At 34.5% G+C, this 72,089-nt stretch overlaps 1 protein-coding gene across 4 annotated transcripts; it reads left to right on the top strand.

Annotated features, from left to right (window-relative positions):
• Positions 1–41,969: 41,969 nt before the first annotated feature.
• On the top strand, positions 41,970–58,044 carry LOC131144477 (uncharacterized). Of its 4 annotated transcripts, none has more exons than XM_058093159.1 (4): positions 41,970–42,310; positions 42,467–42,654; positions 42,720–42,882; positions 57,851–58,044. In XM_058093159.1, the coding sequence occupies exons 1-4, from the start codon at positions 42,233–42,235 to the stop codon at positions 57,878–57,880; spliced, it is 459 nt and encodes a 152-aa protein (XP_057949142.1). In that variant the 5' UTR covers positions 41,970–42,232; the 3' UTR covers positions 57,881–58,044. The 4 variants fall into 4 exon arrangements, with proteins under 4 accessions (XP_057949142.1, XP_057949143.1, XP_057949140.1 ...); XM_058093160.1 differs by lacking the exon at positions 57,851–58,044 and adding an exon at positions 54,310–54,661; XM_058093157.1 differs by lacking the exon at positions 57,851–58,044 and adding an exon at positions 49,330–49,870.
• Positions 58,045–72,089: the final 14,045 nt, after the last annotated feature.

The raw sequence follows: 72,089 nt of genomic DNA on the forward strand, positions 1-72,089 counted from the left end.
GGAAATGTGCCCTCAGTTGGGCCTAGAAAAACATACCTGAAGTCCTCAGGTAGTGGTTTCAGCTCTAATGTAGGGACTTCTTCTCCCGATGACTTCATGACTTCTAGTAAGTCAAGAGGTTCAAAGGTTGGCTTACGCCAACTACTCGTGTAACTCACGTCTAATAATTGAGTGGAACCTTCTATCTTCGTGAACTACCCCTCTGATTCTATCAACTCTCTAGACGAAGGAATTGTCTCATACAAAACATCAAGCTACACGGAAGAGTCATTCTTAAATGCACTCTTAGAATCAAGTACCGATAACAAGTGTGAAATATCAAAATCATCTATCAAATCAACTTCATCTACCTCTGAGTCATCATAACTACTCGGTATCTTGTAGGCATTGAACACGTTCATCTTCAATGTCATATTCCCGAATGTGAGCTTCAGTACTCCACTCTGACAATTGATCAATGCATTGGAGGTAGCAAGGAACGGACATCCAAGAATGATAGGTTCCTGGTAAATGGTGGAGACTAGCTGTTGCATATTCAAAACTACAAAGTCCACTAGATAATAAAATTTGTCCACTTGAACCAACACATCTTCAATAATACCCTGTGGTACCTTGACTGATTTGTCAGCCAACTATAGCATGATGGAAGTTTTTTTCAGCTCACCTAACCCCAACTGCTCATATATTGAGAATGGTAGCAAGTTCACACTACTCCCCAAATCAAGTAGAGCTCTCCCAATACGAGATTCACTGATCATAATAGAAATAGTAGGAGAATTAGGATCCTTGAACTTTTGATGGGTTTCACTCAATATTAATGCGCTGACTTGCTCTGTCAAGAAAGCCTTCTTCTTTACATTCAGCTTCCTCTTCACTGTGCACAAATCCTTTAAAAATTTTGCACACAAAGGAATTTGTTGTATGGCATCTAAAAGTGCAATATTAATCTTTACTTGCTTGAAGATTTCTTGAATTTCAGTGTGATATTTGTTCTTCTATATAGCTGTTAATCTCTAAGGATAGGGAACCACAGGTCGGTACTCCTTACTAGTCTTGGCCTCTACAATGACTAATTTCTTCAATTCTGGGCCCGCTTCCTTTGATTTTTCTTTGGATTCTTCTGTCTCAGTTGTAACTTTAGGGGTCAGGACAACTATTTTTCTATTGATGGATATCTTAGGTCGGGAAACTTCTTTTCCACTTCTTAAAGTAGTAACAGCCTTCACTGTCTCAAAAGAATCCCTTGAGACATTATGTGCTTGTTGTTGTTGTTGCTAATATACTTGAGGGTTAGGCTGAGGTTGTGCCAAAAATTTCCCCTTCTTTAGGGTACTCAATGTCATGTTTATCTTATTAATGGTGTCCCGCAATTCATTTATGGCCTTAGTGTTATGACTATTAGTTGTGGCATGAATCTACAAAAATTTCTAAAGTGTATTAGCCATCTGTGTCATGCTATCATAAAAAAACTTCTTTGGTGGAGCAGGTGCTAGAGCTTGAATATTTTGAGCAGCTACATTAGATTGGAATCATGAGGGTGGCTGATACTTATGCTAAAGAGCAGCCTGATGATATGTCGGCTGAGAAGGTGGTGCATAGGATTAGGGAGGTTGCTGAAAATATGAAGATGATTTACCAAGTTGATCATTCCTCCATGAAAAATTTGGATGACTCCTCCACCCCTGATTATAAGTGTTAAAGAGAGACTAATTTGGTGCTCTGTTAACCTAATTCGCTGATTACATCTTATTAGACCCGCTCTCTTATAATACTGGTATAATCAGACATTCCTGAGTCTTATGGCTAGAATCAGCGCATAGAGAACACACCTCCACTGCTTTCGCAGCTTTCACCTTTTCTAATTCCATAACCTCCAACCTCGTAGTCAAAGCAGCAATACAAGCTTGGAGATAAGTTTCTGCTCTGATTTCATATTTACCTCCACCACTAGTTGCTCTGAGAGGTTATATTACTAATGGTGCCTGCTTAGATTGTGTATTCTTTTGTTGGGCACTTTCAGCTAGGTAATCAAAAAATGAGAGTGCTTGATCTAGTTCCTTGCTAAAGAATTCCCCGTTGCACATGGTTTGAACAAATTGTATTCAAGAGTGCAAATTGTGTAAAAATAATTGACTAGCCTCCAAGACTCAAACCCATGATATGGAAAAATGTTTATTAGCTCCTTAAAACTTTCCCAACAAGTTTGGAAAGTCTCATTACCTTTCTGCATAAATTGACTTATTTGCTCTTACAGAAATTGGGTTCTCTAAAAAGGAAAAAAAAAATATGAAAGAATTCACGTTGCATATCAGTCCAACTAGAGATAGAATTAGGCCTCAAAGAATTAAACCAAATCTTCACTTTATCCTTTAAAGAGAAAGGAAATAAACAAAGTTTAATAAACTCATTAGTTCTAGCTCTAGTAATAAAAATAGTGCAAGCAAACTCAAAGCCTGTTAGGTGCTACTAAGGACTCTCATAATCCATTTCGTGGAACTAATGTGTCATTGATATCATCCCATGCTTAATCGTAAAATTAGGTGCATCATTAGGTCAAACAATGCATGATGGTGTAGTAGTTCGTGTGGGCTCCAAAAAATCTTTAAGAGTGTGTAGTGCAGATGCAACCATAGTTTCTTCAAAACTCTCTTCCACGAAATGATTGTATAAATTAATTTTAGTATCCTCACTTGTAAAAGATATAAAAGAACTATCTGACTCTATGCTGTGAATATCACTACTAGTACTAGGTGAAATTTTGTATAATCAATTTGAAATGTCTCTGACACAAGGCATCAAGCATCAATCCAAATAGCATACACTCACCAATACAATAGAAAACAAATAAAAATGCAACAAAGATAAAGCTACTCAAATGAGCATGAAATTTTTTTTTTTTTTTTTGAGTATGAGAAAATTTAAAATAAAGGGAAACCACTAGTTTGAAACTAAATTTGACAATTCCCTGCAGCGGCACCAAAAACTTGACTCTCTCTAAAATGAGCAGCACAAAAGTTATCTTAAGTATAGGAGTTCTATTGCATAATAATTAGCCCAAAAGGCTAGATCGTCTCCTCAGGGAAAACATATTAATTTCAAACTCACGTTAAAACAACAAGGAGAAAATAAAAAAAAAATATTTACTGAACACAGTTCATATTCATATTCTTGGGTTGGATACTAAAATTAAAGGAACAAACTAAACTACCAACAAACTATTGCAACAATAAAATAAAATAAAAGACAACAAATTAAAAGAACAAATTTAACTAACAATTACTCATTCAAGAAACTAAAATAATTAAAAAATTAAAAATAAAGAAGCTGTTGATTTAGGTGTAATCCCAAGAGGGAGGTGAATTGGTATTTTAAAATTCTTTAAATCTATTTACCATTTAATCCCTATTTGTATATTTAGCAAATCAATTTCAGGAATTTATGACAAAGACAAATTTATTTTACCAATGAGTTCTTCTTACCCAATTAATTGTGTGTAATGTTATTCAACCTACACATGCAATACGAGTAAATCAAACGTAGTGCAAAAAGTAAAGAGTAAAGGGAAAAGAGAAGACAAATGCAGTTTTTACGAGGTTCAGCCAACTCGGCCTACATCCTCGCCTTGAGCAAACACTCAAGGATTTCACTATAATCCCTGCTGTTGACGTTATTGGTCACGCCCGATTTTGATTATAACAAATACTCTTTGTATCTAATGAGTGTTTAAGGTTTTGTGCAAGAACTAAGAGTGTTAAGATCAAGATGTGCACAAAGCAAGCAAAGCCTGAAGACCAATTTCCATTCAATGTTGTAATATATTGCATTTAATTGGTCTGTAATAGTAACTAGGACTTTGGTTTGTAATAAGCTCACACACATCACATGTATGATTTATTACGTAACTTTAAACAAACTGTAAATGAGAAATGACCTTAAAAAGACCTTAGGCTTCGATCGAACGACACCGGACTTTTTCGGTGTCTTCAAATTAGACCCCAAGTGACCCTAGGACACACACATTTACACATACTTGTTAAGCACTTGAATAGGGCTTGTATGCTTTGAAACGGGACCGAAATGCACACTTGGTGCACTTTCGGTCGACCAGCACAGTCAGTTCATTTTGGCCTGGTCGACCGAAACCTCCCTGGGTCAAAAGTTTGACCATCTGGTCGACTGAACCAAGTAGTTCAAAAAGCCCTAGTCGATCGAAACCTCCCCGGGTCAAAAGTTTGACCATCTGGTCAACCGAATTAGGTAGTTCAAAAAGCCCTGGTCGACCGAAACCTCCCTAGGTCAAAAATTTGACCATCTAGTCGACCGACCCTTTTTGTACTCTAACTACCTGGTCAACCAGAGAGTCCTCAGGAGAAATTCTAGCAGTCTGGTCGACCGAACCTCAGAAAATTGAGAAATCGCCCTCTCCTGGTCGACTGAGTCCTTAGTTCAAAATTTCCCTGGTCGACCGAACCACATGGGACCTGGTCGACTAAAACTATTTTGGTCGACCGGACCTCTCGGGTTGCCCTGATTTTTACCGCAGTTAAATATTTTTTAAACAGGGTTAAAATATTTGAAACATCATTAAACTTTCTAAACAATACCCATTAGGTCCCCAACGGTTATATTTCCTCTCATGCCTATATATATGAGATCATTTCTGAAAATGAAGCATGGATTAGCTACCTTGATTAGAGGAGAATTCTCTGAAAACCCAAAAGCCTATACTACTCATTTTTTAGCCTCATTCACTCATGCTTACCTTCTATTTGTGTCTATATCATTAGTAAGTGGATTGAGTGTTTGTTTGGAAAGGTTTGCTCTCCTTGTTCTATTTGATTGACACGATTTTTTTTTAGAGCAAAACCTAAAGATTCTTAGGGGACTTTGGTTGATAAGTCTATCCTAAGAAGACTTTGACAGATCTTCTAAGGTTGCAATCATTGTAATATCTTGAGAAGATCGTATAGTATTTTGGTTGTAAAAACATTTTCAAATATCTATTGCGCTTTTATCTTGAAAAATATTTGAAGAGATATTTGTTTATGTGATAAAATATTTGTTGCAATATTCATTAACTCATATATCCTTTGTTGAATACAAAGATTGAATATCTTTTTGCAAACCAAACATATACATTATTAAAGCATCATACGATTGAGAAAACCCGCTCATTGAAATATACATATATACTGTTTGGCTAGCATCTTTGTGTGAACATTTTTCTTGAATATCTTATGATACAAAGATTGCTTGATTGACACTCTCACGTATGCATTACACTAATAGAAAATACTTTTGAGAGTTGAACCATCTAGACCACATTGAGCTTACATATTGAATCATATAGTGGTGTATGTTATTGCACGTATTTGGGTACATATCTGCTTTACACGAAAGTACAATCACTGTACCATTTGATTGTAATACACATCTGTTGTATTTCTAGGCATGGGTCTGAAGAGAGAGACTAGCCTTGGAATAGTCCCGGATTAGCTTAGACTCGGTTAGGAAAGCTAGGTGCATCGTCCTATTAAGGCGTGTAGGTAGAGGTCAGCCCTACTAATTGACCTGGTTAAAGTTGAGGTCAGCCCTGTGCTAGTTTGACCTGGTTGTAAATGGTGCTGCTCCACCATTAAGTGAGCTATTAGTGGAATCCTCAGGCTTGCGAGCTAGAGGCGGGGACGTAGGCACAGTTGGCCAAACCCCGATAACATATCGTGTGCCTTGTTTATATTTCTGTACTTTATATTTACCGCACATGTATGTTATGGTGTGAATGATGCATTCGATTTAATTTCCATATCATTTTTATATACGCATTTGGAATTGCATAGAAAGACCCTAGGTTTGTGTAATACTGATTATTGGATTAGTTAAACCTAGGAAGAAAGTTTAAAATTTCCAATTCACTCCCCCTCTTGTTAATACACCAATTCTAACACCTGCTCCTTAAATTGGGACGGAACTTCCCTTACAATCCGCTACTTACAAGAGGTATAACTCCCTCTTACTCTGCTCCTTACAAGAGATACAACTCTCTCCTCACACCCCGGTTCACAAGCCAAACCGTGAATACAATGAATCTGTAAAACACTCAAAATTGCTTCCAAAAAAAGCTAGTGAGTACAATTCAAATTCCTAATACATTAACATATGATTAAATTTGAAGCTCTGAATGTATGAAATGATACAATCATTTATGAATGATATGCTTCAACACACAAATTTCCTTTATGTCAAAACTCCCAAGTAGTGATAGATTTAAGCACTTTGGAGAATATTAGGGTAAATCTTTGAATATAAAAACAACTTTGATGATTGCAAAGATCTTAAAAACACTTTGTCAAACAAACAATATTTCTCTCAATATTTCAATCTTAAGATGATCTTGGTAATATTTGACTTAATGTGTATATATATATATATATATATATATATATATATATATATGTAACTATATGATTAGAATACCAAAGATCAACACACTTACTAAATGATTTTCAGAAAATATCCTTCAATACATATATAGTTATAAACATAAAGGATCTTCAAATAAGTAGATTTGTTATATTGAAAAACTACCAAATCTTTGAATGAAAACTCACTTGAACCAAAAATATTTTAATCAATAACTAAAGCTTCTCAAGTGGTAATCTTCTCAAAAATGATTTGCTCTATACACACACACGATCAATCTCTTATCAAATATTCAAAAATAGATTTTGCAATGATAAGCTCTATAAAAATATATATATATATATATATATATATACTCTTGAATCAACAACTTTTCAATCAGTAGCTAAAAACTTTCTCAAGCAATGATCTTGTCACAAACAATTTTTATATGTATATGCACGCTCAATGTCAAAGTTCTCTAACGATGTTCAAGAACAGATGTTGATATGAGAATCTCTTGAAAAAAACTAAATAGATTAATCAAGCTTCAATACCAAATCAAATGAAAGATGAATGAGTGAGATCCCTTTAGGTTTTTTGAGTAGATTTTCCCAAAGAAGATGAATATAAGTTGGAGCGCAGGCAAACGTATCGCAATCAGCTCAAGTTTTTCAATTCGCTTTCAAAAAGTGTTCTCTTTTATTCTTGTTGATCTTTGCTCTACTTACAAGGGTTTAGATATTCAGTATATATAGTGTCTTACCCTTAGAATAGATCTCAACAGTTGGATCAAAAGATAGCTCACGTGTTTGCTCAATAAAAATTAAATTTTTAATCTTTCCTGCAAGTTCAGAAGACTGAGGTCAAGGGCCCAGACGACTGAAGTCATTTTTATCCTTTGAAAAAATAACCTGGACATAGGGTTAGACGACCCAGGTCAAGGGTCAAGGTCAAATGACCGAGGTCAAGGGTCAGACGACCGAAGAGTCGAGTTTAGACGACCGAAGTCAAAGTTCAGTCATCTGAGGTGCTTCTGCCAGTTTCTTTTTTTCACCAATAAATATTCAAACAACTGAGCTTATTCTTCGGATGTCTAAGGTAATTCTTCAATCAACCAAACTTAAAGTTCAGTCATCTGAAGTTCCCAATTTCTGCATATTTTCTTTCCAATTCAAAAATCTGTTTTGCTTTCTTTCTTGTCTCTTTTATAAAAACATTTTCCAGGGTTTTGACATTATTTCTAAGTCCATGAATGTCCCCTAATGATGTTCATGATATGCATGAATCCTAAATTCATTCTAAGGTATATGTTGAGCCTCAAAATAAATTATACGAAAATGTAAATACATGAGTTCTAAGTACCCATTCCCATGATGTTCTTGAAGTTTGCCGCTTGCATCTTGATTCTTATGCTCTTTGAGTTCTATGGATCTTGCCAAGATATGTGAGCTTTACTTTATGGCTTCCATGACTCGTTATCCTTCCGTGCATACTTAATATAATTCATGTTCACAAACTCAATACACATATCAAATACCTAGTGATTTTTCATTATCAAAACCGGATTGGACTCGTAGAGTGAATAGAAGCAAACTAATCTAATGATAAGACAATAAAATAAAAGACAATGACACTAATTAACTCCATAATAAATTATTCAAAACAATAACTAAATGTATGCTAAAACTAAAAGAACTAATTAACCCAACCTTGAATCATTCAAAACATTAAACTACAAGACAAGAAACTAATTAAGCTAATGGTAAACTATTCAACTAATAAAGTAAAATACAACTTAATCCAACAATAAAATATCAAAACAATGTATTAAAATGAACTTTGAAATAAAGAAACAAAGGAGAGATGAGAGAGGAAGAGAGTGAGTGAGTGAGTGAGTGTGTGTGTGTGTGTGTGTGTGTGTGTGTGAGAGAGAGAGAGAGAGAGAGAGAGAGAGAGAGAGAGAGAGAGAGAGAGAGAGAGAGATGGAGAGATGGTGAGAGATGGCTGAAAGTGTGAGAGAGCCTTGTGCACAACAACTTTGGCTACTATATTTTCTCCTCCTTTTCAGCTGCAACACAGTAGCTTGTTCCCTCCTGCATAGCCCGCTGCTACTCTCTATTCCCCTAGAAAACCTCCCCATTTTGGTTGCCCTAATCTCTTCTTTTTTGTTCATGGCCAAGCAACGCCTCCTTTTCTATATCTTCGGCCCAGTCCACTTCTTGAGAGGCCGAATGGCCTATCTTGCATGCATGCTTTTTTTTTTTTTTTGCTTTTATTTGGGCCCTTTGCTCCCTTTTTTTGTTTTGTGTGCTGGCTGAATACTCCTTCAATCTAATTGCCTTTGGTCGTATGGCCCATGTAGTCTTCCAATTTAATTATATCATTATGCTAAAATCTCCTTTTTGTTTCTCTTTTTAATTTGCAAAAATACCCTGCAATCATTAAACGCAAGTGCTTGTCAATTTATGGATAAAAATAGAATAAAAATTCAAATATTATAAATTGAGCTCAATATTGAAATATTGGACATAATTAGGCATTTAAGTGAAATTGCAATCCTTAATCAATACTTTTAAATACCTAATTATGCATCTTTGACGCCTAATCACATACTTTAGTCAAGCATTGAAAGGTAGAACCCTTCTCATGTCAACATATGAGAAAGAATTGGTAGCTTTAGTCACAGTAGTTAAGAAATGGTGACCATATATCTTAGGGCAGTCATTCATTGTCAAAATAGATCAACAGAGTTTAAAATTAATGTTGGAACAAAAAATGGGCACTCCAATGCAACAAAAGTGGATCACAAAACTACTGGGATACAATTTTATAGTATAGTACAAAAAGGGACAAGAGAATCGAGTAGTAGATGCTCTGTTTAGAAAAGATTTAGAAAGTGACACTCTCAATATAGTAAACAATCATGCAACAGACAAAGATGCAAGTATAATGGTTATTTCATTCCCCACTATTTGGTGGATTGATGATTTAAAAGCCTCATATGCAGATGACAGTGACATAATAAATCTTATTCAACAAATTCAATCGGGCACATAAGCAGAAGGGTTCACCCTGAGGGATGGGTTATTATTGTACAAGGCAAGCTGTTTGTAGGCAGAAATGCACAAATCAAGCAACAAGTATTGCAAATGGTTCATGACAATGAAGTAGCAGGGCATGAGGGGTATGAAAAAACCATACAGAGAACCAAAAGAAGTATTGAGGATTATGCTTGCTGAAAAAGAAACTTTAAAAATCATGCAAGCTTTATTTTTCTAGTAGACGTTTAAGAAAAAAAATATTTTAACTAGAAAAATACACTCAATAGATAAAAAAAAATATCATAAAAAATTAAAACAGGGATCATATGGCAAATTTGAAGAATACACCAATTGTAGTTCATGATTGAGTGTGGGTTCTTGAATTAGCATTTGGCGAACCCATTTGTTGATACTATCATCCAAAATTTCCACTAAATATGTTCATAAAAAAAAAAGCGGAAAGCTAGCAACTCTAGATTATGATTTAGCATTAAATCTCCAAGATGAGTTTAGGGTTAGGTAATATAAAGTACAAGATTAATCCCCTAAAACTCAAATTTTTGTAATGGACAAAATATGCTATATTAAAGACATTCGTATATAAGCATTCATATGGCATTAAGAATCATTTAACAAATGAAGATGCATTTGCCCATTTGGAAGTGGAATTCAATATAATCAAATATTAACCAATCAATATGATATATATGTTAATCGAATGGTTTGGACATTTTCACTGCAATTTTCAAGCACTAATCCACTTCCCAAGCCTTTACTTATCATAACCTCCTTTTTATATCAAATTCTAAAATTTAAGCAAGAATAATTTATGTAATTTCTTTTGGTACCCAATTTTCCTTGATTCCTAAGGGGTTTGCTTTCTTGACAACCCAATTTTCTTTTAGTCTTGGTGGGTTAAAACCCTCTGTTTCTTTGACTCTCCAGACTTGTTTGGGTTTCATGCCTTTTCTTTTAAACGGGCAATCAAACTTGATATGACCCTTCTTTTAGCTTAAAAAGCATGTGGTGTTAGCATATGGGTCGGAGGAGGTACTAGCATAGAATTTTGATGCTTTTACAAAGTACCCTATGTACAGGATATTTTTCTCTTATTTTCAATGCTATTAAATCCTATATCCTCCTTATCTAGGGTCATCTTTTGTGAGCCTAATAATTTATCGAAAATTTCCTTACCTTTTGTAAATGTATGGATGATCCTAGCGTGGTCCTTTAATTTTCTTTCTAAGCCTTGAATTTTTAAATCTTTTAAGCCCTTGTAAACAACATGTATTTTACGAACTCTTTGGTCATCTTGTTTGCTTTACACTAAAGTTCAGAAATACGAAGATCCTTTACATTATCACTGAAAATTTGGGATCTTAAGAATTTTAGCTCTTTCTCCAACATTTCATTCCTGTTTTCTAATCTCATGATTCTCAAATCATTTTCTTTATTAACAAGAATTTTAGATTCTAGTTCTTTCTGAAAAGTCAAGGTGTTATCCCAAGACAGATGGTGAATTGGGTTTATAAAAATTCTTTTAAGTGTTTTTCTGAATTTTCAACCTTCAAAAAAAAAACTTAAGCAAACACACAAGAATGACTTAATGTTAAATCAATCACAATCAAAACACAAGTCAAATACCAATCACAAACCAAACAATAAACAATTACCCAATCACACAATACTTAACCAAATTGTGAAATCTTACAACACTTTCTTATTTCAGTGTTTGCCAACTTTCAATTTGTAGCCCTATATGAATGATTTTTTCAGTGCTCCTTTTAATCAAGATTTTTGCAAGTGGTCAAATCAACGTACTCCTTTTAAGGTTTCCGCAAAATATTAACCAACGTACTTTCTTAGATTAAAAGGTCTTCTCAATCTCAGTTTTTCAACAATCCTGCACTTTGAAACACAATTTGTATATGCTGGAATTTAAATAAAAAAAGGTAGAGAGAGTGAGACCAAGATTTTTTACGAGGTTCAGCTTATCCCCACCCTACGTCCTTGCCTTAGGCAAGACCACCTAAGGATTCCACTAACTTGTTCCTTTTCGGGCAGAACAAACCAATTACAACCCTTCTTTAGGGTGGAGCTCCCTCTCCAAGTGATACCTCACACTGGGTTACAACAATCCAATCACCTGAATCTTCAAGAAACAAGAAACAAGAAACAAATTTCTTTTGTACAAAGAATGCTCTCACATAGAGCTAGTTAGTACAATTGAAATCACTATATACTTCAGTAACAAATATCAAAAGAAATAGAGTTGAAGCTCAAGAACAATTTCATCGGAATACTTCTTTAGATGGAAATCAACAATTCAGATTGTAGAGCTCAGAGAAGAATGATCAGCAACTCAAGTTTTCAGTAATTATTAGATTGCAAGAGTGAGCAAGAGAGAACTTTGAGAGAACAAGAGTGCTTCCAGCTTAAGAGCATATTTTCAATTGCTTGGTTTGTGTTTGATTTGTGAAAACATGTATTTATAGGCTCAAAAAGGTTAATTCGTATTGTCCAAATTTAGTTGGAGTATTTCTCAAGTTTTTTTAAAAAATTTGGGGCACAAGAAACTTAATTTTGAATTTTAAAAATTTTAAAAAATATAGTTATTAACAGTGTTCAGGCGCTTGAAGTCTCGGGGTTAGTCACCTGAGGTTCCTTAAAACTGTGATTTTTCAATTGAAAATAGGGTCAAGCGCCGGAGGTGACAAGGGTCAGTTGCTTGAGGTTATACCGCCTCTTCAGAAATTTATCAGGAAAATCATCAGGCACCTGAACTTATTCTTTAGTCGCCTGAGGAAAATCTTCAGTTTTTAAAAACACTTGGCTCTTTTACTTTGTTACTTATAAAAACATTTTCTAGGGTTTTAAAACGGGGTCTCTAAGTCCAAGACAAATCATAATGAGCTTCAAAGCATTTCACATGATATTCAATATGAAGTACTTACATAATTCAACCTATAACCTTAAATACTCTAAGCCTAAAGTCTTTCTATGTGTCTTTGCTTTGAGTTCTCTTGACTTGAGCTTGAGTTAACTTTAGGCTTCCATATGCTTTTGATCATTTTGGTTCACTTGAGCTTCCTTTGGATCACTTTGAAAATAAGTGTGGCTTTGTGGTCCTTGGTGATCTTGAACTTGCATTTCCTTTGATATTTTGAACTTTCTCAATTAAGCATTCCTGAAACATCATCACTTAACAACACATGTTAAATCAACCTTCATTTGTTATCATCAAAACGAAATTTGAAAGCCATGTTAGGTCAACACTTTCAATGATGCCTTATTCTTGTTTCTAATTCCTTAATTTCTACTTCCTTTTCAATATTTTCCTTCTCTAGGATAGTATGAGATTCTTTTAAATAAACTATTTGTTTTGCTAAAATTTTATTTTCATTTTTCAAAAGTGTTTTCTTTTTAGACAACTTTATTACAATCTTATGAGCCTTAATAAATCTCTTTTGTAATTCCTCATAAGATGGCATGCTATCACTATCAGATTCATCATAAGATTCACTAGCATTATCACAATATATATCACAAGATTTATCACAATCATCGTATGAATCATTATGAGAATCATTATGAGAATTAAAAGGAGAGGAGTGTACCTCTTCGTCGATTAATGCAATAAAACACTTATGTCCTTCATGAACATTTGAGCTCGGTTCATTAGGAGCAGTGGTCTCCTTTTTTTTGGACTCTCCATATTTCTTTTCTAACTCCTCCTATACTTCCTTTACACTATGACATGCTATGATTTCATGAAGGACATTAGAATCCAAAGCACAATATTGCATGTTTATATCATTAGAATTGATTTGCAATAAATTCCAATCATGCTCATTGAGCTCATATTCTAATTTTGGAATTCCAATATCATTAACTATTTTCATGGGCATAAAATTCCCTTTAGCAATTACTTTCCAAGACCTCAAATCTATAGATTTTATAAAAATGCTCATTCTTAGTTTCCAAATGAAAAAATTTTCGCCACAAAATATTGGAGGCCTAGTGTGGATTTGTCCTTCACAAAACGGGGATACACCAACAAGAGTCATAAGATCTTTAACAAAAACGGTTAAGCTTTTTGTAACGAGACTTTGATACCAAGTGTGAGGATTGGTGTATTCCCAAGAGAAAGGTGAATTGGGTATTTAAAAAAACTAGGTCCTTTAAGTCCTAATTCTAAAACATAGTTAGTATTTCACAAGCCTAGAGTTTTACAAGTAATTCTCAAATCCCTAAAATACTAATGTATGCAAATATTTAAAATAAATGCAACAATCATAACAACTTAAATACAAGCATAGAATTACTAAAAATAAAGAGAGAAGAGAAGAGAGAGCATGCAAGCACAATTTTTACAAGGTTCAGCAAACCCTGCCTACGTCCTCGTCCCAAGCAAACCCGCTTAATGATTCCACTATCCTGCTCACTTAATTGGGTAGAGCAGAAGGTCGTTTACAACTCCTTACAGGGTGGAGTCCCCCTAACTCACTTACTTGGTAGAGTCAAACCATTTCGCCTTACAGGGTGGAGTCTCCATAGCTCCCTTAACCGAGCAGAGCCAAACCGTTACAACTGCTCCTTACAGGATGGAGCACCTACTCCACAGGCGGTACCTCACACCTAGAACACAGTTCACTACTCGAACCACAGGGATACAAAGACATGAAAATAAAATTTTTTGTACAAACAAATGCCTCTCAAATAAGCTGGGATGTACAATATGAAGTTCTTTACGCACTCTCAAAAGAATTTATATTTGAAGATCGATGGAGTATATGTAACCCTCTCAAAAATGTTTTGCAATAAAAATAAATGAGAGTAGTGTAGACACCCTATTTTTGCCCTAGCCAAATGGAACAAGGGGTCCTTTCTCATTGTATTATTATTATTATTATTACCTTATTTTTATTATCACTATTATTATTATTATTATTATTATTATTATTATTATTATTATTATTATTATTATTATTATTATTATTATTATTATTATTACTAAGATTTCTATTGTTATTATTTACACTATTATTAATATTTTTATTTGTTATTTTTACCACTATATTTACCGTTATTATTATTATTATTTTTATTAACATTATTATTATTTGGCTATTATCATTAATTTTTATTACTCTTGCTATTATTATCATTTATTATTATTTTTATTTCTATATTCACTTTATTATTATTTTTACCTTATTATTATTATTATTATTATTATATCATTATTACCATAATAGTAATTATACTCATATATATTATTTCCATGAAGATATAAAAGAAAAATATATAATAAAAATACAATAAACCAAAAAGGAAAAGAGAGAGTTAGGGTTTCTAAAATTTTTTATAAAAGGACCCTTTTGCTTCTCTCCAAAAGACAGCTGGGGGGGGGGGGAGGTGAGCGCAAGAAGAAAAAAAAACAACCCGGCTCCTCCCTGCTAGCCAGCCCAATTTCCCTTCTCTTCTCACTGATTCTCTGCCCTCACCAGACCTCTCTTCTCTTCATCTCTCCCTTCCCCCAATCTCCCTCAAACTCACCTTGCCTCCCCTTGCCGCCTCTTCCTGCTGCAACTCCGGCGAGCCACCAACCGCACCACGAGCCAGCAAGCATCCGCACAGCCTCCACCCTCAGCATCTCGTTCTCTCTGGCCACCACGAACGAGAGCTCCAGCCACCGTCCTCTCCACTATCAGAACTGCCATACCAGTTGGAAGTTCCCGCAGCCGTGATTTCCTCCCGCTCCAGATCCTCCTTGCTGCACCGACCAACACCGGTGGCCTCCCCAGCAATCACCGCCGCTACTGCAAGTCGCCGCTGAACAACAGCAACCCGAAGCTCTCCTCCACACCGGCAGGCCACATAGCCACCCGAGGACCCGAGCACCACTGCAGGAGTTGCCACACGCCCAGCTGTCCACAGATCCGAGGCCACGCGCAGCAACCATCGTCACTCACTCCCGTCACCATCGCCGTCACTCACTCCCGCCACCGTCGGCGTCTCCCGGCTGCACCCCCCCTCTGTAAGTCCCTGCACTCAAACACGATACACACACACACACGGCACCATGAACAGGGAACGCACATACCTCACACACAGCTCATTACAGATACCCATGTGTATTGTTTTATTTTTCTGTGATATTAACTAGTCATTTTTACTGCAGAATTTTTTTGTTTGTTTTAAATTCTAGATTTCTGTGTAATTGTGTATTTATTTAATAATTGATAGTTAAAAAAATATATCCTTTGCTGTTGTATTATGTGTGTGTGTATATGTATATATATTGAATTGGTATTGTATTATTTAGGGTCAAGTATTGATAAGATAATATTTTGAGTCTTTTTAGTATGTTTTATTATTTATATGTTCAGTATGCTTGATTTATTGTTATTATTTAAGTTAAACTTTTTTTTTTATTGGTGTTGAATTAGTCACATTATTTCTTGTTTATATTTATCTGGGGTGTGAGATTATTAATTGTTGGAGTAGTTTCAAAGTTTTTTTTTATGATAATGTTTACATATACTCTAGGGTTGTTATTGTAAGGTTTTAGGATTGTAATGTTTGCTTTAATGTTTAATATATATGCTTTGTTTGTCTTGTTGTTATACATTATTTAATATTCATGGTGTAGGGTTTACAACGTTGTAAGATTTGTTTAAGTGTTGATATTCATGTTTTCATTTTTGTTGTGTTTATGGTTGAACGATTATTATTATTATTGTAGAATTTTTGTCGTTTTAACATCCAAAGTTTGAATTTTGTTATTAATGTTAATGTTCATATTGTAGGGTTAGATTTTTGTAGTATCTATTGTATATATGTTAAATGATTAATGTTAGTGTGGTAGAATTTTTATTGATATTATATTTTTATTATATTAATTAGCATTTTTATAATATTGTAAATTTATTATTGTGATAATGTGGTATTCCATATTTAATAGCTTGGTGTTTTATTGACATTATATGTAAATTAATAATTTTAGTTACATGTATATCACATACTAGCAACTTAGGGTTTTTACATATTTAGTAATAAAAGTAATACTTTGAGTAATGATACCTATTTAGTAAAGTAGGGTTTTAGGCAATTACATATTTAGTAATAATGCAATGTATTTAGTAACTTAGGGCTCTAGGTAATTATATTTAGTGATTTGAGTATTTTTGGGTAATAATTCAGTGATATAATATCTTAAGTAATAATATGTACTTATGATCTTAATGCACATGGTATGTGGGATTATATTACTTATTTTAGTACTTGTAATATCTTAGTAGATATGTGTTATTATTAATATTATTAGGGATAGTGTAGTATCTTCACTTATTATCTTATTAATATATATTAAAACCTCCCATACTAGTATTTTCCTATAGAAATTTAATATACAATTTCAAAATTTTGGGAGTGTATTTTCTTAATTATTATCCCTATGATTTTATTGCGGGGGGTATTAGCCTTCGGGCTTCACGTACTTTTAAGTTCTGAGGGAATATATATGTATATATTATATTTATTTAGTTATTTATTTATTTTTCATATGTATTTATTAATTCATAAAAAGGAGTAATTTAAAGACTTATTAGATTAACTTAGGGATAATTTCAAATTAATTAGGTACCATTCGTAAGAACGGGCGCGTAGGGGGTGCTCGTACCTTCCCCTCGCGTAACCGAACTCCCGACCCCAACTCTGGTAATGTAGACCGATTCTACCCCTAACAGGGTACTAATCATGTGTTCTAACCGCACTAAAGGTTAGTGACGACTCCGATATTCCTGTTTTTCCCAAAAAAAATTAAAATTGATTTTTATTTCGCCGCCCGGGGCACACGCGCTCCCGAGACGTCGCGACAAGTAGGAAAATGATTTTCTTTAAATTGACCTTTGATGAATCAAGAAGCTTTTCAAGCAATATAAATGAGTTTAAATATGTTCAAAGATTTCTTGTAAGACCCTAAAATATTTTCTCCAAAAGATTTTTTCAAAAGGAAGAGTAGGAGAAAAATATTTCTTCTAGATTGACCTTGTAAATACCACAAGAAAAAGAAGCCTTTGATTCAATATATACAATTTGAATATATGCTTAAGGCTTTCAAAATAAACTCAAGGAACAAGAAGGTTTTCAAGCAATATATATGGACGTTAATATATGCTCAAACCTTGCTTGTATAACCCAAGATGTTTTCTCCAAAAATATATTCAAAATAGAAGTATGAGAAAAAATGAACTTTGATTTTCAAAAGCAAGAAAGCTTTCAAGCAAAATATATAGATGTGAATATGTGCTCAAGCTTTCAAAAATTACCTCAAGAAGAAGAAGCCTTTGAAACAAAAATATATGAATGGATATATGTTTAAAGCTTCCTTGGATAACCCAAAAGATTTTCTCCCAAAAGAGTTTTCAAAATGAAAGAGAAGGAGAAAATATGAACTTTGATATTCAAAATGGGTTTGGAAATAAGAACAAGAAACAAAGAATGTGTAGATGTGCTCCCAAGTGTTTCTCTAACATTTTCAAGTTGTTTAGGCTAGTATTTATAGGCAAAAGCCCAAAATATCCGTTTTATGACCGTTGGGGCCTCAAAATAGTAGTTTATTTTGAAAACTAGCCATTTTTCAGCTATTGCAGCACTTTTTACGCAGACATCCTTCAGCTTTTTGGACATAACATTTTCTATACAACTCTAAATTAGGTGTTCTTGGTATCAATAGAATGTTAAGAGAAAATACCACAACTTTCATGTTGAATACGTTTTAATATAAGGAGTGATTGATTGATAAAATCACTCATAAATGAGACAGAAGAAACATGAAGGGAATTTTTCTACTGTGGACACCTTTCAATATTTTGGGCATTACTTTTTCTAGAAAAACTCCAAATGGGACGCTCTTGGTCTCAAGAGAAAGCTATGCGAAAATCTCAATATTTTCATGTTGAACATTTTTTAAGATAAGAATAGATTGATCGAGAAAAGTAATCATTAATTCGATGGAAGAAACATGAGAGGGATTTTGAAAAACTTGTGTTGGAGTTTTTCATTTCAAAAATGATTTTTGCCCTTGTTTTTATTTCAAAACCAATTTATATATTTTGGTATAAGTTTAACTTTTTGAATAAAAGGTTTTCATGAAAACCTTGGGATCCTAAGGTCAATCTAAGGTCAAGTAAGAGCTTCAATTTAAATCATTAGATGCATACACAAATTAAACCTATAATTATTACAACTAAAAAATAAATAAGTCTTCAAGCTTTGCCCTTTTTAATTCTCATGGAATACGTTGTAAGTATGAACATTGAAGTGCTTTCACAGCTTCCATTTTGCATTATTATCTATGCTTATTGAAACATAAACATGTTCAAATACTCAAGGCACACAAATAAGATACTGTGGTTTGTTATAATCAAAATGGAATAGGACTCAAAAAGTCAACAATCTCCCCATTTTTTATGATAACAAACACAAAAGCAAAAATTAAGTTCGCCCGACAAGGCTCCCCCTTACAATATGTATAATTTTAAAAAATATATTCAATAAAGTTCAAGCATATACAAACATGAAGACTTCAGAAATTTCAAGTTGAGTATTTGAGATCAGTTTAGTCTAATGTGCAGTTTATGTTGAAGCCGATTTAAAAAATATTCAATTAAGCACATTTATCATTTTCCATTTTGTAATTAACAAATGGGCAAGAGGATGCAATTTATATGATATTTTTGCTCCAAATACTTCTCCCCCTTTTCTCATCGAAAAAAGGGCTAACAAATTTATTCTATGATAAGAAGATCATTTAAAAATAAAGCCCTTAAATTTTAAAATTTCATGACACACAATTGATTTTAAGAACATTATAAAAGCATATGTCAGGAATGCATTTAAGCTTACAAATTTTGAAGCAAGAGAACAAAATATTATCTATCAAAGGTTCATTTCTTGCCATAAAGATTAAAATGTTTTCTATTTGGATATTATCAATAAGTAATGGGGATTATGCTTTCTAAAAAAAGAAACTTTAAAGATCATGCAAGCTTTATTTTTCTAGTAGACGTTTAAGAACAAAATATTTTAACCAGAAAAATACACCCATACATATCCAAAAAATATCAAAAAAATTTAAAACAGGGATCATATGACAAATTTGAAGACATTGTGGCTAGCAATATATGTTTAATTTAAGATTTTCAAGAAAATCATCATACTTTAATGCACATGCCAAAATATAGTTCAATACAGATCTAAGCCAAAAAAAATTTGGTGGGCACAAAACTATAACTTTATGTTCGAAAGCTCCCCCTTTCGATTTGAATCCTAACTTAGATGCTGTTAACTACTTATACTGACACTAATTGTGAAAATTCATTAAGAGTTTAAACAGTATAAGCAACGAATTTAAAAAATTTTATTGGATAAAGATTAAGCCATTTTATCAACCAATAAAATCCCTATAGAATACACATGCATTAGAAAATTTGAAATTAAGTCCTACAATGACGTTCATACATCCCAAGAACAATCCATATCAAATTATAGATCCATAAAAGCGGGATATGATGGTCATGGTTTTTATACAAGTTTAGGACTCAAAAAAAAAAACAATGATGCATATGAATCCAAAAGAATGCTAAAATAAAACTTTATTTTATTTTCTAATGTGGGGCTTGCTCCCCTGTATATTTGCATGCACACATGAATGCATTTTCAAACAAGGATGATGTTCAATTTTCATGCACTGATCATATATTCATCCTTCAAATAGGTTTCAGCATGCAACAAATATAAATCATTCAGTACAAATACAGTACATATTACATTTCAATTCAACATACAATAGCCAATCAAGGTTATACTTCAAATAATTATGCAATAGCTATGCAGTTGGGGTTTAGTATGAAGATGACACAACTCAAAAAAGAGTGTGTGAAATGAAAAACTACCCCAATTGTTATTGTTGACCTCACTGGTCACACCCGGTTTTGATTATGACAAATACTCATTGTATCTAATGAGTGTTTGAGGTTTTGTGCAGGAACTAAGAATGATAAGATCAAGAAGTGCACAAAGCAAGTAAAGTCCGAAGACCAAAGTTTATTCCATATTGTAATATATTTAATTGGTCTGTAATAGTAATTAGGACATTTGGTTTGTAATAAGCACACATATCACATGTATGATTTATTTTGTAAGCTCAAACCAGATACAAACCAAAAATGACCATAGAAAGACCTTAGGGTATTCCCTTCGGTCGACCATACTAGACTTTTTCGGTGTCTTCAAATTGGACCCCAAGTCACCCTAAGACACACACATGTTAACATGTATTTGTTAGGTACTTGAATAGGGTTTGTTTGTTTTGATACGGGACCGAAATGCACACATGATGCACTTTCGGTCGACTAGCCAAGCCAGTTCATTTTGGCCTGGTCGACCAAAACACCCTGGGTCAAAAGTTTAATCACCTTGTCGACTGAACCAGGTGGTTCAGAAGGCCCTGGTCAACTGAAACCCCCTGGGTCAAAAGTTTGACCACGTGGTCGACCGAACCAGGTAGTTCAAAAGGCCCTGGTCGACTGAAACCTCCTTGGGTCAAAATTTTGACCATCTGGTCAACCGACCACTTTTTGTACTACAACTACCTGGTCGACCGGAGGGTCCTCCGGAGAATTTTCAGCGGTCTCGTCGACCGAACCAGCCAGTTGAAAATGGCCTGGTCGACCGAAACTCAGAAAATTAGGAAATCGCCCTCTCCTAGTTGATCGAGCCCTTAGTTCAATATTTCCCTGGTCGACCAACCCATATGAGACTTGGTCGATCGAACTTGTTCTGGTCGACTGGACCTCTCGGGTTGCCCTGATTTTTTACCGTAATTAATATTTTTTAAACGGGGTTAAAATGCTTTAAACATCATTAAACTTTTCTAATAATACCCAATAGGTTCTCAACGGTCATATTTTCTCCCATGCCTATATATATGAGATCATTTGAGAAAATTAGTATGGATTAGCAATCTTTGATTAGGAGAAATTCTCTAAAAATCCTAAAGATTATAATACTCATTTACTGATCCTCCAACACTTATTCTTACCAGATCTTCCTCTCAAACATTTTTGTAAGTGTGATTTAGGTGTTGTTGCTCTCTAGGGTAGCTCTCCCAAGTGCGGTAATTGTTTTTGACGATTTTAATTTAGAGCTAACCCAAGTATTCTTAGGAGACTTTGTTAATAAGTCTCTCCTAAGAAGACCTATATTAAACCTCCAAGTATTGCACATTCATTGCAATACCTTGTGAAGTTTTGTATTTGGTGTGGATTGCAAAAACCATTTCAAAATACTTTCAAATATCTAGTGTGCTTTGCCTTGATAAATCCTTAAAGAGATATTTGTCTGTGTGAGAAAAATCTTTGTTGCAATATTCATTGATTTGTATCTATAGTTGAATACAAAGATTAAACTCTATTTGCAAACCAAACTTATACATTGCTAGAGCTTCATATACATATATGTATTAAGAAAACTTGTTGATTGAAATATATGAAGTTTGGATAATATCTTTGTTTCAGCACTTAGATTGAATTTCCTGTGATACGAAGATCATCTAGGTTTGCACTCTCACGCACTCATTACAACGATAGTAAATCTATTTGATAGTTGACATCTTAGACCACATTGAGCTTGCATATTGAATCATACTGTGGTGTTTGTGATTGAACATATCTGGATACACATCTGCTTTACTTGAAAGCTTATTCATTGTACCATTTGATTGTATTTTAAATACTGTTGTATTTCCAAGCACGGGCCTAAAGAGGGAGACTAGCCCTAGAATAGTCCCAGATTGGCTTAGACTGGGTTAGGAAAGTTAGGTGCGTCTTCTTGTTAAGGCGTGTAGGTTGAGGTCAGCCCCGCTAATTGACCTAGTTAAGGTTGAGGTCAGCCCTGTGTTAATTTGACCTGGTTATAAACGGTGACGCTCCACCCTTAAGTGAGCCTTTAGTGGAATCCTCTAGCTTGCGAGCTTGAGGCGGGGACGTAGGCACAGTTGGCTGAACCCCGATAAGATATCGTGTGTTTGTTTATATTCATGCAGTTTATATTTACCGCACATGTATGTTATGGGTAAATGATGTGTATGACTTAATTTCCACGTTATACTTATCTACGCATTTGGAAATTGTATAGACTGACCCTAGGTTGTGTATTTACCTTTGTTGGATAAATTAACCTTGGTGAAAAAGTTTTAAATTCCAATTCACCCCCCCTCCCTCCTGGGAATACACCAATTCTAACAATTGGTATCAGAGCCTCGTTGCACTTGACTTAAATATTTTTGTAAAAAATCGCAATGGCTCACATTGGTGTATCCCCATTCGTTGAGGGACAGTCACTTTCCAATCCTCCAATATTTTGTGGTGTCGACTACACCATGTGGAAAGTTAGAATGACCATATTTTTGAAATCCATGGACTAGAGGGTCTGGCTTGTGACTGCCAAAGGAAGATGTGCACAAATAAATGAAACTGATTTTAATATGATTAGTTCTAATGCCATAGACATGTTACATCTTGCGTTAGATTCTGATATCTTTGTTGAGTTTGTGGCATATCAGACTGCACAGGAAATCTGGGATGAACTAGAAAAGAAATATGGAAGATCCCAAGAAACGGAGATGGTAACTCCTCCGGATGATCCAAGCTTAAATGATCTAGAGGAGGTAATTCATGAGCTAAAAATCAACGATGAGGTATATGATTCTCACTCTAGCCCACTTAATGGCTTATGTGATGAATGCTGTGTTGGGTCACATACTGAATCATCTATTGAGAATGCTGTAAATGGTTCATACGATGTTTACTATAGAAAATCTTGTGATGAATCATTTGTTTGCTCTTGTGACGTATCAAATGCTGGACCATCTGTTGAATATCATAATAACTTCGATAATGATGTATGTGATGACTTATATATGGACTATTGCAGTATATTATGGAATGAATCATCCCCTGTACTTCATGATAGTCCTATTGAGCATGCATGCAATGATTTGTATGAAAATTGTTGTGTTAACTCCTTTGGTGAATCATGTGCTGATTTGAACATTAAAAGCATGTTGTCGCATGAAGAACTGGAAAAGACTTCTTTGAAAATGCAAAAGTTTCTAGTTAGAATCTCTAAGCATGAAATACTATTGAAGAATGAGAACAAAAGAATAGCAAGAGAACTAAAGGGGTTAGAAAATTATCGTGCTATTCTTGAAAAGAAAAAGATTGGGAAAATATTGAAAACTGCTTGCTTAGATGAAGAATCAGATGATTATTCAAAAGTTGATCTTAAGTTAAAAGTGAAAGGAATAATCATCACAAACCCTTTGGAGTTAAAAGAAGCAAATCATTTAAAAAGGGTTCCTTCTATAAATCCCATTGTCACCAAAGGTTTCATGCCTCATTGAGTAAAAACAAAATAAATAAGCATATCCCTTCATGAAAATTCAATACCTGCTTATTGTGTAAAACTATAGGGCATGTATGGTTTAAGTTTCTTTTTAGAAGTGCCAGAGGCTTGAGTAAAGAAATGATGTGGATTATCTGGTAGCAAACCTCGTAGGACTTTAGGAAAAACGAACTCAAATTGAACATACACTTTTGTTAGGCCTCCTTAGTTCCTAGGCTTAGGATTAAGAGGTTGTGATGACGATAGGATTAAAAAGTGATTGTTGCTTATAATGATAATCTTGGGGTACGCACTCACCTATCCTCTTCATAGGAAGTCCTCACCAAAACCACGATCATACTCCGTAAATTCTTCACTCATCTCTTGGTTCGTATCCCTGCTCCTTTATGTCTCCATCTCTATAGGATACTCTCTAATCACCTAAGAGCATTGTTTTAAGAAAAAACATCATACTCCTTAGTGCTCGGTGCCCAAAATAGGTCAATAAGTCAATTCTTGGTACGCACCTCATTTGATCAATATTTCTTAACCAAGAACCCCTAAGAATCATATCCATATCATAATATATCAAATCTGGACCTTAGGGAGAACTTTGGATCAAAATAAGGCAAATTCAGGGAAATTTCATTATGCTCGGTCGACCGAGCATTGCAGTTGTAAAATGCCCCGGTCGACCAAGACCTTGTTGACTTTGACCCTTATAGTCGACCGAACCCTTGTGAACAAACTCCCTCCGTTGACCAACACTTCCGGTTTCCCCATGGTTGACCAAAACTTAGCACATTGCACATTTTCAGTCGACCGACCCTACCAATTCATTTTTGCCTTGGTCGACCGAACAGTATCGGTACCTGGGGAATTTCAAGCATCGGTTGACCGTATCTACTTCTGGTCGACCAAGCTGCGATATATATATATATATATATGATTTCTTAATTTTTAGCTCATTTGCGCGAGAAATCTTGAGAGAATTCGATTTCCTTCACTGCACTTCCTACTATCCTAGCCTCACACCGTCATTGCCATGACTCACATTGAAGCCCATGACCTTGCTCATGCGGAAGATGAGTATTTTCTCTCAGATAGGTGCAAGATGTGGTATATACGGGAGTTCCGTCCTAAGGAAGCTATACTAGGTAAGATACTCGACTTAATTTTTATGGGCCAATATTTTCAAAATATTTTGGATATGTTTGAGTATCAGGGGTGGAGATCCTTTATCTCCTACCAGCCTGGGGGTCATTACCTGACATTTGTGAGGATGTTTTATGCAAACCTGAGTAATGATGAGAAAGGGTACTTCTCCTGTGTTTTGACGACAGATGTGCACTTTGACACACAATATATCTCTGACGTCCTCGACATTGGCCGTGGTGACTTTGAATGCCCCGATGTGGGTAACTCCTGGATCTTTGAGCAGGAATTTACTGTAGCCACATTCGCCAACCTGACCACGTCTGACCCTGGCACTGCTAGCCAGAACCATCCTCCCCAGTACAGACAGTTCAGTTTAGAGGCTAAGGTTATGCACCATCTAATCACATACAATGTCCTGCCCAAGGCGGGATCTAGAGTGCACGTCTCTTTCTTAGACTACTTCATTATGTGGTGCCTCTTCGCTCGGAAGAAGTTGGATTTTCCTAGTTTGATTATCCGTTGGATGATGGCCAAGACGATTGGCCACCGAGTGATCATGCCATATGGGGGAATCCTGAATAAGTTGTTCAGGAATATCGGAGTCACGAGGACGAATGTGACTTCACTAAAGAGGAGATGACCAGCAAACAGCTTCTCTGGTGTGACCCTACGACTGATGGGGTATGAGCTTGTTGGGAACATTTGGGCGCCCTCTAAAGCAGCAGCAGCACGGGTTGAGGCCCCACAGGAGCCACCACAGCCTCCACAGCCATCGAACGTGGATCTCATGGCTGCTATCTCTAGCTTGTCTGACATGTTCATACAGTTTCGAGGATCAGTCCAGTCAGACCTGCAGGACGTGGCATCGTCATCCGCTGCACTTAGGGAGGAGTTCCAGTAGCACTCCATTTTAACAGCCAGTCGCCTTACAGACATGGAGCGGTCCATGACAGCTGGCTTCAGTGAGCTGAGTGATTGTATTTAGATGCAGGATGAGAGAGATAGGATGACGTTGGACTTCGATTTCGATGCTACTGACGGCGGTGATGGAGGAGAGGATGGAGGAGATAATGGAGGGGAGATCTAGACTCCGGAGTTGTCCACATATCAGATAGCGTGGCCTTGATTCTTTTTGTTTTATCTTATATCATCTGGTATGTATTAAATAAAAACAGCTCTTTCATTTTATTTTGTACTCTCATGATATTATTGATGTACTACCCCAGTTATTTATATATATGCATCTGCAGTTTCTTGACTTGCATGTTCTAGTGGTTAATTGTGTATTGTATTGAAATGCATGAGTAGTATAGAATGCCTACTGCATGGCGGATGCAGTTGTTGAGAATTGCCTGCTGGTAGATGATAGGTTCTCGCATGCCTTACTTCTATGATTTTGTCTGTTTGAGAACGGTTTTTGTGCAGGTGAAATTTGGGAAATGTCCTGTTTACAGCCGGCATGCTTCCGAATTTTTTGTAGACATTTGCCCAAATAATTGAAACATTACTTGTGTGTGCCAAATATATATATTCATGTGAAGTAATTGTTTCATAATTTGCATACATTTAGGGGGAGCATCTAAAAATATATGCCTATTTTGTTTTGCTTACAAAATATGCTTGAATTAGATCTACTATTAAACCAAGTGTGGCTTGTGCTTAAATGGAATGTTTTAAACATAAAATTGAGTTATGCTCTTGTTGCCACGGTTACTTGATTTGCCATCTGATCTTGCATGTGAATCTCAAATCCTTTTTGGGGATCATTATGGTTTTGATTTTTCTGGATATAATTTAGTATGTGCATAATTGACAACCCAGAAAAATGTTGCTTGATTGTCTTAAAATTAAAGTTCTCCTTTTCTTCAAGCAACTCCCCCGGTACTTTTTGCATATATCAAAGGGGAATATATATATATTTATTATATACATGTGTATATCTATATCTATATACTTATGAAAGCAAGAACTGAACTCATATAGAATATACTGTATGTCTTGCTGGTGTGTTTACATGCCTTCATGACTTATGCTTTTTCTGTATCAAAATATTATGTCATGAAATCTCTTAAGGATGCTTCATTACATCACTGGTTCATTAATAATATGTGAAAATGCATATGAAACTAGTTAGACTATATTTATGCTCAAACCTTCTTTTTGGTATCATATGCCATGTGTCTTTAACTCAAATCTTTCACGAGTCTTATGATATGTTTTACCGTCAAATGGTTTGTGTATATTTCTGGTCTAATCATTTTTGCTATGTCATCTGAACCTCGTAATCACTAGTTATATTGATTGTGTGCACACTTTACACCTTTATTGCACAACTTGTCCAACTTATGTTCATAATTAATATTTTATTTGCTGTAATTGGACCATACTGAATTGTTTGAGTAGTTGTGGATAAATTTCTAGGAAATTTAAACTCAAACAGGTTATACTTATATAGGGTATCTTTTGGAAAGTCCGATTTACAAACGGCACTCTGCCAAAATTTTTCAAAAATCTTTCCAAAATTCATCATGCATAAGTATAGTAATCACCCATTGCCTAAGATTTTAAATTCAAATGACCCTTTTTCTTGTTGCCAAAAGGGGGAGATGGAGGGGCAAAAATAATGGGTTTGTTTTAATACATTAGATGCATATTGTGAGGAGGAGCCTTCTTAGGCTTAACCCTATATTTTTGCTTGTCGTATTTGTCATCATCAAAAAGGGGGAGATTGTTGACCTCACTGGTCACACCCGGTTTTGATTATGACAAATACTCATTGTATCTAATGAGTGTTTGAGGTTTTGTGGAAGAACTAAGAATGATAAGATCAAGGTGTGCACAAAGCAAGTAAAGTCCGAAGACTAAAGTTTATTTCATATTGTAATATATTTAATTGGTCTGTAATAGTAATTAGGACATTCGGTTTGTAATAAGCACACACATCACATGCATGATTTATTTTGTAAGCTCAAACCAGACACAAACCAAAAATGACCATAGAAAGACCTTAAGGTATTCCCTTCGGTCGACCGATACCGAACTTTTTCGGTGTCTTCAAATTGGACCCCAAGTGACCCTAAGTCACACACACTTTCACATATATTTGTTAGGCACGTGAATAGGGTTTGTTTGTTTTGATACGAGACCAAAATGCACACATGATGCACTTTCGGTTGACCAGCTAAGCCAATTCATTTTGGCCTGGTCGACCGAAACACCCTAGGTCAAAAGTTTGACCACCTTGTCGATCGAACCAGGTAGTTCAAAAGGCCCTGGTCGACCGAAACCTCCTTGGGTCAAAATTTTGACCATCTGGTCGACCGACCACTTTTTGTACTACAACTACCTGGTCGACCGGAGGGTCCTCGGGAGAATTTTCAGCGGTCTCGTCGACCGAACCAGCCAGTTCAAAATGGCCTGGTCGACCGAAACTCAGAAAATTAGGAAATCGCCCTCTCCTAGTTGATCGAGCCCTTAGTTCAATATTTCCCTGGTCGACCAACCCATATGAGACTTGGTCGATCGAACTTGTTCTGGTCGACCGGACCTCTCGGGTTGCCCTGATTTTTTACCGTAATTAATATTTTTTAAACAGGGTTAAAATGCTTTAAACATCATTAAACTTTTCTAATAATACCCAATAGGTTCTCAACGGTCATATTTTCTCCCATGCCTATATATATGAGATCATTTGAGAAAATTAGTATGGATTAGCAATCTTTGATTAGGAGAAATTCTCTAAAAATCCTAAAGTTTATAATACTCATTTACTGATCCTCCAACACTTATTCTTACCAGATCTTCCTCTCAAACATTTTTGTAAGTGTGATTTAGGTGTTGTTGCTCTCTAGGGTAGCTCTCCCAAGTGCGGTAATTGTTTTTGACGATTTTAATTTAGAGCTAACCCAAGTATTCTTAGGAGACTTTGTTAATAAGTCTCTCCTAAGAAGACTTATATTAAACCTCCAAGTATTGCACATTCATTGCAATACCTTGTGAAGTTTTGTATTTGGTGTGGATTGCAAAAACCATTTCAAAATACTTTCAAATATCTAGTGTGCTTTGCCTTGATAAATCCTTAAAGAGATATTTGTCTGTGTGAGAAAAATCTTTGTTGCAATATTCATTGATTTGTATCTATAGTTGAATACAAAGATTAAACTCTATTTGGAAACCAAACTTATACATTGCTAGAGCTTCATATACATATATGTATTAAGAAAACTTGTTGATTGAAATATATGAAGTTTGGATAATATCTTTGTTTAAGCACTTAGATTGAATTTCCTGTGATACAAAGATCATCTAGGTTTGCACTCTCACGCACTCATTACAACGATAGTAAATCTATTTGATAGTTGACATCTTAGACCACATTGAGCTTGCATATTGAATCATACTGTGGTGTTTGTGATTGAACATATCTGGATACACATCTGCTTTACTTGAAAGCTTATTCATTGTACCATTTGATTGTATTTTAAATACTGTTGTATTTCCAAGCACGGGCCTAAAGAGGGAGACTAGCCCTGGAATAGTCTCGGATTGACTTAGACCGGGTTAGGAAAGCTAGGTGCGTCGTCCTGTTAAGGCGTGTAGGTTGAGGTCAGCCCCGCCAATTGACCTGGTTAAGGTTGAGGTCAGCCCTGTGTTAATTTGACCTGGTTATAAATGGTGATGCTCCACCCTTAAGTGAGCCTTTAGTGGAATCCTCTAGCTTGCGAGCTTGAGGCGGGGACGTAGGCACAGTTGGCCGAACTCCGATAATATATCGTGTATTTGTTTATATTCATGCAGTTTATATTTACCGCATATGTATGTTATGGGTGAATGATGTGTATGACTTAATTTCCATGTTATACTTATCTACGCATTTGGAAATTGTATAGACTAACCCTAGGTTGTGTATTTACCGTTTTTGGATAAATTAACCTTGGTGAAAAAGTTTTAAATTCCAATTCACCCCCCCCTCTTGGGAATACACCAATTCTAACAGTTATGCATATTCCCTAATTTATGGACTTTAATCATAATATGTGATATTGAATTTAAAATAATATGATTAACCATTTGGGTCCTACATGAAGTTCAAAACCCAAGGACTTGGACCAAATAGTGTCCATGAACTAGAATTTCCTAGGATTAAAAACATGTATATGATTTAGTGCATTCTAGGAAAACTCAAAGAATTACCAAGATTGAACATGTTTTCAATTATCCATCATTTAAGAGTCAACATGCAACAACCTAAATCCACTACCAACATGCAATTCTCAAGTCTACATCAGCCATGCAGATGACATTCAGATCAAGCATGCAGTCCAGTAGGTCGATAATAGTTCATGCTATAAACAAAATAATAAACTATCCATCAGATAATATAATCACGAAGCAAGAATGGATAGTAGGAGATTAGTGTAGAGCTATTCTCATAAAAGCATATATCACATGATTAAAAACGTTTATGAGACAAGAATATTAAAAATTTTGCTCCCCCTCACTTTAGCAGCCTAGATATTTCTATATTATGCCCTTAATGTCCAATAATAATAATTTAGCTATAACCACATAGGCTTTAAGGACCAAAAATTCACACTCAATATTCCTTCAATGAATAATCCTATTTTTGTTTCTTTCTAGCATATGAGAGGCACTAGCTCAAATGACTTTCTATTTTAATTGTTTGTGCATAGGTCTTTTTGAAATTTTTACTTTTATCTAGATTGAGACCTAGTGCAATCATCTTAGCCATTCAAAAGCTCTATTTGATTTGATTTAAAAATGAGAGCTTATGAAGGGGAATATGAATGAATGCTCTTAATAATAATCCAACAATGAGTTCAGAAGAGTATTTAGATGATATTTTCTTGTTGACTCAATCATATTGCATAAATACTTTGTAGTTTGTGACTGAGTGTGGGTTCTTGAATTAGCATTTGGAGAACCCATCTCTTGATATTATCATCCAAACTTTCCACTAAATATGTTCATAAAAAAAACATGGAAAGCTAGCAACTCTAGTGTAACGACCCAAAATTCCGTACCATTTTTTTTTTAAAATATTGTAAAATTATATCACTTTTAAAATCTACTATAACATCTCGGTCCCAAAGTGGGCACCGAGGAATACCTGTTCATAAGATAACACACATATGCAACGGAAAACATAAAACCATATAACCATAATTACAATACTAGAATTTAGTATTTTCCCAAAACATATATATACACATATTTCCAATATTCTCCACTAGAACATCTAGAATTTACGCAAAAATACATCTCCCAGCATTTACTTACCCTATAGATAGGGCAGTACAATATGCTTAATATGCTCGTCTAACTGGATTATCTAAAATGTGTTAAGTTACTGGGATGAGACAACTCTCAGTAAGATGAAATATGCTATTACCAGTGTGTGGCAACAGAGTTTACATGAACAATATACTTTTATCAACTGAAACTAAGATAACAGGTAAAATTAAATACAATATAACTCACACCTCCGTGGATTAAAATACAACCGTTTCTGGTCTTTCTATTTAACCATACTTTTAGTATCTATAGGTATATCTACTGTTTTCTGTAAATCTATATATATACATAACTGTGAAAACTTCCCTAGATGCATAACTCTAAGTCATGATTTAATGCCTCATGACAGGGTTGTGCGGCCCGTAAGTGGGACTTAACACTAGTTGGCCTACTAGGATAAGTCAACTAAAACCTTTGTCATCAGATCGACCACCTCAACCCGGACAACCAAGGAGCCTGCAATCTCTCTCAAGGCATGATCGACTACTCATAAAATCCACACACTATCTGAGATAAGTGGTTGCACTCTGAACTGATATAGCTACGGTACCATGCTTTGAGATCTGATCTGGTCCATCAGGGTCTGATACTATATTGTACTATTATATATATATATATATCTTACTGTTTTACCATGATTCTATTTCAACTGAATTTAACCATAACACTATAATAACTAATCTGAATAAACTGTAATATTTGAGTAAACTGTAATATCTGAATAAACTATAATATCTGAGTGTTATGGTTTCGTAATTTGTATATCATGGTATGCTGTAAATGCTGTAAAACATCATTCTGTGCGTATACTATAAATTATGATTCTGTAAATTCTATAAAACATCTTTTTTGTAGATATACTATAAATCATGATACTTTGAAAGCTGTGTAAATTCTGTACTGAACTGATATTTACTCATGCCACACAATTAAATAAATAAAACACATGTATTGTAACCTGTATTTTCTGATAATAAAGATAATTTATAATCTGTATAATTTCCTTGAAAACACATAATTTCATACCTTAAAACATCCAGGATTCATATCCCAAAATACATATATTTTACTAGTAAAAAATCCTAAAATTACTAGCATAGCATATTTCCTTTACCTAACTGACTGGAAGACTTGACTCCAACTTTATCCTCACGCTTGCGGCATACCAAACTCAAAACCCTGAAATCACAACACCTTAGTTTAATTAACTCAAACTTCAGTATATTTTCAGAATCTAGGTTTAGAAAAGCCTGATAACCATGAAAATCCTAAAATAACCCACTTACCCTGATTTTGAGATGGTGCTTGAACTTCTTAAACCAAAATTTTGCTCCGATTAAGCTGTAGAGAATCACCTTAGGATCATTGTGGTAACTTCTGATCATCAAAATGGGGTGAATCGGAGCGAGAAATGACTCTAGAAGGAGGAAGATCCAAAATGTAGAGAGAGAAAATAGAGAGAGAGTGAGAGGGAGAGAGAGAGAGAGAGAGAGAGAGAGAGAGAGAGAGAGAGAGAGATTTTCTCGCCAAAATCTAACTTTTTGTGTATTTATAGATGGTTGGTCACATGGCTTCATCGACGAGACACGTGGACTAGTCAACAAACTTATGAAAGGAGTTCGTTGATGAACCCATGAACCTCGTCACCGAACTTGAATTTTTGAAACTCTGCTCTCGGTATCTCTTCATCGATGAGACATGCCTCCTTGTCGACAGGTCAAACAAGGCAGATCGTCAACGAACTTAGGGTACTCGTCGACGAAGCCCTAGAGATTTCCTTTTTCTTTCATTAATTTCTTAATTTAATTTTTCTAGGTCTCTACATCTAGACTATGATTTAGCATTACATCTCCAAGATGAGTTTAGGGTTAGGTAATATAAAGTATTAGATTAATCCCCTAAAACTCAAATCTATGTAATGGAAAAAATATGCTATATTTAAGACATTCATATCTAAGCATTCATATGGCATTAAGAATCATTCAACAAATAAAGATGCATTTGGCGATTTGGAAGTGGATTTCAAAATATTCAAATATTAACCAATCATTATGAGATATATGTTAATCGAATGGTTTGGAAATTTTCACTTCAATTTTCAAGCACTAATCCACTTCCCAAGCCTTTGCTTATCATAACCCCCTTTTATATCAAATTCTAAAATTTAAGGAAGAATAATTTATGTAATTTCTTTTGGTACCCAATTTTCCTTGATTCCTAAGGGGCTTGCTTTCTTGACAACCCAATTTTCTTTGAGTCTCGACAGGTTAAAACCTGGTATTTCTTTAACTCTCCAAACTTGTTTGGGTTTCACACCTTTTCTTTTAAACAGGCAATCAAACTTGATATGACCCTTATTTTTGCATAAAAAAGCACGTGGTGTTAGCATATGGGCTGGAGGAGGTACTGGCATAGAATTTTGATGCTTTTACAAAGTACCCCATGTATAAGTTATTTTTCTTCTTATTTTCAATGCTATTAAATCCTATACCCTCTTTATCTAGGATCATCTTTTGAAATCCTAATAATTTATCGAAATTTTCCTTACCTTTTGTAAATGTATGGATGATCCTAACTTGGTCCTCTAATTTTCTTTCTAGGCCTTGAATTTTAAATATTTTAAGCCCTTACAAACAACTTGTAATTTTACGAACTCTTTGGTCATCTTGTTTGCTTTACACTCAAGTTCAAAAATACGAAGATTCTTTACATTATCACTGGAAATTTGGGATCTTAAGACTTTTAGCTCTTTCTCCAACATTTCATTCTTGTTTTCTAATCTCATGATTCTCAAATCATTTTCCTTATTAACAAGAATTTTAGATTGTAGTTCTTTCAATGATGTCTTATTCTTGTTTTCTAATTCCTTAATTTCTACTTCCTTTTCAATCTTTTCCTTCTCTAGGATAGTATAAAATTCTTTTAAATCAACTATTTGTTTTGCCAAAATTTTATTTTCATTTTTCAAAAATATTTTCTTTTTAGACAACTTTATTAAATTCTTACGAGCCTTAATAAATCCCTTTTGCAATTCCTCATAAGATGGCATGCTATCACTATCAGATTCATCATAGGATTCACTAGCATTATCAGAATACATATCACAAGATTTATCACAATCATCGCATGAATCATTATGAGAAGTAGAAGAAGAGGAGTACATCTCTTCGTCGATTAATGCAATGAAACACTTATCTCCTTCGTGAACATTTGAGCTCAATTCATTAGGAGTGGTGGTATTTTTTTCTTTCGACTCTCCATATTTCTTTTCTAGCTCTTCCCATACTTCCTTTGCACTATGAAATGCTATGATTTCATGAAGGACATTAGAATCCAAAGCACCATATAGCATGTTTATAGCATTAGAATTGATTTGCAATAAATTTAAATTATGCTCATTAATCTCGTATTCTAATTTTGGAATTTCAATATCATTAACTGTTTTCATGGGCACAAAATTCCCTTGAGCAATTACTTTCCAAAACCTCCAATCTATAGATTTTATAAAATCGTTCATTCTTAGTTTCCAAATGATAAAATGTTCACCACAAAATATTGAAGGCTTGGTGTGGATTTATCCCTAAAAAAACAGGGATACACCAACAAGAGCCATACGATCTTTAACAAAAACGGTTAAGATTTTTCTAACGAGACTCTGATACCAAGTGTGAGGAATGGTGTATTCCCAAGAGAGGGGTGAATTGGGTATTTAAAAAATCTAGGTCATTTAAGTCCTAATTTTAAAACATAATTAGTATTTCACAAGCCAAGGGTTTTACAAGCAATTCACAAATCCCTTATATACTAATGTATGCAAATATTAAAAATAAATACTACAATCACAACAATTTAAATACAAGCATATAAGTACTGAAAATAAAGAGAGAAGGGAAGAGAGAGCGTGCAAACATAATTTTTAGAAGGTTTGGCAAACCCTGCCCATGTCCTCCCCCCAAGCAAACCCGCTTGAGGATTCCACTATACTGCTCACTTAACCGGGCATATCAAATTATTTACAGCTCCTTATAGGGTGGAGTCCCCCTAGCTTACTTACCGGGCGAAGTCAAACCGTTTCTCCTTATAGGGTGGAGTCTCCCTAGCTCCCCTAATCGGGCAAAGCCAAACTGTTACAACCACTCCTTGCAGGATGGAGCACCTCCTCCTCAGGCGATACCTCACATCTGGAACACGGTTCACTACCCGAACCGCAGGGATACAAATATATGAAAATAAGATTTTTTGTATAAACAAATGCTTCTCAAATAAGCTGGGATGTACAATATGAAGTTCTATATGCACTATTAAATGATTTTATATTTGAAGCTCGGTAGAGTATATGTAACCCTCTCAAAAATGTTTTTCAATAAAAATAAATGAGAGTAGGAAAATGATTTTCTTTAAATTGACCTTTGATGAATCAAGAAGCTTTTCAAGCAATATATTTGAGTTTAAATATGCTCAAAGCTTCCTTAAAAAACTCTAAAATATTTTCTCCAAAAGAATTTTCAAAATGAAGAGTAGGAGAAAAATATTTCTTCAAGATTGACCTTGTAAATACCACAAGAAAAAGAAGCCTTTGAATCAAATATATATAATTTGAATATATGCTCATGACTTTAAAAAAAAACTCAAGGAACAAGAAGGTTTTCAAGCAATATATATGGATGTTAATATATGCTCAAACCTTACTTGTATAACCCAAGAGGTTTTCTCAAAAAATAAATTCAAAATAGAAGTAGGAAAAAAATGAACTTTGATTTTCAAAAACAAGAAAGCTTTCAAGCAAAATATATAGATGTGAATATGTGCTCAATCTTTCAAAAATTACCTCGAGAAGAAGAAGCCTTTGAAGCAAAAATATATGAAGGGATATGTGCTTAAAGTTTCCTTGGATAACCCGAAATATTTTCTCTTAAAAGAGTTTTCAAAATGAAAGAGAAGGAGAAAATATGAACTTTGATATTCAAAATGGGTTTGGAAATAAGAACAGGAAACAAAGAATGTGTAGATGTGCCCCCAAGTGTTTATCTAACATTTTCAAGTTGTTTAGGCTAGTATTTATAGGCAAAACCCTAAAGTAGCCGTTTTATGACCGTTGGGGCTTTAAAATAATAGTTTATTGAAAACTAGCCGTTTTTCGGCCGTTGGGGCATTTTCTATGTAGACACCCTTCCATTTTTTGGACATAACGTTTTTTATATAACTTCAAATTAGACGTTCTTAATATCAACATCAATTTAAGAGAAAAGCCCATAACTTTCATGTTGAACACTTGTTACGATAAGGTGTGATTGAATTATAAAATTGCTTATCAATGAGATGAAAGAAACATGAAGGAAAATTTTCTACTGCGGACACCTTTCAGTTTTTTGGGCATTGCTTTTTCTAGAAAACTCCAAATGGGAAGTTATTATATCAAGGGAAAGCTAAGAGAAAATAGCAAAATTTTCATGTTGAACATTTTTTAAGATGAGAATGGATTGATCAAGAAAAGTACTCATCAATTCAATGGAAGAAACATGAGAGGGATTTTGAAAAACTTGTTTTGGAGTTTTTCATTCCAAAAAATGATTTTTGCCCTTGTTTTGATTTCAAAACCAATTTAAACCTTTTGGTAAAAATTTAACTTTTTGAATGAAAGGTTTTCATGAAAACCTTGATATCCTAAGGTCAATCTAAGGTCAAGTAGGAGCTTCAACTTAAATCATGAGATGCATGCACAAATTAAACCTATAATTATTACAACTGAAAAATAAATAAGTCTTCAAGCTTGCTCTCCTGAATTCCCATGGAATACGCTACAAGCATGAAGGTTGAAATGTTTTCACGGCTTCCATTTTGCATTATCATCTGTGCTTATTGAAACGTAAACTTGTTCAAATACTCAAGGCACACGGATGAGATACTGTGGTTTGTTATAATCAAAACGGGATGGGACTCAAAAAGTCAACAGGTACCTTAGGTGTTTTGTGGGGGACACACCAAAAAGTTGGGTGAAGCACTTACCATTAGCAGAGTATTGGAATAATACAACTTACCATGCATCAGCTAAAAGTACTCCCTTTTAGATCATTTATGGTGTACCATCACCGCACCTCCTGGGCTACGTTCCAGGTACCACTAGGGTGGTGATGGTAGATGATTACCTTAGAGATCGCGAGGTAACACTAGGTCTCCTTAAGCATAACCTGCAACAAGCCCAAAACCAAATGAGAAAGTACGCTGATTTTAAGAGAAAGGAGCAAAATTTTTTAGTTGGAGACTGGGTATACCTACGACTCCAACCCTACAAATAAATGACCATGGTAGCCTGACGGAATCTAAAGCTGTCACCGAGGTTTTACGGACCCTTTTGAGTTTTACAGAAAATCAGAAAAGTAGCTTACAAACTCGATCTTTCAGTGGGGACCCAAATTCATCTCATTTTCCATGTATCACAACTCAAGCCCCACTTCGGAGTTTCAGCTCAGGTGACTCCACGACTATCACTCACTGATTCCCAAGGAACCCTTAAACCAGAACTTGAAGAAATTTTAGAAAGGCGCATGACGAAAAAAGGAAACATTTCGGTGACGGATATACTAGTTCGGTGGGAAGGACAGGAGAAGGAAGATGCGACGTGGGAGTGGTATCATACATCGAAGGAGCAATTTTCTCACCTTGTGGGCATGGTGCTCTAAATGGGAGGGTATTACTATGAACTGATTCAAAATAAGGTAGGAGGAAGACCAGATGGGTATTGGGAGGGTGTTGGAGGCAATCTAGGGTTAACAAGATCGGGTAAGTATCATTGAGGGGAGGAAGACCGGGGTGGCCCTTCGAAGTTGGGGAAGCTAGAGGTGACTCTTTGAGCTTGGAGACTGAGGTGGCTTTTCGAAGTTGGGGAGCTGGAGGTGACTCTTTGAGCTCGAAGAGGACTAAGGTGACTCTTTGATGGAATGGGAGCTGACTGGCCATGTGAGTCGGGTGGAGATAGCTGGCAATCTTTGGAGGGAGTCAATAGGCACATTGATACAAACCTCAATTGACACGCGCTAAGACCCAGCAAACAATGTTGGAATGCTTGTCCAAGAAAGCTAAATTCAGATTTTGATAGGAAACTCCAACCCAACGTTTATAAATGAAATATGAACCGAAAGTATAACATAACAAACCTCGACCCAATGATTATAGATTAATCATGAACCGAAGGTATAAGATTTGAACGCCACAAGGAAGAACCCTTGATAAGTTCGTAAGTTCTCTAAAGAACCAAAGAAGAAACAAATCCTCACTTTTCTTGATTTCTATTCAATGATCGTTTGTTCTTACAGTGAGAAGTCTATTTATAGGCATAGCCTAGGAGACAAAGCCTTAAACACTTCAAACCACTCTCAACAACTCTCAACAACTTACTAAGACTTCTTGCAAGATTACAAATTAAATATAACACAATAGTCAAAGGTAGGCTCAACAACTTACAAAGACATGTGCAAGCAAAACAAGTTGTCTTGCATGATTACAAATTAAACATAACACAAAAGTCAAAGAGTCAAATCCCCTATTTGAATAACACACCATTATTAAGGAGATTAACATATTTAAGCTCCATAAAAAACTTGGATTAATTTTAGTAGACCTTCATATTTCTTTGGGCCAAGCTTGGAGTAGCCCATTTTGGAATAAGCCCAAATATCTTGAATCAGCCCATGAAGTGCTTCCTTGATCTTCTTGGATCTTGCTCTAGTAATTGGCCCAACTAGAACATGCAATGGATCCTTTAACGATGCTTGTTGATTCTCATCACACATGTGCGAGGAAGATATTTGCACTGGGTGACCCTTGTGGGGGTTGGGCTAAAGTATTGCGGGCCGAGATGGGAAGTTGGGCGGAGGCTGTAGAAACCCGGTGAATTATATTAATTAAATAATAGAAGGAGAAGAGAAAAGAAATTTTAATTGGAATTCAACAGGGGTCTCGTCGACGAACGCTTTTGATAGGATCGTTGATGAGGACACATTTCTCGTCGACGAGTAGATACCGAGGGGCTATTTTCAGCTCTGACGTTGACGAGGAATAAGCATTCGTCGACAAACTCCCTTCATGTCCTTGTCGACGAAGTGACGTGGGTCGTCGACGAAGTGACGTGGGTCGTTGATGAAGTGACGTGGGTTGTCGACGAGGGCAGGTGTATAAATAGCCCTAAATCTGGATTTCAACACATAAACTTGCAAGCATCATTTTCCCTCACTACATTTTCGTCCTCCACTCTTTCTCTCTAAAATTTTGAGTCCGTTCTTCGTTTGATTGACGATCTAAAGCTGCTGAGTTACTCCTGGGAAAGTTCTCTCCAAGTTTGTTGGAGTAGATCGTTGGTGGGGCTAACTTGGACTCCATCCCAAGTTTAGGTTAAGGCTTTATGTTGAGTATATGACTTTCCTAAAGTTTTAGAATAGGTAACACTCAAAGAAATACTGAAGTTTTGTTCAAGGCGATGTTGTTTACAAGGTGTTGAATGGGAAACCCTGCGGGTGCAGAACTGGTCATTTTAGGGGCTTTCTAGAAGTTATGTAAGGGGATTAACTAAGTCAAGATTTCATGAAAATGTATTTATTATTTTACAACATTTAATTTTAGATAAATATGTATATTGTATAATTATGTTGGAAATAATGCTGTTGATCAGAAATATGGATTTCATGTATAATATCAGAAATAAGATTATTATGTCTTTTGTGTGACATGAGTAATATTTATCATGGAAATTATGATGATGAAATATTATATTTACAAAATAAGTATGTTATTACTGCTTTCAGGAAAATATTGAAATGATACAGGGATTTTTCAAACTAAGGAATTTATATGATATGTCGATGTAAGGGTCGAGGATTTTATACGATATGTTGACGTAAGGGTCGAGGTTTTATATGAAATACTGGCATAAGGGTCAAAGGTTTTTATGATATGTTATACTGACGTAAGGGCCGTGATTTACAAGATACAAAATGCCGGCGTAAGGGCCGTAAATTTTATATGATATGTTATACAAAGTTTTATGAAAATATTAACATGAAAGATATTATTATGAAATAGCCATGTATCATTATTTGGAAATATATTATATGTTATTAGAACCTGGTTGGCTTGGTTTAGGCTTTCACACGATCATGTTTATGTTAATGCTACCACTTGCCTTAAGGGGCAGTGGGAGATTGACAGTCGATGTGGTTTATTGTAGCGCATGTTTTCCTCTGGTGGCCAGACCAGGAGGGGCAAACCCATTGTACTTACAAACTTATGTTGATCTAGCATGATTAGCCAGCCATTGCTAGGTCCCACCTTTGGGCCGCACAACCCAGTCATGTGGGGGTAAGACATGACACCAACCAGTTATCCATCCAGGGTGTTGTCCATGTACAGTTATATAAGATGATTTATATGCATAGAAATTCAGTATGTTATGCCATGTTATGATAAAATATATTTTTCCAGATATGATACAAATAGTTTTATCAAGTATGATTTTTGTACTGTTATATGTATAACACGAAAATACTCATGTTGTCATATACTGGTATTAGTTTATTTCCCTTACTGAGAGGTGTCTCACCCTAACTATATAAACATTTCAGAAGCCCTAGATAGAAGAGCGAAGTTTTGCAGCGCTAGAGTTCGATTGTTCTACCCTATCTAAAAGGTAAGTCGTTTTACTAGGGTCAGACGAATTTTTGGGTGGCGACCCTAGGACACCTTTTGGATATTTTGGGATGTGTGTATTCATATGTTGGTTGTAGTAAACTTTGGTATTGTGTTGGATGGATAATTTGATATGTATATGATTTTACGTTTCCCACTGCTTAGGTATCAGTCTTTTATTTCAGTTATACCCTCGGTACCCATGGGTTCAGGTGGGTTATGTTTTATGAGGTTGATTATGATTTGTTAGAATTATTATATTGGATATTATTATGGAAAAAAAAAATAAATTATGGTAAAATAAGCAAGTCGTTACAGAGGCACTGCGAGCTGAAGCCCATTACTGTGTGGAAGCTGGGCCGAGGCACTGCGGCCAAAGTCCATTTTATCCCTTATTACCAATTTTGTCTTTTATTGTTTTGGTGTGTAGTAGTGGGTGGAATGGTGGCCCAAGTAGAAGTAAAGCCCATGTGGGTATTGCAGAAACAAGTTGTTATCGTCTTTTTTAAGAATATATAGTGGCCAGCGGAAATGTGGGAGGGGTAGAAAAATTGGAATTTCTTATGCTGCTTTTGGAGAGTGGTTTTCTCGAACCAGCCAACTTGTACTTCCCAATTTCCATTTTTTTTTTATGCATTGCGACTAGTAATTTCCATTCATTCCTGTAATTCAATTCTTTTGCATTTAATTCATCAAATTATCCATCACAACCCTATTGAGTTCATTACAATTGTCCTTCCCACTTCCAAAACACCGTTGGGAGCATCGGTATTGTTTAAGATGAAACATGAAGAACATTTATGGAAGATGATCAACAGGCTGAGGGGAAACAATCTATATGTGAAAAAAGGGAAGTTCTCTTTTGCTCAACAGAGCAATAAATTTCTTGGTCATATAAGGTCGTATTCGGAGAAGTATGGAGAAGATATGGATGATTTAAGAAGAGAAGATGTCTACGAGAGTGAAAAAGTAACGTTCCTTTCTTGAGCTTACTAGCTTGAGTTTCTTACAACTAGTGGGTTCATTACAGAGCACATAGGTTGGAGTGGGAAGTGTCATTTTACCGACAAACAGTCAGGTGTCTGCTAGTCTGCGAGTGCTAACCCAATTAGTTTCCTTGCTAAAAGCCAAGAAGTTCAAATTTTCAGTCTGCAAATCGCGCCCCGCCCTCTCGCTGCAAGCCTGCAATGGCGCTGCCTTCGTCCTTCCGAGAACGGCTTCAGCTCTTGGAGGCCACTCGAAACCAAAGGCTCTCTCTCCTCCAGGTCTCCCTCTCTCTCTCTGGACTCCGAATTAATGTTTTCTCCCTTGCAGAAAAATACATGGTCGTTTTGCTTAGAAAAGCTGTAGACGCGTTTCCAAAATGCTAGTCAAACGACGCTTTTTTGCCCTTACATTCATCATAATAAGAGCATTTACAGGCCGAGAAAGAGCTGCAGGCTAACAAGTCTCTGCTCCTAGTGTCGAAGCTCTCCAATTTCAGATCCACGGAGCTACGGTGTTTGATGCTGGAGCAGAAGATTGCATCGCAGAACTTCCAAATCTCCTCGCTCAAGTCTGAGATCGCGTGCCTTAATGCCAACTATCAGAATTTCGCGCAGCAACTGAGGTAATTTTGTGAATCTTCGAGTTGTTTCTTATATACATTTCGATATGCTTTGGTTTGATTGTTAGGCTTTTGAAGAGTGAGGCGGAGGAGCTTGAGAAGTTGGAGAAGGACAAGCAGAGGTATTACGACTTGAAGGGTCTTGAAATGGAGGAATTTAGGGGGAAAGTGGAGTATTTTGCTGTGGATTGTCGAGCGCAAGTGCAAGAATTGATGGCCAGAAAAAACGAGGTAAAGGAAACTACCTCATTCATTTTATTGGTGTCCATAACTGGTTCTGTTCATATGAATTATGAGTTGAAAATTTTCTTCTTAGTGTGTTTATTGTCAAGTTTCTGATAAACAGAAAACTGAAACAGAAAACTGAGAGGAAGAATGAATTTTACTTAATGAATTAATTAGGTACAGAGAGGTATTTATAGAGCTAAAATACAATAACAGAAAGAACAACTAATTTTCTTCATGTTTTCCTACTTTGACATATGCTTCTTTAGATTTCAATTCCATTTTCTCAATTTGTGAGGGTATACTCCAACACCCCCCCTCAAGATGAACATATATACTAAGGATGTTCATCTTGCTAAGAGTGTGATGAAAATGAAGGGAGCCTAAAGACTTTGTGAATATATCAGCCAGCTGCAATCTTGAAGGAATATAGAAAATTTTAATAATGTTTTGCTGCAGCTTTTCTCTAACAAGATGGCATTCAATTTGAATGTGCTTTGTTCTCTCATGCTGAACTGGGTTGGTAGCAATAGATAATGCTGATTTATTGTTTGTATAAAGTAGTGTTGGCCGTTGATGGCTGATATTTAAGTCTTGCAAGGCAAAACAGAGCCACTGAATCTCACATGTTGTTGTAACAAGGGCTCTATATTCTGCATCTGCACAAGATCTGCTAATGGTAGCCTACTTTTTACTTTTCAATGAGATCAAAGAGTTGCCTAGGAAAATGGCAAAACCTGTTACACTCCTTCTAGTATCAACACACCCTGCCCAGTCACTGGCTGAGAAGGCCTTTAGCTGCAATTCTAATGAAGAGGAGAAGAAAAGACCTTGCCGAGGTGTAGCCTTTAGATATCTGAGAACTCTAATAGTTGCTTGGTGATGACTAACAGTTGGTTTGGCAAGGAATTGACTTAGAACTTGAACTGAATATGCAAGATCAGGTCTATTGATTGTTAGGTACAATAATCTTCCAATCATCCTTCTATAGGCTGAAGGATCTTCATATAGATCAGAATCTGTTACTATAAGTTTAAGATTCGAATCCATTGGGAAGGCAGCAAGTTTAGCACCAAGAATTCCAGTGTCTTGAAGTATATCTAAGGCATACTTTCTTTGACAGATTGATACGCCCTTTTTAGATCTCGCCACTTCTAAGCCAAGAAAATATTTGAGTTCCCCCAAATCTTTAATTGTGAACTTGTCATGTAGGAAATTTTTAAGCAAGTCAATCTCCAATAAACTGTCACTAGCTAGTAAAACATCATCTATATATACTAGGAGTACTATAAAAGAGGATTCAAATTTTTTAATGAACAAAGAACAATCTGAATTTCCTTGAGTGAAACCTTAGAGCAGTGGACAGTTTTGCAAACCATTGTTTAGAGGTCTGTTTTAAACCATAAAGGCTTTTGAGAAGTTTGCAAACTTTGTGTTCTCCTTTGACAGCCAATCCAGGGGGCAATTCCATATAAACTGCTTCATGTAAGTCACCATGTAAAAAAACATTATTTACATCTAGTTGGTGAAAATGCCAATTTTTAATTGCTGTTATAGCAAGAATCAACCTTATAGATGTGATCTTGGCTATTGGAGAAAATGTATCAAAAAAATCTAAGCCTTCTTGTTGAGTGTAGCCTTTAGCCACTAATCTGGCTTTGTGCCTTTCGATAGTTCCATCTGCCTTGTATTTAATTCAAAATACCCATTTGCAGCCTATGGTAACAAGTTCCCAAGTTTTGTTTAACTCTAAGACATTTAATTCATTTTGCATAGCAACTTGCCATTCAAGTATTTTGGTAGCTTGTTTGTAGGTTTTGGGTTCTTGGGAGGCTGAAATAGATGCTAGAAAGGCTTTATGAGATGTGGATAATTGATTGACAGAAAGGAAATCAGAAATAGGATAGAGAGTACCTAAATTAACAGAACAACCAGTAGAAGCAGATGATGGAATTGTATTTGAAACAGTAGAAACATTACCACAATACTAGTCCTACAAGAAAATTGGTCGTTGTTTAATTCTTGAAGATTTTCTTAGTTTCTGTGTGTTAGGGACAGATTGGTAGGATTGAGGAATATTACAACAATCCTGAGCATTGGGAAAAGAAGATGAATGAGAATGTATAATTGAGTCATTAGAAGATAGATTTTGATTTGTCTGAATTAGAGATGGAGAAGTTTGATTATTTTTGACCTGATCAAAAAAGAAATCTGAAGTAGAATTGGTTGGAGGAAATAGAAAGGAGTGTGTGTTAGAATATGAAATAGGTGGAAGAGCTTTGAAAGGAAAAATGTTTTCATAGAAGACTACATTTCTTGAGATGAATATCCTATTTGTATTGTGGTCCATCAACTTATAGCCTTTTATATCAGAGGGGTAACCTAAGAAAAGGCATTTAGTGGCTCTTGGATCAAATTTATGTCTGTGATTTGTAAGTGTTGAGGCAAAGCGAAGGCAGCCAAAGACTTTGAGATGGGAGAGATTAGGTGCTTTGTTAAAAAGCATTTCAAATGGTGTTTTATTTTTGAGGAGGGGGGTGGGAGTTCTGTTTATGATGTATGCAATAGTTAACACACAATCACTCCAAAAGGTTCAAGGTACATTTGATTGAAACATTAAGGCTCTGGCAGTGTTTAACAAATGTTGATGCTTCCTCTCCACAATTCCATTTTGTTGTGGAGTTTCCACACAACTTCTTTGATGTATGATGCCATGATCACTATAGAATTGGGTTAAAGAAAATTCTGGTCCATTGTGTGATCTTAATGTTTTGATAGAAACATTAAATTGTGTTCTACAATTTTATAAAAAATTTTAAGTATAGAAGGAACTTCAGACTTTGTTTTGAGCATATAAACCCAAGTGCATCTTGTGAAGTCATTAACTATAATGAGAAAAAATTTATAACCAGAATATGAAATAATACCAAAAGGACCCCATATATCACAGTGAATAAAATCAAACATTTTATTAGAAAAAGTTTGAGATGCAAGGAAAGAAAGCTTTCTTTGCTTTGTTAAATGACATATATCACAAGCATCTAAGGAACCAAGAGATATGGATGATTCTAATTGTTTAAGAAAAGGTAATCTTGTGGTAGAAACATGACCTAATCTATAATGCCAGAGATCTAATTGAGGTTGATTAATGACTGAAACAAAAAATGAAGAATTAAACTGTTGTGGATTTCAGGTAGCCTCTTTTGAGGTAGTTGAAGATAAATGGTAAAGTCCATGCTTCTCAAATGCAATCCCAATCATCTTCTTTGTTGATTGGTCCTGTAAAAGGCAATAAGAATAAAAAAAAAAAAAATACAGAGAGATTAGATTCTTTTGTTAATTTGGAAACAGATAGCAAATTGAATGAAAAACTTGGAACGCACAACACACTATGCAAAAATAATGTTTTCGAGTGGCAGACAGTACCAATATGAGTAGCTGGCACAGAAATGCCATTAGGCAAATTAATGGAAGTATTAATTTGCTTGGGTGTAGAAGAATATAAGAGGGGTGAACAGATCATGTGATTTGTTGCACCAGTATCCAAGATCCAAGAGAAATTATGCTGTGAAGTTGAAGAAACTAAATAACAAGTATATAGAAATTTACCAGAGGATTGAGAAGTAGCAAGACTCACGGCTAGTGTAATTGATGGATTTGAATTTGCAAGTGCTAGTAGTTTAGTAAATTCCTCAAAAGTTAAAGAAAACTGTTGATTCTCAAACTGTTTTGAATGTAAACTTCTCAAATGAAATGACAGTATGGGTAGTAGGAAGATTTCGCTTTCCTTTAGGTCCAGTTCAACCAGAAGGGTAACCATGAAGTTGGAGGCATTTGTCCACTGTATGTCCATTATATCCATAGTGAGTGCAGTGTAAAGAAGAATTCTTCTACTTGTCTTTGGAGACCTTTGTCTGAGGAAATGGTTGAGTATTCTGTTTGACTAACAGGGCATGAGTTTCATGACATACTGAATTGGTTAGTTGTCTTTGAATTTCCTCTTGAAGCAATAAAGAAAAAACTTTAGCCATGCTTGGAAATGGGAAAGCAATTAGAAGTAATTGGCTCCTGACTGAAGCATATGAATCATTTAACCCAACCAAGAACTTTAACACATAGTCAGATTGCTGGCGAAGTAGCAAGAAATCAAAAATATTGCAGGTGCATGATCCCATTTTTCCACAGGTGCAAGTTGGCAATGGCTTGTAGCTAACATATTCATCCCATAAGGTTTTGAAAGCACTAAAGTATTTAGTGATTGATGAAGAACCCTGAGTTATGGAGCTTAAAGATTTTTGAAGATGAAAAACCCTTGGGCCATCACTTCCCAAATATCTTGTTTTTAATTCATTCCAGAGATCTACAGCAGATGCTACATAAAGCAAACTATTTCTAATATCCATAGAAATAGAATTCATGAGCCAAGAAAGAACCAAATTATTGGCACTAAGCCAAGCAATATGATGAACATGCTGATTTGTAGGAGGAGCAATAATCGAACCATCAATGAAAGCTATTTTGTTCTTGACAGTTAGAGCCATAGTAATCGATCGACTGCAAGCAATGTAGTTGTCTCCCACAAAGACTTTTGAGACCAATAGAGAACCTGGATTGTCACTGTGATGAAGATAATATGGGCTTGAAGAATCATCTGAAGGATTTATAGGTGAATCAGCTGATGAACGAGAAGAATCTGAAGAATTTGGAGGATTTGATTCAGCCATTTTTCAAGAAAATGCAAGAATCAGAAAATTCTTGAATTGCTGAATTCAAGAACAGAATTCCAGAGCAGAAACTTTGAATTGGAAAAATTCAGATCTGAATGTATACAAGAATCGTAGGAGCAGAAAATTCCAGAGCAGAAAATTCTATGAGGAAAAGATTCCAGAGCAGAATAGGAAAAGAAGAGAAAAAAAAAAAAAATTTATATGTGCGGAAGCAAGAATCACAAAGCTTGCTCTGAAACCATGTCAAGTTTCTGATAAACAGAAGACTGAAACAGAAAACTGAGAGGAAGAATGAATTTCACTTAATGAATTAATTAGGTACAAAGAGGTATTTGTAGAGCTAAAATACAATAGCAGAAAGAATAACTAATTTTCTTCATGTTTTCCTACTTTGACACATGCTTCTTTAGATTTCAATTCCATTTTCTCAATCTGTGAAGCTATACTCCAACATTTATATTGTTGAAGGTGTTGATAGCACTGATAATTTTCCCTCTTTTTTACCTGTTCTAGCAGTATCTGCTGGTTCTTGCTTGAAAAATTGATCTGTTGAATGCCGAAAATTTTGAGCAAACAAATATTCTTAGTTACAGATGCCATTGTTATTTGTCTGACAAGGACAATGAACTAACAGAACAAATTCAGGAAAAGACCATTAATTAAAGAAAAAAAGGAAGCCTGGGTTTGGAAATGAGGAACTGGGAGAAGCTCTATATGATCTGATAAGAGTGATAGTCAAAGATGAACAAACATCAACACAATATTTAGATCAATAGTTGGAAGACAATTAAATGGATGGGTATTAATCTGTGATTCCAACCATGACTTCCTTGGATCTTATATGAAACTTCATTGATACTGTATAATGGCACACAAAATTTGGTTTAATTGATTTGGTGGATGGAGAAGCTATGAGCATTTGCTCCTCACCATTGATGGGTGTCAAGCATGCAGATCTAATTACTTTGTTACAATAAGGAACATCATTATAGGATTATAGGATGGTAGTTTTGCGTCCATAACAATTAAGTGGACAGGGATGAAGATGATTTTTTTTAACTACTGCGATTCTGTGTGTGTGTGTATAATGAAATGTGATGCAGGTATTGAGAATCAGCAGGTATTGAGAATCAGCAGGTTGACTCTTATCTGGTAATATGGTTAAACTATTTTATCTGTTTTTACATATTTAATAATTGGTGGTCTGAAGTTCTGAACTGAGTCATCATAACTGTGCTTTAGAGTATGGCTGATCAACTGATATTGTAAGTTTCTGGATATGAATGTTCCCTATTGAGTGTTGGATTCATTATTTTGAGACTTATGAACAGTCTATCGTTAACAAACTGAATTTTGCAACCAGGCCTGGGAAAAGAGTTGCAGTTAGGTTTGGTTGTCAGCATGGTTACAGGAAGTACTGGTGACACCGAAGAGAAAAGAAAAAAAAAAAATGGAGGAACTGAGATATCTTCTCTTTTAGAAAATTAAATGAAAAAAAAAATCAAATTGAAATGCCAAATAACCAGATTTAAAGTTTCTAGTTGTTGAGGACTTTTAAATGACAACATCAGGCATTGCCTTGACTGCTCTCATTGAGTATTATCATTTAAATTTGATAAGGAGTATTAATTTTAGTAATGAGGAGGCATTTGCCTCACAGTTACTTGGAACTTTTTTATTACATTTAGCTCAAGTCACACCTTTCATGTCTTTGTCTCCCTTTAAGCTCAAGTCAAGTTTTGTGGAACTTCAAGGAAACAATGGAAACTTGAGTAATTCTGCAATAGCAGCAGCTGAGAGGAGAAAATCTGAACTTCTAGCTATGAAGGAAAATTTGGACATGAGTTTGGCTTCTAATTACCAACTAAGAGCACAATTGCAAAAGCAGCTTCGGGATATATTAGTTGTACAAAGTCAAGAGAGAAGAAAACCATCTGTCTTGAGTACAGCACCCACAAGAAACTGATGAAGCTCCTGCCACTGCGGATTATGAACCAAGCCTTACAGGAAGCAAGCTCCCCTGAACAAAATCCTGAGGGTCCTGATCATCACTGTAAACCAATAGGTCATTTGGGTTATTGCTAGTGCTTTCATTATTTGGTGCTCTTGTCTTTTGTTCTTGCTGGGGATGGACCAGATAGGAAAGTCAATCCATAAGAAAATATTCCTACCTAAAGTCACTTTGTGTACAACAGAAAATATACCATGTAAAAACCATAATTTTTCTAGAAATGCGAATTATGTTGATTGAAAATTTAAAATCATTATACTTGGCTAGGCATGAGTTGTGAACTTCTATATTATCTATATGTGTATCATTTATTTATTTATTTATTCAGTGTACGGAAGGAGTTATAAACTGTTGTCTGTCTATATACAATGTCAAAGATTTAAGAAACTTTACGACGTTCCATTTCCATCTGAATCATGGAAGATTTGAAAAAGAAAAAAATGAGGTATTCTGTATGAGCAATCTTAGAGGTGCATTACTTCTCTCTTTACATGTTTGCCTTTTCTATTCAGGATTTCCATAGGAAGCTTGAAAATCCAACCTGCTAAACATGAACTTGTTCAGTGCCCATTTGGCCATGGTTAAGTTTGGGGATTGCTGCAAGTTCAATCTTGTTCTCAATAAGCTGCAAAGTAGAGTGGAGAGCTACCTTTTCTAGATCATAAGGCTGGGCTTCCATTTGGTTTTCTGAATAGTTGGTATAGACCTAATGCCTTGCAGGGGCAGTTTATGTAGTAATTTTTTTGGGATGGAAAATTCAACATTTGGGAATATTACCAACTATAAGGGTATAATTCTTGCAATCTAGATGGACTGAGAATAAATACTCTCATATCTAATGGACGAGGAGAATTGTTATCTTTTTTATCTTTTGTTTTTGATGCAGGACAGCATCAAAGAATTGCAGCAATGAGAGAAACTGGAAGAAGTAGAAGAAAGGGAGGGGAAGAAAGGAAGAAGGAAAAAGAGAGAGGAAAGATATACAATTGGGCAAAACTCATATGCGTTTGCTCCTCAATACAAATTCATAAATAACTACTTCCTACATGGCTTTCACACACTATTTAGAACAAAACCTATATAACACATGAAAGTACACATATACCCCTAAAGATACATAAAATTACAAGTGCACCCCTAAAATACAAAAACATTACATGCAAACCCCCTAGTATACATAATCATATACTATTTAAATTAAACCCACAATAAACTATTGACTAAAACAACAATTCCTTGGCTCCATTGGTCTGAAACAATGTTTGCCCATGATTTGACTTCTTATCCTACATAAAATCTCCTCTAGTGAAAAAGTTCAGGCTTGAATTTTGAAATATTGGAGGATCAAAAGTAAGAAGCTAACTTGGACTCTTTGAAAGCTAGTGTTTGTGTTAAGCAAGAAACCATGTTGAAGAGAGTTTGTCCAGTCACACGTGCATTTCCAATGCTTAGGGCGTGTCCTACTGGTGACTATCCTCTTAAATTTTGGGTTATGATCAAGGGCTGGTTAGTCTAGTGGTGATGGGAAGTTGGGATTTTGAAGTGATGATCAGAATATGATTGATTGAAAGTTGATGAAATTATCAAGGGGGGAGGGGGAGGGGGGGGGGGGGTGTGGTGTTCTATTTTTAATGGCATGCTAGGTGTTGTGAAATGTTGGCTAGAAATTAGGGTTTGAATTCGAGGGGCACGATTGTGATTGGGCTTTTCAAGGGTTCTTATTTATTATCTGAAATCGTGGACTAAAAATGTAATATTTTTGGATGTGTGAGAGATTGAAAAAGAGGGAAAGTGTTGAATGGAGAGAATGAAAAAAAAGGAAGGAAGAGAACAAGATAGAAACTGATGACAGAATGGGAAATAGAAACATAACAAAGAAGAAAGATAGAATAAAGGGGAAGGGAGGAAGGGAAAATGAGTAGAAGAATAAGAAGAAAGGAGGAAGAAGAAAATCAGAGATGGAGAAGAGAAATTGGTTAAATAATACTACAAAATTTGTTGGAGTATAATAGGAAATAGAAAAAAAAAAAGGAAGAATGAGAGTGGAAAATGGGGTTATTGAAATGGAAGAACAAAGATTAAATTTTAAGCTTTGACACCGAATGATGCTTGACAACACTATAGAGTTACAGTGAACACATAATATGGGAGAGAGATGAAAGGAGAGTGGAAGAAGGAAGAGTGAAGAGAAGGAAGGGACCCGCCGGGGGGGGGGGGACTCATGTTAACTTCTCAATTCAAATTCTTATTAACCACTTCCTATATGGCTTTAATGCACTATTTATTAAAAAAAAATTATAATACAATAAAATGCACAAATATTTCATATAAACCCCCAAATACACCTAATTGTATACCATTTAAATTAAACACACTTATCGACTGAACCCAACAATTCCCTTGACCAATTTTTTGAGTTAGTCTCCAATAAGTGTTATAATATAAGTTGCTCATGATCCTTATCCATTACAAAATTAAGGTGCTATTTGGTATCATAATAAAAAATTATGGAAACAAAATCAAGAAATAGAAACTAAAAATTAGATCTAAATAGTTAAAAACTAATAAAAAAAAAAACTAGCAACCTATTTGGTTAATATTTGAAAAACTAAAACAAATTAAAAATTTAGACCATTTGGTGTTTTGCAAAAATATTTTAAAATGAAAACTAGAAATTAGAAACTAAGAACCATCAAATCTAACTAAAGCAAATTAAAATTGTGATTGAATAAATGCTCACTTTTTTCTTTGAATCGAATTGAAATTAAAAATATAACTCAATAATAAAAACACAAATTGATATAAATTAAAAAAAATATTATTATGAAAATAAAATTACTATATTTAATTTACTTAGGTGTTATATTTCAAAACCATTGTTTAGTACTACAATGGAGATAAAAATGAGGCCAGTGATATAATATTATATTTTTCTTTGTCTTACGATTTGATTATATTGAATACTTGTTTTATAAAAAAAGAACACTTAATAACTTGCAAAAGTGGGTATAATAAAAGTCCAATCGATTTCTTTTTATCAAAGAACGGGGATCGCCTATCTTGTAAGGATTGTAGAGTTATTTTAGGTAAAAGGCTGATTACACAATAGAATCTTAGTACTAGATATGCATATTAAAAAATGGAAGAGAATAAGTAGTATAAATCAACACAAGAGAACTAGATGGTGGAACTTGAAGGGAGATGATATAGTAAAATTCAAAGATAAAATGAACAATGAGTGTGATTGGATAGTTGAGGGCAAGTTTGATGCAAATACTATTTGAAATAAAATGGTCAATTCTATCGTAAGTGTAGGCATCCTATTTTTGCCCGGGCCAAATAAGATATTGTTGGCCTTACAAGGCTTAATACCTTATTTTGATGCTAACAAACAAGTAGGACTTAACATGCTTCGGTTGAGTGTTGTATTTCTCAGGAATCAATGTTGAAAGTACTTATGTAGCATGAATCAAAGTCTGATAGCATGGATTAAAGTCTGATAGCATGAATCAAAGTCTGAAAACCATAAGAGCATGATGATTAAAGAAGATCAACATGAGAGCTCAAAGTTTGAATCAATGACGAAATATCAAAAGGATTTAAAGAGATGAAAGCTCAGAGAGTTCTGAAAGATCAGAGACTAGCAACAAAGAAAGTTCAGAGCAAAGAAGAATTTTTAAGTATTTAGGAAAAGTCTTTGTAAGTGCTTTAAGTTTATTCAAATATGAAGTTTTCATTTTGAAGCTCATTCAGGCAAAGAGACTTAGAGACCTTAAGATAAAAACTTGGAACATGTTTTTAAAGTTAAAATAAATCTATATTCCAAGCATCAATGAGAGAGGAATCAAAAATTGACTAGAAAAGAAAAATAGTTAGTGGACAGATGACTGTTTGTTAATAGACAGATGACTGGCCAAATTAGCAAAACTTAAAACTTAAACACAGAAGCCTAACAGACGATTGTCAAGGCTTTAACAGACAACTGCCAGTGTAAAGTGAGAAGACTGTGAACGTTTCGCCAGGTGACTGTCCACCTTTTGTGTTATTGAAAAAACTTAATATTACTTATGGACAGACAACTGTCACCATATAGACAGACAATTGCCACCTCATATTCTGGTGACAGACGATTGCCACTCAAGGGACAGACAACTGCCACCTTTTTACCTATGTTTTTACAGTTATATTAAATGGACAGACGACTGCCAGGACTTCATAGTGGTCTGCGTTGCGACATTTTTTTGATTTCCAACGGATATAATTTTTGAAATTCAAATATTTGGAAACTCAAATAAGTTTAATATATGGAAACAATTCTGAGTATTCTTGGGGAACAAGTAAGAAAGTTTTCTACATCTATAAATACCCCCAAGATACATTGATTTTAATACACCAAGATCATTAAGAAATCATATTCTGCTGTTATACTCACATTCTGAAATTCTAAAAGTGTTTCAATTGCTCTCATCCTTGCTCGAAGTTAAGAGAAGTTTTGTTGAATCTCTCACTGTGTTTGAGCATCGAGTTGTTGATTCTTTCATTTATTGAAAGATACATACAGTGATAAGTTTCTAAGAGCTTAATTCTAAAATTCATATTTTGAATTTACTGAAGTGCATAAGTGTTTCAAATTTGTACTAATCAGCTCTTTGAGGAGTAAGTTTTTGTACATCTTGTTTTCTATCTTTGTAATAGGATTAGTTGATGGTTCGAGTATTGAATCGTTGGACCAAACAATGGGATATTGTTTGGAGAAGGTGGACTCTAGCCTTACCCAAGGAGTGCTTGTAACTGGTGTTGTTTCTGCTGATAAAGGAACGGTAATAGTGAAACCTTTGGCGGTTTTGCTAAGGGCGAGGACGTAGGCTGTGTTGAAGTCGAACCTTGTAAAAATTCTTGTGTTCTTATTTCTCTACTCTACTCTTTATTTTTCTTTTTACAAAAGATATAGTCTGTGTGGTTACTTTAAATTTAAATTCTAAATGTTTGGTTGTTAAATAGATCGGAAGGTAATTCGTTTTGAATAAATCAACATTGATTGCGGAAACCGAAAGGGATTACGTTGGTTGATTATCCTTGACCTATTAATCTGAAAGTTTATTTAAAAACTGAATATTAGGAAGAAGAATAATTGTGATACAGGGCTTATACTGAGTTCAACAAATTTTCACTTATATATACAGGTTTATTGTTACATAAATTGAGTGTTTGATCTTACTGTGTTGATTGTGATTGTTTCTAAGTTTTATAACTTAAAAGAACTAATCCTAAAGGGACTATATTTTTTTAAAATCCAATTCACCCTCCTCTTGGAAAGCTATTCTAATTTCAATTAGCATCAGAGACTAGTTATAGTAATTCCTAACAAGAAATTATAAAAAAATCAAATGACAAATATAGGAGTAGCACCCTTTGATGAAGGCCAATCCTCAACCCGTCCACCAATTTTTTGTGGATATAATTATACGTTTTGGAAAAAAAGAATGCAAATCTATCTCCAACACAAGGATTGGAAAGTATGAGAAGTAGTTATGGATGGAGACCTTATTCCCACTAAAATAGTTTATGGAAAATAGATTCCAAAAGAAAAAAGGGATATGATCGATTCATACTATAAAATGCTTCAAATCAATTCAAGCGCTATAAATGCTTTATACTGTGCCTTAGATGTTAACGAATTTAATAGGGTCATGACATGCAAGACGGCTAAAGAAATATGAGACAAATTAGAAGTGTCATATGAAGGAACTATTGATGTTAGAGACAATAGGATAGACATGTTAACAAGTGAATATGAAGCATTCAAGATGAATTTTGATGAAACAATAACAAGTATGTACACCATATTTACCAACATAATAAATTCCTCAAGTGCTTTAGGGAAAACTTACACTACCTACAAAATGATCAGAAAAAATCTAAAAGACCTTCCCTCAATATGGGAACCAAAGGTTACAACTATCACTGAAGGTAGAAACCTTAAGACTACCTCTTTAGATGAACTCAAAGGTTCACTTCTTACCTATGAAATGACCTTAAGAGAAAGGAATCCTGAACTAAAGCATAAAAGATCCATTGCACTAAAAGCATCTAGCCACAACTCTAGTGAAGAGGAAAGTGAGACAAGTGACTTAGATCAAGATGAATTAGCATTCATCACTAAGAGACTAGATAAGTTCTATAGAAGAAATAAGAGATTTCCTAGGAAGTTCAATAAAAAGAAATTTGAAAAAGGAGAGACAAGTAGGAAAGAAAATAAAAGTAAGAATGAACCTCCAATATGTTATCACTGCAAGAAACCAGGGCATATTAAACCAGACTGTCCGTTGCTCAAGAAAGACAAGAAGAAAAAGAAGGAAGCTATGAAAGCTACATGGGATGATTCAAGCTCCAGCAAGACAGAAAATGAATCAAGCGGACAAGAGATGACAAATATATGCTTCATGGCAAATGAAGAAGAGGTAAATTCCTACTTGATGCGAACCTCAATCGACACGCATTGAGACCCAGCAAACAATGTCGGAATGTTTGCCTAAGAAAGCTAAAATTCAGATTGTGGATAGAAAACCTCGACCCAACGTTTATAAATGAAACGTGAACCGAAGGTTTATGAAGCAAATCTTGACCCAATGATTATAATTAAATCACGAACTGAAGGTATAAAGTAACAAACCTCGACCCAATGATTATATTTAAATCACGAACCAAAGGTATAAAATTTGAATGCCATAAGGAAGAATCCTTGAATTATGGAAAGGAAGAAAACCCAATATCTCTTGCTTTCATGTATTCGGTTGCAAATGCTTTATCCTTAATACTAAAAATGATCTAGGAAAATTCGATGCAAAATCTGATGAAGGAAGTTTCTTAGGTTACTCATCAAATAGTAAAACTTATAGGGTTCACAATAAAAGAACTCTTACAATTATTGAGTTAATACACATAACATTTGATGAATCAAATGATCATGATAACAAAATTAAAACTGATGAAAAAGAAAATATTTCACATAAAGAAGAAGATATTAAAATGAAAGAAGAAAATAATAATGAAGTCTCAAAAGAAAACACAATTGAAAATCTAGAACTACCTAAAGAATGGAGATATGCTAAAAGTCACCTAAAAGACCAAATTCTTGGAAAACCATCAAAAGGAATAACCACTAGAGCCTCATTAAAAAATATTTGTAATCATTATGCTTTCTTGTCTTAAGATGAACTCAAGAATATAGAAGAAGCCTTAAAAGATGACTCTTGGATCATAGTTATGCAGGAGGAACTAAATCAATTTGAAAGAAGTCAAGTATGGAAACTTATACCTAAACCCAAAGATAAGTCAATCATAGGAACTAAATGGGTGTTTAGAAATAAAAAGGATGAAACTGGGGTAGTTGTAAGAAATAAAGTTAGGCTTATAATACAAGGTTAGAATCAAGAAGAAGACATTGATTATGAAGAAACCTTTACTCATTTAGCAAGAATGGAAGTAATAAGGATGCTTTTTGCCTATGCAGCCTATAAAGACTTCAAATTATACCAAATGGATGTAAAAAGTGCATTCCTAAATGAGTATATTAATGAAGAAGTTTACGTTAGACAACCTTCGGGTTTTGAAGACTCTAAAAATCCAAATCATGTATTTAAGCTAACTAAAGTCCTATATGGATTGAAACAAGCTCCTAGAGCTTGGTATGATAGGTTAAGCAAATTTCTACTCCAAAATAATTTTTCAAGAGGAAAGATAGATAGTACTTTATTTGTAAAGACTAAAGATAATAATATGCTTATAGTACAAATTTATGTTGATGATATTATATTTGGAGCAACTCAGGAAGACTTGTGTAATGAATTTGCTATAACTATGTAGAGAGAGTTTGAAATGAGCATGATGAGATAATTAAATTACTTTTTAGGATTGCAAATCAAACAAGCTAAAAATGGTAAATATTTAATTGGTTTTATATATATATATATGAATATCTAACATCAATTTATGGATATTCAAGCTATAAATATTTTTTTTATATATATGGATATTCAAGCTATAAATATTTATTTATTTTGATTTTATTTGAGTTGTAAATGGTGAATATTTAATCGGTGTTTTTTTTTATATATATGGATATCTAACATCAATTTATTTTATTTATTTATTTATTTTTTGCAGGATTTTTCTTCTTTTTGTAATAATATTTATTTAGGTTATATATATTTGACGTCAATTTTTTTTTTTGCAGGGTTTCTTTTTCGTCATAATATTCATTTAGGTTTAAATTTGTATTGTATATGCTAGTGTATGTTAAATAATATTGTTATTTTTAATGTGATAATATGATATTCGTGTTTTTCTTGCAGGATTTAAGTTTTTTTTAGGGGTTGTATACTAATTTCGGTGATTATACACATTTTATAATGTAATCTATTTCCATAAGTGTATCATTGTCTTAACCTTTCATCAGCTTCCATGTTTTAATTTTAAATTTGATTTGTTTCCTTAATTAATTGTTCATATATGCGTGTATTTGTTTTAAGGTAAGTGTTATAAAATATGTATATTATCTGTAATACTATTATTTATAATGTGGTCATTATATTATTATTATTATTATTATTATTATTATTATTATTATTATTATCATTATTACTGTTAATATTATTATTATTATTCCTATTATCATTATTACTGTTAATATTATTATTATTATTCCTATTATTATTATTATTATTATTATCATTATTGTCCTTACCATTTATTAGCATTATTATATATATATATATATATATATATATATATATTATTTTCTATGTTTATATTTTATTACAATATTTGGTATTTATAGTATTTTTGTATTATTTTTCTAAGTATTTTCGTGTGTATATCCCTATGATTGTAATAAAAAGGGTACAAGTTTTTTAAGTTTCACGCCCTCAGTTATGAGGGAATATCTTCAGTTATAGCAGTGGCTTTAGGTTCCAAAATAGGTGGAAGTCCTCTAAGGATTTTCCTAATCATTTCGTAAGTTTAATAGTTCTTCCCAAGTGCATTCAAGGAGTTTATTATGTGAGTGAACCTAGTATACATACTAGATATAGATTCCTTTGGGTTCATTCTAAAGGCCTCATACTCACTGGTGAGCATGTCAATTCTACTATCCCTAACATTTATTGTTCCATCATAAGTTACTTCTAGTTTGTCCTAAATTTTCTTTTCAGTTTTACATCCCATTATTATATTAAACTCATTTGCATCTAACGCACAGTATAAGACATTCATAGCACTAGAGTTTATTTGCAATTGTTTCATATCAGTCTCACTTATTTCATTTTCTTCTTTAGGAACTCCCTTGTTCTTTACAGTCTTAGAAGGAACATAGTCTCCTTGGGTTACTACTCTTCAAACATTCCAATCCATGGTTTGCAAAAATATTCTCATTCTTTATTTCCAGAAGGTGTAATTCACACCGCAAAAGATTGGGGGTCTAGATGAGGATTGCCTTTCACTGAAAGGGGATACTGCTAGCTTTACCGAGATCCCAAGAGGGGGGGTGAATTGGTATTTTTAAAATCTATCCCCTAGGTATTTATCCTAACAGCAGTATGTTCACAATCCTATGATCAATCTAGTGTAAGTACTATTAGAAGTTAAATAAAGCATATTAATTAATTAACACAAACACCAGAAAGCGGTAAAGAGAAGGGTGACACACAGATATGTTATCGAGGTTCAGCCAACTGCCTACGTCCTCGCCTTGGCTAACCAGCACAAGGATTATCACAATAACTTGCTTACTTAAACGAGTGAAGCGGCACCTATACAAACCAGGTCAAATTATCACAGGGTTGACCTCAACTCTCAAATATATTTCTATCAGTGTAGTACGCACGTGAGTGTCAATAATAATCTGTGTATTTCAAAATATTCAATCAAATGTGCACAGAATATCAAACAAGCCTCAAGAATGTCAATCAGTAGAGTATCTTAATCACATAAATATGTATATGCTTGGATTTGCAAAATATATATGGTCTTTGTTTTCAGCAAAAATGTATGAGTGAGTAAATATTGCAATAAAGATGTTTCACCTCAAAAAGAAATATCTCCTCAAATGGTTTTTAAAATAAAGAGCGATATATATTTGTAAATGATTTTGAAAATATTTCGCAATCAAAAGCAAATGCGAGCTTCTCAAGATGTTGCAACGAATATGCAATCTTAGAAGCTCTAGTAAAGTCTTCTTAGGATGAACTTACCAGCAAAGTCCCCTAAGAATCCTTTTAGGTTTGGTTCTCAACAAAATGAAACAATCTCACAGCAAAGAGAGAGCAACCTTTCAATCTAAATACTCAAGAACACTTACAGATGATTTAACAACTTTTGAAGGTAAGCTAGAGTGTAATTGGAAGAGTATGAGCAATGAGAAATATTTTTCTTTGAGAGAGAATTTGATTTTCTATTTTTGCTAATCAGTACTTAATTCTCTCAAATGAAAGAGTATATATAGACATACCAAAATATTTGACTGTTGGGGACCTATTAGGGATTGTTGAAAAAGTTTAATGACATTTTAACCAATTTAACCTTGTTTAAAAAATATTAACTGCGGTAAAAAATCAAGGTGACCCTAGAGGTCCGGTTGACCAGAAATGTTTTGGTGGACCAGGTCTCATATGGTTCGGTTGACCAGGGGAGTCTTGAACTAAAGGCTCGGTCGACCAAGAGAGGGTGATTTCTCAATTTTTCGAGGTTCGGTCGACCAGGCCGTTTTGAACTGACTGGTTTGGTCAATCAAACCGTTGGGAATTCTCCCGAGAACCCTCCAGTCGACCAGGTTGTTGGAGAACAAAAGTTCTCGGTCGACCAATGAGGGTTTCAGTCGATCAGGTCTCTTTGAACAACCTGGTTTGGTCGACCAAGTGGTCAAACTTTTGACCCATAGAGGTTTCGGTCGATCAGGGCTTTTTGAACTACCTGGTTCGGTCGACCAGATGGTCAAACTTTTGACCCAAGGAGATTTTGGTCGACTAGAGCTTTTGAACTAACTTGGCTGGTCGACCGAAAGTGCACCATGTGTGCATTTCGGTCCCGTTTCTAAACATACAAGCCCTATTCAAGTGCCTAACAAACATGTGTAAATGTGTGTCCTAGGGTCACTTGGGGTCCAATTTGAAGACACCAAAAAAGTCCGGTGTCGGTCGACCGAAGGGAATACCCTAAGGTCTTTCTATGGTCATTTTTGGTTTGTATCTGGTTTGAGCTTACAAAATAAATTATGCATGTGATGTGTGTGCTTATTAAAAATCGAATACCCTAATTACTATTATAGATAAATTTCATTACAAAATTATTACAATTAAGAGCATGAATTTGTCTTCAAGCTTTTAGCTTTCACGTGCCATTAATGATCTGCTAAAATGGACCTGCACATGAACTAGATATTTATTAAATATAATCGTATTTGTCATTATCAAAATCAGGGCGTGACCTATAAGGTCAACAGATACACCTACGTTTTCCATTACAATATTTGTGTAACTACTTATTAGGATTTGCTAAAACCTAAGCACTGATACCAATTGAAAGTACGGTGTAGTCCCAAGAGGGGGTGAATTGGGTATTTAAAATTTTATTACGCAGAAGCTTTATTTATTTTAAACATTTATTAACAATATTAATCACCACACAATAACTAATCAGTGAACAACTATACTAATAAACAATCCTAAGTATTTATGTAATTCGAAAAAAACAATTTGAATTTTACCTTTAGCTGTTTTAAATATCCAATCTGTTGACTTTTTGAGTCAGATCTCTGTTTTGATGCGGACAAAGCACAAGGATCTTATCTGTGTTTAAGTGTTTGAACATGTTTATATCTTGGCGAACACATAATATTAAAGGGTTATGAAAGTTTGGAGGAACTTGAAGACTATACAATATGGTGCACTCCTTTGAAGACAGAAAAGCAAAGAATAAAGAAGACTTATGGAATTTAATTATAATTGAAGTTTTGGTCTGTGATAATGCATAACATGCATGATGTGTATGAAAGCTCAAACTGACCATAAGGGACCCAACACTTGCACCAAAAATCTTTTTCCTATAAAAGTTAAAATCAAATAAGGGTTTTTGGAATAACTTTAGAGTCATACACTTAGTCGACCGACCATATGTTAGGCCAAAAGTCAATGTTTTGACTTGGTTTAGTCGACTAACCCTTTTTGAATGTAGAGACCTCAATCGACTGACCTCTGGACTTTACTTTTTTATTGTCTTTGGCTGACCGACACTATAGGTCAAAAATGCCTCAGCCGACCAAACTCAAGAATCGGAAAATCGGCCCTTTCCCACGGTCAATCGAACCTACAAAGGTTTAAAATTGACTTTCAGCCAGCCGATCGACATTTTGCATGGTCGACCAAAACTGCTCTAAAATGCAAAATCATTATGAGAGGTTAGCCAACCAACCCTCACGGCTTGGATTTCATTTGGCTTGTGTCACTAGTTGACCGACTTCTCGGGTTTGGTAATTTGTAGTGCTAATCGTCATTGATTTTTTGCTTTATCTTTTTCCAAAATGACAAGCATTTCCTTAATGGTCATATTTTTCCAAGAATCTATAAATTGACCCTTCATAAACATAATTAGTAAGATGATTAGTTGAAAATTCTCTGAAATATTTTTCATCTTCAAAATTTTATTTTCATACTCTCATACTATCATTTATTTTAAAATCATTTTTTAAGATAGCTTAGAGCATTTCTTTTACACTCTTCCTTAGCAAGTTTTGTTGACTTTTTGAGTCCGCTATCTGTTTTGATGCTAACAAAACACAGTGAACTTATGTGTGTATTTAGCATGAGAACAAGTCCATATTTGAGCGCACACATAAGGAAGAGATAGAGGCCAAGAGAAACATAAAGACCACATCATCTAGCGCATTCTAAGATGAATCAAAGGAACAAAAGTAGAAGAAGAAGAAGATATTTGTTTTTTTTTTGTATTGCATTTAGTTTATAATTTGTTGATCTGTAATATTTGCATATCATGTATGATGAGGTGTATATGCTCAAGAGGCCTTAGAATGACCATAAGAATCATCACCCATATAGCTTGAATGTCATATGCTTATTCACACTGGGATAATGAAGCATAGAGACCAAAACATTACTTAAATGCACACTTTACGTGGTCTTGGTCGACCGAACCCTTGGTAGTATAAGTGCCTCGGTCAATTGAACCACCAAAAGTCAACACATTGACTTCGCTCAGTCGACCATTCTGAAATGAATGTGTCATCCACGGTCAACCAATTTAATACATGTCTGACCCTTAACTACTCGATCGACCAAACTCATAGTTCAAAATAGTCTTGGTCAATCGAGCCCCAAAAGTGGTCAACTGACCTTTATCATGGTTGACCAAACCTACGAAGGGTTCAAAATTGCCTTGAAATGATCGACCATATCCACAATTCAAAATTGCCACAGTCGACCGAACTTAGCAAAGTGGTCGACCGAATATTGAATATGGTTGACCGAACCTCTTGAGTTGGTAAAATTTTTACCGCAGTAAATTAGGGTTAATTTTAATTAAACATAATTTAACCTTTTTCAAAATACCATTGATGTCCCCAAAGGTTATATTTTTGCCCAACTCTATAAATACTCCCTCATTTGTCCTAATTAGTATGAGATTAGCATATTGATTAGTAAAATTTTTCTCTGAAAATTTTTTGTGCTAAATCTTTCATACTCCCATTTTTTTACAAGAAGATTGCAAAAATATCTTTCTCATACTAATTCAATCACATATTTTTGAGATAGATCATTTTTTTCTTCACATTCATTTTTGCTAGCTCTCTCCCACACTTGCATTTGTTGATTATTTATTTTGGAGAGTAGCTTAAAGTTTTTCCCATTTTATTTTACTTATAAATATTGGATTGAGAAAAACTTTTCATTGCCTTAAGAACTTGCATCCTTATTACAAGTTTCATAAGCTTGCTTTGTGTTTTGATAAAAATATTTTTAGCAAGCTCAAACCCTATTATCCATTATGCTTAATATTTGAAAAATACTATTATGATATTTGCTTAGGCTTGTAGAGACTCTTTGACTATTTATATTGCAAGTGTATTGTTTTGAAATCAAAGGTCTCACTCTCACATATACTGTTGGCCTAATAAGGTTTACAATTCTTATTTTGATGATAACAAATCAAATGATATATTTAATATGTTTTAAGTAAAAGTTTTCAAGAAAATAACAGAGTTCAAGTGCATAAGAAAGTTCATGGATTACAAAGAGCATGAAGAAAAAAGTCATATTGAGAAAAGCTTAAAGGAAAGAATGCAACTGCAAAGATGATGGAAGAACAAATTTGAAGACTAAATTATACTTTTAAGGATATTCTCAAATGTAAGTACTTCAAAGTAAATCTCAAGTATAAAGAAAGTTGAAGCTCAAAGAAAGTTAAAAATTATGTTTTAAACATATACTTTAAAGAATAATTTTTCAAATCAATAAAAAGAAAGGTTTTAAGAAAAGAAATTTTTTTAAAAATACTGAAAGGCCAGGCGACTGCCTTGTTGAGGCAGGCGATTGCCAAATTAAAATAGAAGTTTTTTTTGAAAGTCAGTAGTTAGACAGGCGACTGCCTGCATTCTGTTTTGAAAATTGCTTTTTGACAGGCGACTGCCAAGTTGTGGTAGACGACTGCCACTCGAACGTTTGCAATAAATTTTTCAACAAAAAGATTTTTTGAACCACGTTTTTGAATACATTTATTTCAAAATATTTGAAAATGAATTTTAGAAATCTTTGGGAGTAGTGGATGATTTCTAAAGCCTCTATAAATAGTCTTAATCTTAAAGAGAAATTGAACAAGAGAAATAACTTTGATGAAATATTCAAAAAAATTTTGAAATTGAGAAATCCTCTAAAGTTTCCAGATCTAGTGCTTTTCAACAACCTTTCTAATCCAGAGATATTCAAAGGCTTTTAGATCAAAGTAAGTTTTTTTTTAAAAAGGTTTTAGATCAAACTAATCTTCAAGTATTCAAAATTTTGTTTTCAAGGGATCTAAAATTCTTTTGAGATAAAACCTCTGATCTGAAATTGATTTAAAATTTGAAGCATAGTTTTCCAATAATCAAAATATTTTATCTTCTTTGGAAAATTATTTGATAATCCATACCAAGTAATTGAGCTTGAAACTTCTTATATTTGAATTACTTTGAGGTATAAAGTGAGCTGATTGGTGTATTAATTTACTCTACTGTGAGAGTTCTCTTTTGTACACATATTTCTTTGTTATCTTTCTTAAACGATTCTGTGTTGTTGAATCGTTGAACCAAATAAGGGGTTGTTATTTGGAGAGGCGGGCTCTAGCCTAATAGAAGGGGTGTATTGTAAGTTGGTATTGTTCCACCAGGTAACAGAACTGATATAGTGGAATCCTTTGGTGTTTTTGCCAAAGGCGAGGACGTAGGCTGTGTTGAAGCCGAATCTCGTAAAAACTCTTGTCTCTTTCTCTCTGATTTACTTTACATTTTCTTATTTGCTGTTGTTATATAATTTATATGTGCTGGTTGCAGTTTCTAAATTGAGAAAGAAACAAAAAGTACTTGATATTTAGAAAGTACGTTTTGATTAATCGTTTGCGAAAACATGAGAAGGGAGTACGTTGATTAATCTGCGGAAATCTTGATCAAGTAAAGTGTTTGCTAAGAGTTTACAGGGAAATTAACAAAAGTTTTTACATCTTAATTGAGTGATTGAATTATCATGATTTCATTGATTGATTTGTAAATTTAAATTTCTATATTCTTGAGTGTGGTTATTATTTATATACATATATATATATATATTGTTTTCTAGGTTGTTAAAAATTAATAGTCGATAAATCATTAAAATATTAAAAAGAATCCAATTCACCCCCCTTCTTGGGAAGCTATTTCTCATTTCATATACATATTGAAACACATATTGTTGAGAGTTAACACATTGATTAATAGAATCTCACTTGAGCTTAATATCCTATCATTTGTGAGTGCATTAATTACATTGTGTGTATTGTGGTACATATTTGCTTAATGTAAGAAGCATATTTGTTTGTATGAAAAATTTCGTATCTATTGTATTCTCGATGGGTTGTTGGAAGGGGGAGGCTAGCCCTGTGAATAGTCCCACATTGCTTTGACTTGGTTTGGAGAGCTCCAGATTGGTTTAGACCAGGTTAGGAGAACTTGGTGCACCATCTTGGTAAGGTGTTTTAAATGGTTTCGCTCCACCCATTAAATGAGCAACAGGTAGAATCCTCTTGCTTATTAGCTTGAGAAGGGGATGTAGGCAGTATTGGCCGAACCCCGAATACAAATTTTGTGTCGGCCATTTATTTTATTTTTGCGCTTTAATTTTCAGCATATGTATGTTTTGTGTTTGGTTTATTATATGTAGCACATGTGTTTAATTGTTTCAATATTTGATTGGGTTTATAATTATATAGAAAGACCCTAAATTTGTGTAGTTTGTGGAATTTGAATCGACCTAGGCATAAATTTTTAAATACCCACTTCACCCCCCTCTTGGATCACCCCAATTCCATAAATTGGTATCAGAACCTCGTTGCACTAGACTTAATTGTTTTTGCAAAAAGATCACAATGGCTCAATTTGGTGTATCCCCATTTGGCGAGGGACAGTCACCTTCTAGGTCTCCTGTATTTTGTGGTGTCAATTACACCCACTAGAAAATTAGAATGAGCATTTTTATAAAATCAATGGATTTCATGGCTTGACGGATGATTGTAAATGGAATTCTTATGCCTTTGGATGAAAATGATATTAAGTTGATGCACGCTAATTCACATACTATGGAATTATTATATTGTGCTTTAGATTCTCATATTTTTCATAAAATTATGGCATGTAAAAGTGTGAGGGATATCTGGGAGAATCTTAAAAAGAAATATAAAGAGTCCTAAGAGAAGGAGACCATCACTTCGATAGAGTCCAACTCAAATGATTCAAAAAGGGTAAATCATGAGTTTATAGCATTAACTGATCAAGAGGTATAAGAATCTCGCTCTATCTCATTTACTAATTCGTGCAATGATGCATGTGATGATTCTTATGTTGAATGCTATTGTAGTAACCTGAAAAATTTATAGCAATTAAATAATAAAAGAAAAGACAGAAAAGGAATTTAAAAGGTGATTCAGCAAGGTCTCGTCGACGAACGTAGAGGTTTGTCGATGAATAGCATTACTGGGCACATTGTTAAGCACCTATGTCTCGTCGATGAAAATAAACCAAGAGAGCTAATTTCAGGGCTTGAAACTTGTTGACAAGGGTTAGGAGTTCGTCAACGATATCTCTTCTTGGACTCGTCGATGAGGTGACACGGCTCGTCAACGAGGACATATGTCCAGCCACCTATAAATATGCAAAACGATGATTTTTGATGAAATTTCAGTATTATTTTCCCCTTCTCTCTCTAAATTTTGGTTTCTCCAACTTCTCTCCAAAAATCCGGCTCCATCTCTCCTCGGTTTGACAAATAGAAGCTACTATGATGATCCTAGGGAGATTCTCTACAACTTAACCAGAGCAAAAGTTCGATTTGAGAAGTTTGGGAACCATCATAAAATTAGTGTAAGTAGATTATTTGAGTATTTTTAGTTTTATCACGCTTATTTGAGTTTAGATTTAAGTTACATGGGAATATACTGGAGTTTTGTGGAATATGACTAGGATGTTATGATTTCAGGACTAGGGTGTTTTTGGGATCCTGGAGGAATGGGTTGAGAACTTAGTGAATATTTTTAAGAGCCCAGGTAAATTATAATTCAGAAAATTACAATATATAGGTTCGGGGAAATATAGTTGATTTATTGGAAATATGTATATATGTATTCTTTCAGGATTTTGGGGATAGTACACCGTGAGCATGATGATAGAGTTAGGGGCGAGCCTCCCAACCAATTAGGTAAGGGAAATATACTATGCTAGATAAATTAGAATTATTATCAATAAAGATAGTATAAAATTATGGGTATTTTTTAGAGTAAATATTATATAGTTTTACAAATTATATTTGATGAGTTATCACTGTTGTGTGGCATGAGTAATATGAGTACAATATTGAATTTATACAACTTTTATAGAATTATGAATAGGTATACAGTTTTATAGAATTATGACCTACATGATATATAGTCAATTACAGAGCAGAATATACTATTTCTAAGCTATGGTTGTCCAATATTTTACAGATTAGTTATTAGAATATATGTTCAAAACAGACAATACAATTTATAACGAATAATTATTACAGTGTTATGACTATTACCGCAAAAAACAGAATCGCGGTAAATAGTAAAATACATGTATATACCAGAGTATTTTATATATATAGTATCAGAATCTAATGGACCATTATAGATCAGATTACAGAACACGGTACCGTAGTTATACAATGGAGAGAGTGCAACCACACATCTCAGTTAGAGTGTGACATTTTATAGTTGATTGTGTCGTTGGAGAGATTGCAGACTCTTTAGTAATTTGATCCAGGTGGAGAGGAGTGATTGCAGTGCTCCCTGGATAGACCCAAGTTGAGGGGCCAATCGTACCTTAGTGGAGTTATAGTTGACTTATCCTGGAGGGCCGACCAAGATTAAGTCCCACCTTTGGGCCACAATACCCTGTCATGAGGGGATTTGAATCATGACATACAGCTATCCATCTAGGGAAGTTTTCACATCTATTATATATGTATAGGAAACAACAGGATTACATATAGCTATTAAATGTATATTCCAATAGAAAGTCCAGTAATAGATGTATTTTAAGAAACACAGGTGTGAGTTACAATGTATATTATTATTAAATGCTATTTTAGATTCAGTTAATTACGATATATGTATATAGTTTGCAGAAACTTATATGCCACACACTGGTAATAGCATATTTCGTTTTACTGAGCATTGTCTCATCCTAGTAATTTATTATTTTTAGATGATCCAGCTAGACGGGCAAACCAGGCTCGTAAACAGAGGAGATATTAGTTATGCCTTGTTTATAGGGTAAGTACTTTTTGGGAGAGATGTATTTTTGTATAGATACTAGGGGATCTAGACTTTTAAACTAGATTCATGTACATAAGTGGTGGAAATTCTGGTATTGTGTTTCTGATCGTGCACTTTATGGTTTCCGCTGCCTAGGTATGAATATGTTTTTTGGGTATAAGAGAAAATGATATATTTACCAATCAGTATTATGTTTATTATTATTATTGTTATTTTTTTTAAAAAAATGACATAAAAAATTAGGTCGTTACAATTTGGTATCAGAGCCTAGGTTGCTAAGATCTGTAGACTCTAGAGTGCAGCGAAAAACAATATCAGAATTTAGGAATGGAATTTTGAGAATAATAGAATAGATCAGTGAGTTAATATTGAAGAATTAAAATGAAATTTAGGGTTCTGTTCTGCAGTCTGGAAGCAAGAACTTCGGGGTGGTTTTGTGTTTTTCCTGAGGTGACAATTCTAGGAAAACCATAGTAAACTATCATTAGTTTCTATTTCTATACGGTAGAAATAGAACTTAAATTATAAATAGGACACAACGAGATATGTAATTAGAATAGCATTATGAGGTTTAGATTCTTAGGATAATTTGGTATTATTTTAGGATGGATCTAGGAGGCAGTAGCGCACACGCTAGTGGAGATGACGGAATAGGACCTTATGGCGCGGGAGGTAGGGATTCAAATGTGGTATTGCGTAGTGTAGCTCAATGGGTCATGGCTGAGATAGCACGGAGCTCCAGGGAGCAGGGTGGTCTCTTTATAGCACATGGCTGCACGGTAGAGAAATTTACAAATATGAACCCTCCAATATTTTCAAGAGCAGCTCATCCTGCAGTTGCTGAGTATTGGATGCGGGAGATAGGGAAGATACTGATGGTGCTTCATTTGAATCATGACATACAGTTATCCGTCTAGGGAAGTTTTCACAGCTATTATATATGTATAGGAAAAGTAGGATTACTTATAACTATTAAACGTATATTCAAATAGAAAGTTGAGTAACAGATGTATTTTAAGAAACACATGTGTGAGTTACACTGTATATTATTATTACATGTTATTTTAGATTCAGTTAATTACAGTATATGTATATAGTTTGTAGAAACTCATATGCCACACACTTGTAATAGCATATTTGGTCTTACTGAAAGTTGTCTCATCCTAGTAATTTAATATTTTCAGGTGATCCAGCTAGACGAACTAACTAGGCTCATAGATAGAGGAGATATCAATTCTGCCCTGTTTATAGGATAAGTAGTTTCTGGGAGAGATGTATTTTTGTATAGATCCTAGAGGATCTGGACTTTTAAAGTAGAGTGATGTACATAAGTGGTGGAAACTCTAGTATTGTGTTTCTGGTTGTACACTTTATTGTTTCCACTTCCTAGGTATGAATATGTTTTTGGGTATCAGAGAACTGAATATATTACTAGTTAGTATTATGTTTATTATTATTATTATTGTTAATTTTTGTTAAAAAATGACATAAAAAATCAGGTCGTTACAATTTGATATCATAACCTAGGTTGCTAGGATCTGTAGACTCTATAGTACAATGGAAAACAATACCAGAATTTAGTAATTGAATTTTGAGAATAATGGAATAGATTAATGAGTTAATATTGAAGAATTAAGATGAAATTTAGGGTTCTGTTCTACAGTCTTGAAGTAAGAACTTCGGGGTGGTTTTTGTGTTTTTCCTGAGGTGACGATTCTAGGAAAACAATAAACTATCATCGGTTTCTATTTCTATACGGTAGAACTTGACCTTAAATTAAAAAAAAGAGGTATCAAGATATTTAATTAGAATAACATTATGAGGTTTGGATTCTCAAGATAATTTGGTGTTATTTCAGGATGGATCTAGGAGGCAGTAGCGCCCACGCTAGTGGAGATGATGGAATAGGACCTTCTGGCGCGGGAGGCCGGGATTCAGATGCGGTATTGCATAGTGTAGCTTAGCAGGTCATGACTGAGATAGCATGAAGCTCTAGGGAGCACGATGGCCTATCTGCAACACAGGGTTGCACAATAGAGAAATTTATAAAGATGAACCCTCTAGCATTTTCAAGAGCAGGTTATCCTACAGTTGCTGAGTACTGGATGCGGTAGATAGAGAAGATACTGACGATGCTTCATTTGAATCATGACATACTGTTATCCATCCAGGGAAGTTTACACAACTATTATATATGTATAGGAAACATTAGGATTACTTATAACTATTAAACGTATATTCAAATAGAAATTTTAGTAACATATGTATTTTAAGAAACACAAATGTGAGTTACACTGTATATTATTATTACATATGATTTTAGATTTAGTTAATTACAATATATGTATATAGTTTGTAGAAACTCATATGTCACACACTAGTAATAGCATATTTCGTCTTACTAAGCACTGTTTCATTCCAGTAATTTAATATTTTCAAGTGATCCAGCTAGACGAGCAAACCAGGTGCGTAGATAGTGGAGATACCAATTCTACCCTGTTTATAGGGTAAGTAATTTTTGGGAAAAATGTATTTTTGTATAGATCCTAGAGGATCTGGACTTTTAAACTAGGGTGATGTATATAAGTGGTGGAAATTCTAGTATTGTGTTTCTGGTTATACACTTTATGGTTTCCGTGGCCTAGGTACGAATATGTTTTTGGGTATTAGAGAACTGCATATATTTACGAGTCTGTATTATGTTTATTATTATTATTATTATTATTATTATTATAATATTTTTAAAAAGTAGCATAAAAAATTAGGTCGTTATAATTTGGTATCAGAGTCTAAGTTGCTAGGTTTTGTAGACTTTAGAGTACAATGAAAAACAATACCAGAATTTACGAATGGAATTTTGAGAATAATAGAACGGATCAGTGAGTTAATATTAAAGAATTAAGATGAAATTTAGGGTTCTGTTCTGTAGCTTTGAAGCAAGAACTTCGGGGTGGTTTGTGTGTTTTTCCTAGGGTGACGATTTAGGAAAAACATAGTAAACTATTATCGATTTCTATTTCTATACGGTAGAACTAGACCTTAAAATAGAAATAGTAGGTATCGAGATATTTATTTAGAATAGAATTATGAGGTTTGGATTCTTAAGATAATTTGATGTTATTTCAGGATGAATCCAGGAGGCAATAGCATCCACACTAGTGGAGATGATGGAATAGGACCTTTTGGCATGGTAGGCGGGGATTCAGATGCGGTATTGTGTAGTGTAGCTTAGTGGGTCATTCCTGAGATAGCACGGAGCTCCAGGGAGCGGGGTGGTTCGTCTACAGCACAAAGCTGCACGATAGAGAAATTTACAAAGACGAACCCTCCAACATTTTCAAAAGCAGATGATCCTATAGTTGTTGAGTACTTGATGCAAAAGATAG

This window comes from Malania oleifera, chromosome 12, assembly GCF_029873635.1.
Source record: "Malania oleifera isolate guangnan ecotype guangnan chromosome 12, ASM2987363v1, whole genome shotgun sequence".
NCBI classification, from domain to species: domain Eukaryota; kingdom Viridiplantae; phylum Streptophyta; class Magnoliopsida; order Santalales; family Ximeniaceae; genus Malania; species Malania oleifera.

What these genes read in the sequence shown, in the direction of transcription:
- LOC131144477 (XM_058093157.1), top strand. Translation starts at nt 42,233, where the DNA reads ATGGCGCTGCCTTCGTCCTTCCGAGAACGGCTTCAGCTCTTGGAGGCC. An exon ending in AAAGGCTCTCTCTCCTCCAG is followed by an intron (nt 42,311 to 42,466) that starts GTCTCCCTCTCT and finishes GAGCATTTACAG; the next exon opens with GCCGAGAAAGAGCTGCAGGC. An exon ending in AATTTCGCGCAGCAACTGAG is followed by an intron (nt 42,655 to 42,719) that starts GTAATTTTGTGA and finishes TTTGATTGTTAG; the next exon opens with GCTTTTGAAGAGTGAGGCGG.